At 33.2% G+C, this 60,948-nt stretch overlaps 2 protein-coding genes across 2 annotated transcripts; one reads left to right on the top strand and one right to left on the bottom strand.

Moving 5' to 3' along the window:
• The first annotated feature begins 218 nt into the window (after positions 1-218).
• LOC124360002 (dopamine beta-hydroxylase) lies at positions 219-23,684 on the top strand. Its single transcript, XM_046813227.1, has 10 exons — positions 219-298; positions 4,110-4,339; positions 6,571-6,717; positions 10,361-10,621; positions 12,775-12,972; positions 15,115-15,199; positions 18,346-18,512; positions 19,541-19,723; positions 20,118-20,305; positions 23,261-23,684. Exons 1-10 carry the CDS (start codon positions 256-258, stop codon positions 23,484-23,486), a joined length of 1,728 nt encoding a protein of 575 aa, XP_046669183.1. The 5' UTR covers positions 219-255; the 3' UTR covers positions 23,487-23,684.
• Positions 23,685-29,658: 5,974 nt separating this feature from the next.
• Positions 29,659-38,672, bottom strand: LOC124360001 (actin, clone 403-like). Its single transcript, XM_046813226.1, has 6 exons — positions 38,573-38,672; positions 34,748-34,881; positions 33,700-33,939; positions 32,458-32,596; positions 31,197-31,432; positions 29,659-30,354 (listed from the first exon to the last, which is right to left on the bottom strand). Exons 2-6 carry the CDS (start codon positions 34,871-34,873, stop codon positions 29,965-29,967), a joined length of 1,131 nt encoding a protein of 376 aa, XP_046669182.1. The 5' UTR covers positions 34,874-34,881; positions 38,573-38,672; the 3' UTR covers positions 29,659-29,964.
• Between the last annotated feature and the right edge of the window lie 22,276 nt (positions 38,673-60,948).

Here is a 60,948-nt window from a genome sequence, read left to right as displayed (position 1 = left end):
CAACTCAATTTAGGATGCAATACACGTATAGCAGTGTAAGTTTAAATTGTTGAGCTTTGTTAAATAAATAAGCTAAACACAAAACATTTTAATGAATGGTTTAAATGTGTGTTTAAAATGGGTTGATGGCTCCATGATAAACCTTGATAATCTTAGATTCTCTTCATATAAGATTTTGTGTGGAAGGAGAAACTGAAGGGGAGTTGTCACCCCTCCACCCACAGAATATGCTAGGGACAGTCAGTTCTATTCAAAATGTTCATTGGAACACTTCTCCTCTGCCTTCTTCTCTCTTCAGGTACTAGTTGTTGGACACAATTTCTGTCTAAGAAATTAAATGAAAAACAATAAACTTTTAGCAGACTTAGGTATAATATATAACATATATAAACAAAACATATATATTCCTTCTAAAATATTTATTTATTTGAGAGACCAATAATAATTTTTATGCATTAATTAATTCTTGAATGCATGCTGGGCTGCTACTTTATAAATTGTTGAATATTTGGTAATAATAATGTTTTGAGAGATTTAGCGGTTATAGAATAAATTACAGTAAAAGAAAACTATTAAAATTATATTTTATTACTAACAAAAAATTTATACTTCGAAAGTTATGTAAGAAATTACTAGATAGATGGAAATGAACACTTTTATTAGCTTGTTACATATAAATGAAAATGTATTCAATTTTAACTATGATGAGATTAAATTGAAGGATTTTTTTGGTGTTCCAAGTGATAGCAATTACTTAGTTTTGTCTGTTCAAAAATAAGTAACAATCTACTTATCAATTACTATTTGTTACTTAAAACTAAGTAATAGGTAAATGGTTTAGTAATTATACTTATTTGTTAGTAATATGGTTTGCTGAATGAGGATTAGGTATCACAAAAAGAATGTTTTAATATTTTATATGTTGGCAACAAGTTCATTTATTTGTTAGGATATGAACAAAGTTAAAGTAATGACTAAGTGTTTAATATTGTTATTTATCAAACACATTAAATTTTATAATATTTTGTGACTTATTTGAGATTAAGTTTCTATGTTAGCAATTTCCAGAAACCTTTGCATTATTTTATAGAAATTTTTGGAGTTTGTTTTATACTAGCAGTTACCCATGGCTTCACATGCAATTTCATTTTGGAAATCAAGGACACCATGATAGTCACTGGAATATATTCCAATCTCTCAATCCATTTTGGGTTTAAGTTTAATGATGGGGCCCTGAAGTAGGAAAATGAAACTTATTTATGTACTTAAATTTCTTGAATTTTTCTCCAATACTTCATATTTTATTGAAATGCTCCAACAATTAAACTATTTTAGGCCAGTAAAAACTAAAAAAAGAAATCCTAAGTCGAAGTTCTTAATCTTCTTACCCACTTTTACAATGTAATAAATAATGTAAATTTACTGTAGTTGATTAAATCTATATATATAAAAGAAAGTCGTGTTAGTTTACACTATTTATAAGTCAAGAACGGCTGATCCGATTTGGCTGAAAATTGGTAGGGAGGTAGCTAAGAACTGGGAGAAAGACATAGGATACTTTTTATCCCGTTCCCGATTCAGGATTCCGCCCCACTGGTCTCTAAAAGTTACGGAAATACCCGTAAGAAATGCATTGCAGCAAACATATGTTGTTAAGTGAAAGAGCCTGTTCAAATTTAATCAGCTGTTCTTTGTAAACATATATAATGCGACAAACAAATATGTTTATATAATTTAATTACGATTTTAAATTTCTTTACATTTATAGTTTGAAAGCATAAAGTAAGCTTAAGAGAATCAGCAAATTTTGTTTCAATAAAATAAAAACCATACGCAATTTCGTTTAACATCTGGAGCTCATAATCATTAGACTGTAATAATATGTACCTAATATATGCCTATTTTCGTTTCAAAATTACATTGAGCGCCATCATTTATTACATCGTATGTGTGCAAATGAATTTGACTTTTGACTCCTGTCCACGCTGGGCTAATATAGTTCAATTGTATACAAAAATCATAGAATATTAGAGAAAAATTCCAGTTATTTCACAAGTGCATATTGAGACTGTTTTAAAATTTAAATCTTAAATAGTTCATGAGCTTGGAGTATCCTTCAGTGACTATTTATCTCAGAATGGTAATAAGGACGTTCAAAAGAAATATGCCTCCTATGTCCCAATTTTTCTGCAGGAAATCGCGTGCGAAGCCGTGGGTATCTGGTTGTAATTGGTATTTTATTGAAAATCAAGAGTTTTCGTTATAAAATACTACGAATGTATTGACGAACTAGTTGTTACCCCCGCGGCTAATCGCGCATAATTGCTTTTTACTAAGTAATATAAGGACCTTTCTAAAGATTGTGTGCGAAGCCGCGGTAACAGCTAGTTCCTAATAAAAACAAATCAAAACAAAGAAAAGCTTCTACATGTAACATGATATTTGTAAAGTATCCATAAATATAATGGATAATAAGAGTATTAAGGGGGTTTTCAAGACCAGTTGAGCATAGTCCGGAGAGATTTTCAAAATAGGAATAGGCCTGTATGTCAACCAAGGAACCTTAAGAATGTCTATGTAAAATTTCAGTACAATTAATCCAGTAGTGTTTAAGTGATTGAGTTGCAAACACACATACAGACTTTATTAGATCTTTATATAGTATGGTATGGATATTTATAGCAGGTAGTGGTATTTGTCATCAAATTAAATTTAGTTGCTGTCCTGTTGATTTGAAATTATAAATGTAAATTAATAATCTATTTAATTGTTAAAGAATTTAAAATGATATTTAATAAAATAATGATAGTATTTTATAGCATACACTTTTTATTAAGTACATAATGCATTTACTATTTCCAATAAATTATTAATAGGTATTAATTAATTTTTGTTTTTCTATATAAATTAAAACCCTCCTGAAAATTATGTTTGCAATTATTAATGTCTTCAAATTTTGAATTGTATTTCAATATGTGTGATCAGTATGTGTATCATATATCTTTATCCTATCTATTTCCTCTCTTGGTTTACTCTTATCGTTTTTCCTGAAATTTATCTTAAATACTTCCTACAAGTAAAATCAAGGCGGTTGATGATTGATATTGAAACTTAAATATTTGCATGTTAAAAAATACTGTAATGTTCATGTTTTTTCCTTGAATATTGATTGATATAATTATTTAACACCAAAAGGTTACATGTAAATTCTCAATTTTTAAACATCCTGTGTAGGATACTACAGTTTCAAAATTCATGCTTAGTTGTTAAATCCTGCAAGTGAAAGTACAAAAACGTTTAAGAACCAGCTGTATTTAAACAACCTTGAGTCTTATCCAAAAAGAGTAATGATAAACCTCGAACTCTGTTAGACCCTTAGACAAAGAATCACGGCAGATTTCTCAGTTTAAAGGTGTGGTTAGTATACATCCAAATCCTTTTAAGATTTCTTTTAAAGTGTGTACTTTTTGAATATTCAAACGAGAAACTGCAATAAAGTTAAAGATGTTTTTCTGAATAACCATTAAAATATTTAAAAAAACCAAAAGAGATTGAATGCATATTAATTAATCTTTAAAATGAGACATCTCCAATAACTTTTTGACTAAAAATAAGAGCATTAAAGGATTCGAGGTTAAACATTGTTCTTATGGGGCTAAAATCATGATGGCCAGCTGGTACTGCTAGCTCTTCACCTTCACTGTGACATGAGATATGGACCAATGTTAGGACATGCAGAATAGTAGTAAGTGCATCTGTTGCAGTCAATATGTTGAGCATTTTTAGTGCTTGTTAGATTTAACAATGGAAGGATGAATTATGTAACTACCATACAAAAGACTGCAGGTGTTCTTTAAAAATCTAAGGATTGATTTAGATATGTAACTTTTATTGCTCCTAAAAATACCTCTTGTTACGAAATTGTGTATGCTATATTAATATTAGCAGTTATAATGAAACAATTGGCCTACCTTTGGGGAATGTAGCTTTGAAAGAAGAGGTGTACAATTAATATTGATACGGAGTAAAAGTCTTCTCTACAAAATGTTTCCAAGAGATTTGATATGTTTTCAAAATATAACTCTGTGTACTCACTATAACTGATCTAGGTCAGTCCAAGACTCTGCCTCCTGGAACGTTTTTTCTGCCTCTGGATGCCAGAGGTGCTCATACCCTCTACTGGAGACTGGACTACGATGATCGGACCGTCTCCATGGAGCTACACTCCCAAGTCCCTACAGGATCTTGGTTGGCTCTTGGCTTCTCCGATTACGGGGACATTGCCAGCGCTGATCTATGCTTCTTTTGGACTGACTGGCGGGGGCACACTCATCTGGAGGTAAAGGACTTGTAGGTTGCAGTGCTGTGGGGTTTATTAAAGTTATAAAGTAAATACCAGTAATTACTGAGTAGTACAATAAAGGTGTACCAGGTCACAATAAATAAAAATTCCGTAGAGTTCTTTGATTCCTAAATTAGAGAGGCTATACTGAAAAGCTTTGCTTGCTAGTACAAAAATGGAAATAAGTTATTCTTTAAAACTGGTTAGTATAACTACAACTAAACGTCAAATGTTAAGAAATAAATGGAGACTCAACATTTACAAGGTGTTTCAAGAGGAGCCAAAAACTATATGCAAGCAATGGTCTATCTCTTTTTGTTTCCTGTCTCTCTATTTGTGTGATTTAATTAAAACATTCTATTTTTTAAACTAATCATCCAACTTTAACCGAAATTTTGTAAACTCTTTGTGTTAATAGTTTCTATCAAAAAAAGTTTGGTCGAATTGCCAAGTGAAATTTAAAAATTAAAGTCATTTAAAATATTTATACTAAAATATCTAAAAAGTACTAATTTTAAAAGAAACAGACACAAATAACTTTTTGTAGAATTTATTAATAAATGAAATTACATTGTGCTTGTTGAAATTAGATAACGAACAACTGACTCACTGCAAGTTTAGTCTGACAATGCATGTCTGATCTCAAGTTTCTTCACAATGGCAACAGTTCAACAATAGAACAAATAACTGTGAGTGTCTTAATTTATTTACAGTGTTCCATCATTTTACTGTTATCTGACTACCTTAAGTGTCCCTACAGTGATGATAAGTAGAGGAACAGATAAGGAGTCAATATCAGTGCAAAAAGGCTTTGTTCACAACCATTCCCAGTGAGGAGGGTTTGTTCTTGATTACCAAAGAATTCAGCATGTCTCAAGTAAAGATAGATGCTAAATGCTAATAGAAGTAAAGATAGTACTATATTATCGTATGGTATAAATCTATGGGGGAACAGCTGTGGGGTTCAGAGAGTTTTGATATGGCAAAAAATGGCACTAAGGGTTATCAAAAATACTGGTAGTAGAGAACACTGTCGTCCTATTTTTAAAGAATATAAAATAATGACTGTTATAAACATGTATATTTTCTCTGCTCTAGTCAATGTTAGGGAAAATATTGATAATTACCAGCTAAGACAGGACATACACAATTATAATACGAGATCTAATTATAAGCTAGAATTACCATTTGTAAGGCTCAAGAAAGCCCAGGTCAGCCATTATTGCATGAACATTGCACTTTTTAATAAACTGCCAAAGGAATGTTGGTACCTTGAACTAAATAAATTTAAATTATTACTCAAGGGTTGGTTGGCAGAAAATCCATTTTATAATATTGAGGAGTACATGACATGTGACACGAACGCTTTAGCAGGATCAATTTTACAAACTTGATAATAACTGTTAATTTATTTTATGTAATATTTTATAATGTCTGTGTTATATGTGCTATTTATTTTTGTGTGTATCTATATGTTTATTTATGATAATGAACAATCTTGTTTGTAGATAATAACAAAATGTAACTGACGATGCCTATTGTAATCACTGTATTACTTAATGGAAAATAAACGATCTTGTATCTTGTATCTTGTATCTTGTATCTTGAGATAGCCAGGCTGAAAGTCCCCATGAAGGTTCACTTCTCTGTAGTTTATTCCTGAAAGTTCCATGAGGGTTACTTCCCGCTAGTTTATACCTAAAAGAAACAGGATTTTTTGGACATTTGCTATTGTTCAGTGATACAAAAAAAATCATAAATACTAAGTTTCAAGATCTGCAATCTGATTTCTTTCTCAGGTGAAAAACGAACATAAAATATCTACAATCTTGTGTAACTACAAGTTATGTGTTAGATTAGTTATTCACCTGAAAAAGAGATCAGATTGCAGATCTTGAAACATATTGATGTTGATTTTGTGTATCACTAAACAATAGCAAATGTCCGGGAAAATCCTGTTTCCTTCACAATCCTTCCATCATCAAAAACAAACTTCAAACATAGTTTATATATGTCAACAGAACATAGACTGGATAGAACAATAAAAAATATTGTCACTTATATCTGGGCAATTATATTTACAGAGTAAAATATACATGAGTCGTATGAAACATATTTTTTCTAAAATTTTTATTGCACTCTGTTGTTTATTAGGGAAATTAAAAATTGAAAACTGTGAATGACTTCGATCTATATAAACTGCAAACATAATGTTGTGTGTGATACAGGACACTTGGACAACAGAAGATGGGAAGCTCTACCGTGACGCACAGCAAGATTGTCACAACTGGGGCTGGCAGAGGGAGGGGGATGTCATCAAACTCGTGTTCTCCAAGAAATTTGACACTTGCGATGACTACGACTATGTTATTGAGGCACGTTATACATTTTCTTTTGTTCTACATAAATTGTTATTATTAATAAAAGTGGTGGTGACTATTCATGTTCACCCCCATGTGAGGATTCAGTCAGAATATTTACACATACTTTTGAGTAACAGTGGGGCTGAATGTGAATAAAATGGTATTAGTGAATTGATTCCAACGTAACCAACTCACACGAATGTAGTGTAATGGTGCAGTAAAGCAAATACTTTTCAATATCCGCTTTTATAGTCGAGCCAGCTGCCTTTTGGTATTTTTATAGCAGATCGTGACTCTGTTAAAAGCAATAATTATAACTGGCATCAACGTGTTTCAGTTTTTAAATACATAATTATATTTTTTTATAATAATTATATTCTATTTGTAATATTACCATCTCAATTTATATATTGATGTATTATGAATTTAAATTTATATAAATTTATTGCATTTTAATTTTAAATTGGTTTAAAATTTAAATCAAATAACAGTTTTTAAATGATTATTAATTTCGTATTTTTAAAAGTTTTTATAACTTATATTTATAAACAAATAGTTTTAGAAAGAGTCTAATTTGTAACACAGTCGTAGAAAGACAAAAATTAGGTTTACTCAAAGTTAATTAATTTGTAAATAAATAAATAAAAATATATATTCAGAGACCACAATTCTTGCCATATTCTTATTTATAATTTGTTCAGCTGTGCTTCCTACCAAATGTTTTATATATATATATATATATATATATATATATATATATATATATATATATATATATATATATATATATATATAAAACAATATGTAAATTTCAATAAACATTGAATCACAAAAAGTACTTGCTCCGCCTTGACTCAAACCCGGATTTGTCACTTGCCGGGTGAATGTGCTACCATTACACCACAGAGCCCTTATTTTTTATAATTAAAATTTCCAAAAAACATTTTTTTTAGCACAAATAAGTGGTTTAAACAAAAATGTATGCTGATTTCCTGTTATATCCTAGTAAACTATATCTAACCCTTAACCTAATTACAAAATTTCAAAAGCCTACTTTATATAGAAGTCCAGTTATGATTTTTTTCACTAAACGTGACGCGGGCACAGTTTTTGTAATTTGCATGGACGTTGTATGTAATGTTACACTATATTCACAAATCAATATTTGACACTATACAAATCGGTACTTTGGGATTATACCAACCACACCAGTATGAAGAACACAAAAATATAAATTTATAGATATATTATAAACAAACATTGTAGAACGAAAAAACAACTCTTTAATTACAAAATTACAAACTTGCAAAGATTATCAATTGTTAATGAGGTCAGATTCGCTTAAACTTTTTTCAATGAACTTAGAACGTTATAAAACAATGTATTTGAGTAACAGAACTAACATTCCATCAATCAACAAGCATTTCCAGGTATTGTGATCGGTATTGTGGTCGCTGTTATCTTATCTTTCTCGAGAATCCCGATTACGGCAGGCCGCGCGGCATCACATGATTATTTAAGTTTTTTGCATGGTACATAATTGCCTTTCCATTACAATTAAATTTATATTTCTTATCAGCCCCTCTAGAATTATATTTACTGATAGATACTATCTCGAGGGATGTTTTTCTTTCGTTGACATCAGCGCGAGCTTCGGAAGCTCCTTTGGCCGGAGGCACTCGCATTTTGGGTGGCGGAGTTTGATCAAGAATAATAACAAGTTTTGTGTGTTTTTTTTCAATAAAGAGTTTAGTTTTTGTTTGGTAATGTTTGTTTTTGTTGAATTTTTGTGTTTGGAGAAATGTAGGGGTAAAATACGAAAGTACAACAAAGCGAACGGGCGGCGAGACTCTGCAATCACGTTATCTACTACACCGCTCGACTTTGACCTCTGTCTGAGGATGGGGAGGGGTTTGCGATAAGACAATTCCTGTTTTATACTGACGAAATATTGTTCTACGCTAATCTAGTAATCAGTAGAAGCTAAATGTCAACTGTCTGAGGATGGGGAGGGGTTTGCGATAAGACAATTCCTGTTTTATATCGACGAAATATTGTTCTACGCTAATCTATTAATCAGTTGAAGCTAAATGTCAACTGTCTGAGGATGGGGAGGGGTTTGCGATAAGACAATTCCTGTTTTATATCGACGAAATATTGTTCTACGCTAATCTATTAATCAGTTGAAGCTAAATGTCAAATAACGATTCATGTCTGGGTGTGGTCGGTATAATCCCAAAGTACCAATGAATCTAATAAAAGGGGCATAGTAAAAATGCCCTAACAACAAAATTAATGAGAGAATTACAAACGTAAACAACGCATAGCAACACGAACGTAACCTCAATCTCGACCAAACAATTCAACAGCTGCGAAGCTCAAATACGACCAAACAAACAGTCCATAAAGGAATTAACTACTTTGTGGTTGCAAAGCAACTAATCGACTATCGATTAGTAAAAATTTCGCGGCAATCAGATGAACTATAAGAAAATTACAGGCGAAAAACGTGACGTACCTATATTACGGCCGTTGGCGATTTTCAGTTGAGTAGCCGACGGCCGTAATACCGGTACGTTGGCATGCAAAGGGTTAAATTTTTTTTCTTAATTTTTAACTTTTTTATAAGTTTAAAGTACATTTATGCAACTAAAATTTACCAACAGAACAAGGGCATTTCATAAGCAAAATAATGGTAAAAAAATCATCAATATCTGTTAAAAAATAAAAAAGTTATGATACATTTAGTGAAAGCTTGCAAAACTGCTGAAAATGCCCTTGGCGTTTCTGGGTAGTACTTTTGGAAAATGGGCTGGCATGCAAAGGGTTAAATTATTTTGTATTTGGTTATATCTGTCACATATGTGTTTAAATAACCAAATAACATATGATGGGAAGACCAAATACCTGTCAAACGTCTTTTACATTGAATTTTGTGATTCAATGTTTATTGAAATTAAATTCGCCTATTGTCATTTATACAAATTTAATTAATGTAAATAAAAGTTGTTTGACAGGTATACAAATTTTGCAAATATTTGCAATATACAATTCTTTTATGCTATACACAGAAACAACTATTAAGACTATGTTAACATTTGCATATACTTCCTTTAAATATTATATTTATTAATGATATACTGTACTGCAGTATATCAGTAAAAATACTGCAGCAGTCCAAAAAAAATGGACAAATACAACTCTTTCACACATGAGACATCACATCCACTGTGTGGACATGAGAGATTGTCAAAATTCCATGAAGAAATAAGATGACCTTATAAGCTGTTAATATTGACAGTCATAAAAATATTATGGAATTCCAAAAATTGCAGTGAATTGCCTTGGGTCCCATCTCTTGCGTGTTAACTGATGATAGGTTTAGAATACAGTATTTACAAATTGTTTAGTAAATTTTAAAAAGGTAAAAGACTTAGATTTGAGAAATAAACATAAGTAAGAGTCCTTTTAGGACTAAGTGAAGTGTCTGAGACAACCGTCAATAAAAAAGTTTAAAAAATGTGAATAAAAAGGTTACAATAAAAAATTTAATTAAAAAATAGATTTTCTGACTAATACCCATATAAGTATTGGTTTTATAAATAATGTAATTTATAATTTGTTTATGTTTTAACATACTCTTACCGTTGTGCAGGAAGGCACAACACATGTGGTGTGGGCAACCGGTCCAGGTCCACTGTTCCAACTGAAGAGACTTGACATGACCTTGACAGATCACGGCTTCCAGCGGACCCAGCTACTGAAGAACCTGGCTTCGGTGGTCCAGATGGCCTCGGACGTGTGGAGCCTCACCGTGACCGAGGACAACAACCAAGTGCCAGGTGGTGATACTACTTACTGGTGCAAGGTGGTGAGGCTGGACGAACGTCTCTCCAGAAAGCACCACATCGTCAAGGTGTGACTCCATTTGTCATTATGATGTCTGCTCAATTTTGTATACAAAATCAAATTTCTAAAAAAATGTTCACTCCAGCACTACCAGGTGTCACAAGAGAGCCCCCCTCCAGCCCCAGTAGCTTTTGAACAGAAATACATCAACTAATATAAATATGAGGTTATTAAATGGTAGTTACATAACAAAATATATTAACCACCAATTCCTCATTTAGGGTTGGGACTTGAAGTTTTTATAAATCTCAAAAACACCATGAGTTTTATTCTATTAATAACTCCGCTCATGGATATTGGTTAATATATATTGTGTTCAACAGTAAATAAGGTGGGAGGGGGTGTAAGACTTTCGAGACACATGGTATATATTGAATGATTTACACACAGTCATGATACAATCTTAGTGTAGATTTCCATAAGGTATTAACTATAGACATCGTGTCATTGTGTTCATGAAGATGGGGAATCTTGAACATTTTATGTGCTGTTTTATTTTTCAATGATAATATCCAAAACCCAAAATTTTTTATGAAATGTATTATAATAATAAATATGTTTTGTCCATAGTACTTTTACATCTTCAGATATGGTCAGTATTTAAAGTTTAAGAGCAATAAAATATATGCAAGAACATAAATAAGAGTCCTTTTAGGACTAAGTGCAGTGTCTGAAACTCAACCCTCCATAAAAAAGTTTTAAAATGTGTATAAAAAGGTTACAATGACAAATTATCCATTTAAAAATCGATTTTCTGACCAGTACTCATATAACTATTGATTTTATAAAATGTAAGAATAATATCCTATTGGTAGTGTAAGAGTAATATAATCATGTAAAATTATGTTTAGTCAAAAACTCCATTTTGAGCATTAGTAGTAGTAGTACAGTATAATTATTATGGGGAAAGTAGGTGTTTGAAGTTTTACAAAACAGTTTAATAAGTTTTTTTAATGTTTGTACATATAACTCAAGTAGTTCAGACTCATTACGCCTAGAAGTATTGCCCTCTGTTCTGACACAACATTCTGAGACATTTCTGCAAGCGTTGGATGATATTTCTCAAATTGCATTTCATGCTTCACTTGCTGTATGCCTTTCAAGCAATATTATAAAAGAGTTTTTGTCAAGTAACTTAATTTACCCTTTTTTCATTTTAGTTTGTAATTTCTGAAACAAGGCTTGGATTCTTTTAAACACTTTGAGGCTTGTTGGTGATTCTCCACATAATAATCACCCTCTTGGTGCTTAGGACTGTGCACATTAGCTGCACAAGGGTTTTGAAATAACACTTTATTCAAAACGTAGGTGCGAAAAATTATACTTTTGTTCTCACCAATTGACATGAAAGATTAATACTAGATAATAATTAATTACTCTTTTTGTTACACTGTGTATAGTGTAGGTCTTATGGTGATAAAATAAACTATAGTAACCTTTAAATATCAGTTATATGTCCATAACACAAAATCAAAATTGTATCATTGTCTTATTAGTACATCAATGTGTATATATGAACATTAAAATTGTTCCTCACTAGTTACTTCTAGAAATCTAAATTACATTTTTATATTTTCAAATAAAATTTCAGATTTTCATATCTTGAAACCTATTGAAAATTAAATATATTTTGTTTTTAAATGGAAATAAAGAATAATACAGTACATAGTTACTAAACTAAAATTCTGGAATGTTAAACAAATTTGAATTAGCAATCAGTATTTTCAGATATATAGTCACTTTTTCTATAGTGGACTCTATATGTATCTACTTTTAAGCATTAAAACTAATGAAGCGGGATGACTACTGATTTTTGAGGCACAATAAATTTAACCTTAATTTGTTTCTTCTATATCTGATAAGCCTATCATGTGTTTTTTATCAATTAAGTTTTAATTCCAATGGTAACCATCCTTAAGAGATTCTATCATGCCTTCATAATTTGAGCCAGTGCGCCACACAAGACAATGCACCACATGGATTTGTTCCACTGCGAGAATCCTGCAGATGAAGAATTGCTCCACTGTGAGGATCCTGCAGATGAGGAATTTTTCCTGTATTGAGGTCCTTGTGACATCAAGGACAGACCAGAGTACACCAAGGTCTTGTATCTCAAATGGTAATTATTCTTGAGGGTTTCTATCATACTGTCTGTCATAGTTTGAGCCAGTGATCACACAAGGCAACGAGCCACTGGTTCACCACATGGAATTGTTCCACTGCGAGGGTCCTGCTGATAAGGAGTTTCCGCTGTACCGGGGCCCTTGTGACAGCGAGGACAGACCAGAGGACATCAAGGTCTGCAAGAAGGTGCTGGCTGCGTGGGCCATGGGAGCTACACCCTTCTACTTTCCTCAGGTGATGGTCCTCCAGTTATTAAATTGGTGACAAAAATTGAATTGTAACTTGATATGTCAATCTGGGACATTGGTTGAAGGCAATGTAAGATAGCTAATGCTGTTGTCTAATTTAACATTTTACAGTGGAATGAACAAATAAAAATCAATAGCAAAGTAGGTTGATACAAGACTGACTGAACATATTCTTTGAACTTTCTTGTATTTGAGTATTGTTCATGTTTGATCCAGCAATGGTCACAAGCTAAGGTACAATATGTGACTGGATCTTTGTCACACAACATGTGTGTTGATTTGAGAAGGTCAAGGGAAGTCATCTACACATGAAAATATCTAAATTGGTTTTATACTGAAATTAGTATAAAGTATGTTTATCTTCAGATATCTTTAAATCCACCTCTCATCAGTAAGATTCACTTCATCATCATTCACTCTCAAATCTCTTTTTTTAGGGTTCCACAAGGTTTTCTTCTCAATCTTTGCCTTTTTTCCTCTTTATAAATAATCTTCCAGATATTACGAGAAATAAAGATGTCTTAATGTTTGCTGACAATGTTAAAACTTTTCTCTTTTCCTTCTTAAGAGGAGGATTGTGTAGAAATTCAAATTAATTTTAATAATTTGAACAACTGGGGTTTGCAAAATATAAGAAACTGTATATGTACTATTCTTGGTAAAATGAAGTGAACTATCATGATGTATGAAGTGCACCTTATATGACATCATAAGATGACATATGGCATCTTATTGACACCGTCATTGAATCCTGAATGACATCATAGCATCTGTAGAATAGCAAACAAAATGTTTGTCTTCGTAATATAAAACACTTAGTAAATTTAGCTACTATGAAGACATTTTACTAAACTTTAGTATCTCAGATTCTTGAATGTGGCTCTCCAGCTTGGAACTCGTATCAGAGGTATCTGTGTGATGAATTTAATACCATTTTATTCGGTCGTTGGGTGTTAAGATTGGTTTGCTATACCAGTTCCAATTGAGAATTTATTTCATGAGCTGAGTCTGCAATCCCTTAAAATGTGCAGGTGTATGGCTGACCTTGTCTTTCTCCACAAACTTGTAAATAATGAAGTGTATTGCTCTGGCATACTTCACTTGATAGTCTTTTCTCCTCCCCACACTGTTTCCCTCCCCAGACAATTCACTTACCTACAAAGTATAGTAAGCATTCTGAGCATCCTTGACTCTAGGGCAGGATACGGAATACATGGACCTGGAGTTGACATGGCTGTGCCCCTAGGAAGACATGCCAAGGTTTTTCAGGCGGAGGTCATGGCAATAGACTCATGTTCCAGAAGACTCATACAAATGAGGACAAAAGGATTATCATACCTAATACTTTCTGATAGTCAGGCTGCACTGAAGGCACTTGATACCTGTTCGTTTGATTCGAAAGCGGTCTGGGAATGCAGGAATGCTCTAGCAGAGCTGGCAATGAATAACAGAGTAACACTCGGTTGGGTCATGAAGGTATTCATGGGAATGAAAAAGTGGACATCCTCGCCAAAAAGGGAGCGGAATCCACATTGGTGGGGCCTGAGCCAGGTTGTGGGATAGCCTTCTCCATCATTAAAGCTCTGGTCAAAGATTGGGAAAAGAGGACAAGACACAATAATTGGAGTAGAGCCTCAGGATTAAGACTATCCAAATTGTTTATCTCTCCTTACGTTAAAGGGTGGACAGCACCCTTAACCATTCTGGGCTCTCCTAGACCAGAATAAGGAGGATATAAGATTGATATTAGGAATGTTGACAGGACATGGCCCTCTGAGGAAGCACCTTATGAAGGTAGGCCTTAGTCAGAGTAACGAATGTAGACTCTGTGGAGAGGAGGAAGATGCATAGTATACATGCATAGACCATAAACAAACCATTATCTCTCTAAGGTCTGAGGGTAGAGGAAAATGAATATTTTGAAAATTTCCCCAACTTTTGAAGTGAAGTTATTTATAATTTCCATAACTTAAAATGTTTTACTTTTGGTATTAATTTTCACTAATAATACAATGTTTATCATCCTTTACAGGTGTGTTCAAAGGAGTAAATTTGTTAAACATTGGGTCTCACTATTTTCCCCAATATATTTTCCTGAAGCACTGTACTAATCCCTTTTACCTTGCAGGAAGCTGGGCTACCTGTGGGGGGTGAGGGATACAACCTGTACGCCATGTTGGAGGTGCATTACAATAATCCTGAGCTCAGAGAAGGTTAGACATTACTTTAAGTAAATTAGTTGTCAAATCACTAAGCTATAATGGTATGAGTAATGCTGTACAGAATTAAGAGTAGATTTAAAATACAATAATTCACAGAAATTATTAATACTACAGCTGTAAACTTTGTTGACGCAAAAACTAATTATCGTCTTTACACATCATTTAAGAGCCAGCTGTAGTAAAATTACCTTGAGTTTACCCCATAAAAACAAAGTTTAGTTTCAAACATCATTACACCTTTATTTTTGGTTTTAGAATAATGGGAGATGTCTCATTTTAAAGATATGCATAATATGCATCCAACGGATTTGAGTTTCTCTTGTAATGTGTATGAGTTTTAAATATTTAAACTATGAAATGCAAAAAAGTTGAGCCTTCTTTCTGAATACCCAATAAAAAAATTGAAAAAGCATAAAGCGTTTGGATCCATATTAATGATATATTTAAAATAAGATTTATCCCATAATTTTACAAACTCAAAATAAGGGTGTGAATGCGTTTTAAGTTTAACATTGTTCTTATGGTACTGAAATCAAGATGGCCATCATTACTGATGGCTCTTAAGATACAGGGAAATTAATATGCTATTATCACAATTAATATGATTTGATATGAATATTGAATTTAGCTCCATTTCATCTTCTGCTTAGTGAAGCGTCTGGAATCTGACATTGTCAGAGACTTGACTCCTAGCATCTGGAGTCAACGTCTGTTTAAAGGGATCCAAAAAGTCTGTGAAAAAGATGTTTAAAACAAACTATGCACCGTTTTGACATCAGAGACACATAGTCTACAAAGAAGGTCTGTCTGGTCTATCCAGCAATCCACTGCAAACTAAAGGTGTTCTTGTTCTCTCATCAGGTGCTCAATTGAGTGCACTCATTGCTCTGACAGTGCTAGATTTCAGACGCTGCCCTAAGTGGAACGTAAATGGAGCTAAATACCTTTTTCGTTTTAAATCAACCCTTCCTTTCGTAGCTACATAAATATGACTTTTTGCTGTGGAGGTTATTTAGCTGTACACTTCAAAAACATTTTATGAGCCTTTTCAGCAACAGCTGTATTAGCTATATAAAACTCCTGTTAATTACATTTTTTGTATGAAACAACTTAGAAAATTGTAATGGTGGCAGTATCGTAGAGGCTGATTAAGATTATTGTGTTTATGGAATCCAGGAAATTTTGTGTTTATTCAAACAGTAATTTTGTAAAACTCCCTGAATTCATGAAAATATAGGGCAAAGGCTTGATTAGTCCCATAACAATGGTAAAACGTGGTAATATATATATTACAAACCTTGTTTTTCTTTAGAATCAGACCTCCTTCCAGGCTAATAAAGCTTGTTGTTAGGTTCGAAAAATGAAATCTTCATCTGAATGGTACATAACTGGTTTAATTTTCCATTTTAGGTAATCTTATTGTTACACTACGTTGTCTTAGATTCCTGGTAGATACTGATTATAAAAAATTTTGACGAAGAATAGGCCATCTCTTAGGGCTATTCATCCCATACCATACAGTAAATAGATTTGTATGAAGAGTTTTATTAACAAAGAAGTACAAGAGCCAATGTAGTATGAGTGAGGTGGATAGTACTGCAATAAGTTGTCTGATCTAGATTGGTTAAAACTGTGCTACCTTTAAATCAAGTTCAAATCAAAGTAAAGTTAAATCAATATTAATCAAAGTTTGATGTCTTAGGCTTTTGGAACTTCTATTAGGTGTATGTTACATGACAGGACATAAAAGCGTAAAAAATATTGTAATGAAATCCCAGGATGATGTGTAATTCCTCCAGATGCTCTTTACCAATTTTACTACAGAGAACATTCAACACAGAATCTCTCTGAAACACAGTTAACAGTGACATCCTATGGCTATAACTAGAAACTACCAATTACTGAATTTAGTACAACTCTAGCGAATTGTGTTTTTTAGTCCTAATACTAACTTGAGATTTCAAGTTAGTATTAGATTTCTTGTTTGGGACTGTTGAACAACCTCACGCTTCACTTGGCTCTTTCAACAGTAGCACAACAGTTGACTAAACAGTTGTAAAGTATATTATAGGAAAATACCAGAGTCATTTACTTTGCAGTAAATAAAACTATACAGATTGTCTTTGCAGGCAGAATTGTTTACTATACAAAGTAGGGTTTTATTTTGTGGGATCATGTGGAATAGTGGCAGTGGCGTAACTAAGTGGGAATGAAGGGGTTAGAACCCCCCCTTCCCAAAAGCCATAAAATTTTGAAAACTACCAGCAATTTTTAACAGAAATTAAACTTGTTTTAAATACAGCAGTGGAATGTTATATTTTGAAACAGGCCTATCTAAATTAATTAATCACGTTAGAGTTTGGTATGCTCTTCAATAAGATTCATTTCCCCCAAAGCCATGTCCTAGTTGTGCCACTGTATAGGGGAAGGGAATGAAACATAAAGAGTAGAGGGTGATGAAAAGTTAAACGTGATTTCATAAATAATAGGAATCTAGAGTATCACTGCTTTAATATTTGCAACAATATGTTAGAGACCTTTGTAAGTCTTAGTAGATTCCCAGGAGGGTTCACTTCTAGCTTGTTTATACCTTCCAGTTGAACCCACACTTGGTAGAGCAAAAACCAATTTGTCACTTGAAATTGGGCAATCTTATGGATGTCCAGGAGCGGCACATCACTAACCAAAAATGTCAAGATTCTGGGGTGCAAGGGTAATTTGATAGGTCTAGTTTACTGTTTACTTTTTCCTAAGAGTCCATGGTTCTTACCAGTCTAGACATAAGGGTGTGCCACTCCCTGTCTGCTTTGACTGGAGAGACTGGTTCAGAGCTGGCTTCTCCTTCTTCCTAGGGGACATGACTTGTGATTATTTCCCTAAACTTTTCCTTATGAATTTCGGCAGGAGGCGGCTCCTCCTCCTAACCTTACCCATCCAAAATATCCTGTCACTCTGGAAGCAGGACAAAGGTCCTTATAAGACTAAGACAAATTGGAGCTGTGCTTAGTTACAAGCATTATAAATAAACAGCGAATTAAGCAATAAAAGCCACAAGTATCCTGAATTATAGTAATAAAACAACCTAGTGATCTGCATACAGTAAACGCAAGGTTAACAATGACTATCTCTTATTGTAGACTGGATCGACAGCTCTGGGCTGCGAGTGTACGTGAGCCCAACCCTCCGCCAACACGATGCTGGAGTTATAGAGTTGGGCTTGGAGTATATAGACAAGATGGCGATACCTCCAGGACAGCCTCATTTCCCACTCAGTGGCTATTGCATCTCAGAGTGCACGGGGGTGGTGAGTGTGGAGCTAATGCGAAAAGGAAAAGGATAAAAATGGTGTAGTAATTCTAATAATTGTGTGAACAAACCCTTTTATTTTTACAGAACTAGAACCATTTCAGGAAAGGCAAACCCTCAAAACTCGCTGTACTTTAGTTTATTTAAACTGTTGCTCACTTTTTTAACGTAAGTTACTCTCACTGTACTCTGAAGCAAGTTAAAACAAATGTAAATTGACTAATAACTACTGATTGGTGACTGACTTAAGGCAAGCAAACTATTATTGAATAAAATGAAATAGTCTATTAATCAATTACATAAACTGATTGTACATATTCATCCTTTTAAATAAACCGATTCCTATTCAAAGGGTTTAATTGATTAAAAATTAATTTTGAGCATAAGATGAGTGTCACACTGCAAATAAGATTGTAATCAGGATAGGGGCCATACTCTTGCCAAAATTTTGAAAAACAAATTTTTTATAAACAAATCTTAATAATTAATCTTATAATTAATCTTTTGTATTGAAAGGAATAAAATAAAATGGTTAAAACCATAAAAAAATAATAATGTAACTAATGTAATTAATGAATTAAACTTGAGTATTAGTAAATTTATTTCTAAACTTTTTACCTTTTTTTGTATCGAAATGCAAAATAACCTTTTATAATAAAGATAATGGTAGACTATAATCAAGGTGGCACCTCCAAAATTCAATACTGGATCCGTTCTTGATTGTAATAAAGTTATTATTGTTATTCCCATACAAAATATAACGGATCAAAACTTTCTTAAATTTCTAAAATACATGACATTTGCTTTACAATTAAAATACTATTTTAAACACATTATTTACTAAATGTATTTTTTTTAATCTCAAAAAAGTCTTGTTCATTCAAATGTCCTTGTCATGTATTATGTCAAATGTAAATTTAATATTTGAATATTAATAAAACAGACTGGGTAAAACGTAACACTTTTTAGTTCCAGAATGTAAAACCTCCAATTTATTTTCACTACTAATGTTTGTTACATCCCCAGAGTATTCCTCCAGAGGGTATCACAGTGTTTGGGTCCCAGCTGCACACGCACCTGACTGGCATTCGGGTGATGACTCGGCACATTCGGGATGGTCGGGAGCTTCCAGAACTTAACCGGGATAACCACTATAGCACTCACTTTCAAGAGATTCGACTGCTGAAGCGAGCTGTCAAAGTTCTTCCTGTAAGTTACTGTATATCTGTGTTTATAAACGTGTAAGAAATTTAAACACCTTTCCTGTCCAGCATGCTGAATGCGTGTCACCCCTGTATGGCAAAAGATTAACAAAAACTAATAATAATACTAAATGAGGAGTGAAAGAGAAAGGGAGATATTGAAATTGCTAAATAGGCACGATTTTTGTAGAATGCTCCCTAGGATCCATTTTAGGGAGCATATAAGTACCTTCTTGCAGCAAGCCATGCAACTACTTTTGAAGCATACAGCATTGCCTGGAACATGGAGTGTCTTTTGTGCAATTAAGTGCAAGTAGCAAGATGCATGGAAACTCAGAAAAATGAAAACATTTCTGGACGATCAAAATATGACTAGTAACAAAATTAAAAATATGTTCAAGGGTGATGCTCTGATTACGACTTGCTTGTACAACACAACCGGTCGCCCCAACATAACGCTGGGAGGGTTTGCCATCACTGATGAGATGTGTGTCAACTACATCTACTACTACCCCAAGACTTCTCTGGAGGTGTGTAAGAGTGCCATCAGTGACCAGAGTCTGCAAACATACTTTCGACAAGTCCATGAGTAAGTAAGCAGTACGGTATGTACAATATGATGGGATGTGTTATATACTCCATAATATGTTCTGCAAATATTTTAAGAGCAATAATATTCTACTTTTTACTTTGTATTATCATTTTAAATTGATATTTTAACAATATTATTCCAAAGCATTTTAGTCAATAATTTTACAAATTGTAGACCAATAACAATAATGGCAAATTTTCCAAAATTTGAGTACTCACTGAAATATGAATTCCAATAAATTTTAAATACATGGTATCACATGGTAGGCATCAATCTTTCAACAGTAGATTTATATAAAATACTAGCTGTTTCCCGCGGCTTCGCACGCTTTTTCGTAAGTTTTGCCCGCGTATGAGCATTTCTGGTTGAAGTAAATTATATTTCCAACCCCGATGTAGATTTTACCTTGATGTCACGATCAAGAAAATATGTCAAAAATGTATTGTACATGCATAATGTATTTTATTACAAAGTGGTCTACCACTCAACCTTTAAGTTCAACCAAAAATTTAGTTTAGACAATTATACATCATAACTTAGCGCCTTCAAATAGTGTTTCACTGTTTAATATACGTATCTATCTCGTAATTGCAGGTTATAATGTGCAGGCGCTTTGAAAACTTTTCTTCATTTTATTCGTTTATATTCACGACATAAGCGAATAATTCAGATAATAACTATCCTATCTTCTAAGTTAGACTAAATTACGGATACATGTGAAATTTGATTGAAATTGGTTCAGTCGTTTTGGAGTTTATTGGCAACATACATCGTGACTCAAGATTTTTATATATATAAGATTTATTTATCACAAAAAAATTATGACCATTTTTTTAATAGCTTCACCTGCAACTCTATCATTAATCTCAAGGCCATATAAGAAATATTGATGATAGACTCACAATATTTATTGATCACGTAAATACCAACCATATCTCATCAATGTGGCATTGAAAACACATTAGCTTCGCCAGCCACACACCCAATTACACAGTCACATTAATTCAATTTGAGCTTGTGAATTCTCTAAAAGGAAATGAAATCTAATCACACAGTATCTTGAAACTGTACACTGGTTGAGCATTTGTTTGATGTTAAGTACATCAAAAGAAATGAGGTTTACGTCAAAAGAAACAGTTTAGCACTGCAGGCAGGTAATGGGGTGGGGGGAGGTGGTAAGAAGGAGCGGTGTCTTCTATTATCCTATATTTTATTTGCTCATATTATACACTAGTTGTGTGTGTACCACAAGCTTGCTTTCTTTGTCATATTTCACTTATTATTGTATTTAGTATTTGTTTGAGACTGATAAGACTTTTTTTAACAGGATATTTTTTATTTTTACTGTATATCATTGGTGTTAATTGCTATTTTCAGCTTTAATCCAAATGTCACTACTGTGTTGATATATTAGTTTCAAAATGTATAGAAGTTGTATTTTATTGCTTGAACTTATTCCTTTAGAAAGTTGAAGATAAACAAAGAGGAACAGACAGCACACAGAAAAACTTTTTGAAACCTATTATGGAAACTACCTGCAATAAATGAAAATACACAGTATAGTAACAAAAGTGTAGTGCATAAATTATTTTGGAACTGTTCTCCAAATATTCAGTAAGGTATATGATGGTAATATAAACATATTTCCCTACGGTTACTTTTCCTTTCTGAACTCCTGTTGATAGTTTATAATTTACTAGCCATAATATTCTTGGAAATGTTACCATAGTAAATGTTTAGGTATGTGATGGCTAGATTGAAAATGGTGAACATTTAATACAAGTTCTTGTATAATGAGGAAATTTTGAAAAATTCTGCTTGTTTGAAAAACATGGTTAACATCTTCACTTGGCTCTATACTGAGTGGATCTTGATGACTCATGGTCAGAGACCAATAACAGAAGTATCAATCATATGTTGAAAATTGAAGCCTGGTGGTGATATCAATAAATGTGTAATTATAGTTACTAATACCAATTGATAGCACACATTTTACCTTATCAATAATAATTTTACTCTTAATAGTACAACAACTAACAGTAATGATTATTACAATGAGAAGTCTTGTAGGTACTATACAATACTGACACAAAATTAATTTCTTATACATTTAACAGAGTTTGTTTCTGAGAGCAGCATCCTTAATTATTTTAGATCTCATGTCCCTTTTTGAATTCTTCAAGATGATATCTTAATCTGGGGTTTTATAGTAAGGTGGTTTGTCCACCGATCTCAAGGATGAATTAAAATGGGAGGCTAATGTGTGAACTTAGTCCCTTCCTGTCAGTTCTTTCCTCATGTATTTACTTTCCCTTTTATAAGTTTCTTTCTTTTTATGTTTCTAGTAATGTAATAGATTTGGTGACTACTATTGTTTCTATATGAAATAAAATTATATTACAATATTTTAATACCGCTCAATAACCTTACACCTCTTTTTTGTTCTTCTTAGATAAATTTGTCATCACAGAAAATATACATAGTCATAATAAATGTGGAAAAAGCAAAATTTACATCCTAATACATAGTTTACAAAGAATGCCAAATCACACAAACTGTATGGTATTTACATTTTTTCGATAAATTGCCACTATCTGCCAAAACTGTGCCTAAAAATATGCGTAGGACTAGAATGTACAGCTGGTTGCTTAAAACTCCATTTTACTCTATAAAAGAATTCTTGGACTGTGAGATTACTGTTCATTTTAATTAGGCTAATATAGTTTTACTGTTAATTCGAATTAGGCTTGTATAGTTTTATATATTTTAATTTTGACATTTATGGACAAAATCTATTTCAATGGTTAATAAAGACTATTTGACCTCTGTTCTGTATGTAAAAATGCAATTGAAATCTCTAGATGAATTTCTAATCTTGAAAAATAAAAATTCAGAGACATGTATTTTAGTGGTTAAAAATGGATAAAAGTGAATGTTTAAAATGGTTTTTAGATGGGAGAGGCAACCAACATCGCCTCATATGGGGATCTCAGACAACTACAGAGCTATAGACTGGAACCCTGTGAGAGCTAGTGTTCTGCATGAGTTGTATCTGCAGTCCCCCATCTACATGCAGTGTAACCAGAGCAGTGGAGAGAGGTTCCCTGGGGACTGGACGAGTGTTCCGGTCACGCCAGTCCTGTACCCGCTTCCTCCCTCCCCCCGGATATGTGACTAACAGCACAAGACCTAATAGGACATATGCATGTTGAAATGAAGGATACTCATCATTCCAAAAGAGAGCAATTCATATCCTGCTTTTAAGTTTAACTAATAGTAAGAAAACAATATTACCATAAGTTTCTGTTTATTGAAAATGAACTGAAATTGAGCATGAAATGATCATGATAAAAATAAAGGCAATGATAATAACAAATCCTCATTGTACTTTTATCATTCTCATTCCCAACAAAATTCATGTTATTTCCATTGCTATTCATTATGAGCTTTAAGATCATACAAAAATACAGATCTAGGGATCTACTGATCTAGGTTAGAACCGGGTCTTTTACAGTTACGTTGTTGATCACTAAAGCGCTAAGCTCTTTGTTCTATTTTTCCAGGAGGATTCACTTCTGGCTGGTTTATACCTTCCAGTTGAATATATACACAGGAACAAACTGATTTGTCACTTAAATCTGGGCAACCCATTTGGATGTCTAGGAACGACACATATTAAATGCAAATGTCAAGATGTTTGGATGTAAGAGTAGGTCAATAGGCCTGGTCTACTGAGGGGCATTACTATTGAAGTTTGTGGGGCTCCCCAAGTGTTAAAACAGCTGCTAACCTGAGCATAAGGGTTTACTACCCCTACTCGCTTTGACTGGAGGGGATGGTACAGAGATGACATGACTCAACCTTCTTCTAAGGTGACATGATGGAGATATAGTGTCCAATTCCACCACATGAAGGTCCTTTTCAGACTAAGTAAATGAGAGGTTTCTCAGCTTCTCACCCTAAGAGAACAAAAAAGAGTTTAATTGCTGGAAATTGCGGGTCCAAAACACTGTAGTTTGTAATATTACATTAAGAATTTATAATACAAGGTTTGGCAATTTATTTTATTCAGAGTCAGAACAGCATAGTTTGAAAAAATGTTTATACATAATTTGATTTGGTTATAAAGCAAATAATCTTGTTAACATATTACATTTATGTTACACATAATAATAAAATGTGTACAAATCATAATTACACATTATGATAAATAATTTTGTAGCAGTGTCAACAATGTACAATAAAATCATAATTTAGTAGGTGAAATCATTTCATAAAAATGTAAGAAACATGGTTCTATTAACTGTTGGAATACAAAATACAGAATTTGAATTGAATAGAAGAAATTCATTGTTTGTAGAAATATAGCAATTTTTCAAAATCTCAGAATGAATTGGATATAGACTCTTTTCATCATCATGTAGGATAATGTCTGATAGATCAGACACTGGTCCTCATAGGATTGAGTTAACTCAAAACATTTCACATATTGTTTAAAACACCTGAAATCATATCATGAGATGAATTATGTGTATAATGATTTGGGTACTAGATCGTTAGTGGTTTACTATAGGGTAGAATGTAGCAAATTTTCTTCTCAGCATAAAACCAGCTGGGATAGTGAATAATCTCATTGCTTGCACAGAACAGTAGCAACAATACGCTGTTGATCCAACACATATTGTATAAAACCACTTCTGAATTTAGGAAAGAGATGTAATGCTCTGCATGTTTATTATACGAGTATCTCACATCTTTATTGTCTTCAATCCGTAAGTGAAACATAAGGAATCCGAACACGACTGTAACTTCATTTCGTATTATTGGTTAATTCTACTTAAGTAAATCACTGAAATATCGATGGAATGGTTATGCCATGCTAGTATAGATTGAATGCCTATTTTTGATATCCCATGCCTTATCAGGGAACAGTTTAGAACAAACATTTTTGTGAAATAGTGATTATTAGCGTAATAATTATAATTTTGCAATCTTTGTCATTAAAAAATATCTACATATATTGATTATTTTATAACACAGTGACCGTAGGTTACTAATGTAACATGGGTTCTAATTATTTAAAGTGTTTTCAGTAACCAATTAAAATCTCTAATTCAAACCCCACACTCAGTGGCATATCTATAGGAGACAATAAGGGGATTAAACCCCCCAAGTGCCTCCTCTCTCAAAATGTGTATACTAGCAATCCAACTTGTTTGAATTACAGCAGTTAAAAGTTTTACTTCAAATTAGGCTTATCCAATTTATTCAAATTTAAAGTTACACCTTTATGTCCTAATACTCTGTTTTTTTTTTTATCTAATGGTAGAACTTTCATGTTTGATTTTATATTCTTGTTAATACAAAACTAATAATACAAAGAAATAGAGTTTTAGGTATCACTATTACATTATGAAGTTTAAGTGAATGTCAAAAGTCATCATACATTTTGTCAATCAGCTAGGGATGCTTATTCCATTATGTATAAGCATTTTGAGTTGTTCCGCATTCTTATTTCTCAGTGATGAATAAAATGGAAGTCGTATTAGACAGGAATGTAGGAGACTTATTTTTTTAACAAATGGGTTGTCTGATTTAAAATTTGGATTGTCTTCAATTCCTTTATTTTGTATCATGGTAATTTTGAAACCTAGCTTACACATCTTCTCACAATGTAATTATATTATGTCTCAGAGGATATATCAGTTCTTTCTATTCAACAAATTTACTGTCTCTAAGATCTCAATTTGTGATCTACACAGTTTTGAAATGAAATGAAATGAAAAATGACTTTATTAGAGGCGAAGTTAGGACTATAAAGTCCTTCTCTACCACTTAACCTCATAAAAATTAAACTAACAATATATATGAATACATTTATATAACTAAAACTTAGTCTATTTATTTACACTATATATTAAAATGAAATCTTAAAATAAAAACAATCATCAATAATTAGTGTAACTATATACAAATTTACAATAATATCGCAAGACACACACTCGCATTCATTCAACTTGCATGCAATTGCCCTAAGTACCGCACACCAAAGCCGCCAATCGCTATACCTCCTGAGCCCCCAGCATCAAGGCCCTGACCTCCGCCCCAGAGCGCGCTTATCAATGGCTCTGATGTTCACGGGTAAAGCATTCCACAATCGACAGGCAGAAACTGTAAAACGATTTGCTAAAGGTAGTTGTTCGATGAATTGGGATAGATAATAAGGATGTACCCCTCCTTGTACTTCTTTCACTTATTTCAGACATAAATCGAAAGTTGTTTGAAAGATAACTAGGACAATTTGTATTTAAAAGAGCGTGCAACAGAATGAGTGAGTGATAGTCTCGAAGGTCTTTTTAATTTTAAGATAGATAATTGATTGAAGTAGGGCGTTACGTGATCATCACGTCTGAGATTGAAAAATGAACCTAATGCAAAAGTTCTGAGCACGCTGGAGTCTATTTGAAAGCTCCACAGTCATGTCATTAATGACTATGTCACAGTAGTTGAAGTGAGGCAGTACAAGAGTCTTTATCAGCATTATTTTAACTTGCTGTGGTAGATATGAAGCCAGCCGCTTAAGGCAGTGAACACCGGCAAAGACCCTATTACATGTCAAAGAAGGCCTGTTCAGTCCCATCTCAAGTGTTTTGTCAATAATAAGTCCTAGATTATTTAACTTTCTCTGAGTATTCTAGCTCTTGATCATTTAGTTTTAATTTGGGAGCCGTAGTAAAGTCAATTTTACGAACAAGCTTTGGATGACCTATCATAATACACTGAGAGTTTTGTCTACGTTTAATTTTAGTCCATGTTTCCAAGTCCAGTGAGTAACAGCGTCAATATCGGAATTCATGAGAGTCACACAAGTTTGCATTTCTGTTAAGGAAAAGTGGCGGTATATTTGTAAGTCATCTGCATATAAGTGAAAATTGGAATGGGTTAATTTGAGTAGTAATGTCATCGATGTACAGTGAAAATAGAAGTGGCCCAAGGACTGAACCCTGTGGAACTCCACGAGTGACTGGTCTCCATCTCGACTGCTTCTCACCTGATCTGACACACTGGCGCCGTCCCGAAAGGTAAGACTCAACCCACTTGACACTTACCATCAGAGAAACCATCCTTCCTAAGTTTGATGAGGAGAAGGGGAATAATAAACACAGTCAAAAGCCTTTGAAAAGTCGAAAAGGGTTTAAAAATGGTTACCTGACTCTTATCAATTCCAAGGCGTATATCATCAACTATTTTTAGAAGTGCAGTAGTAGTGCTGTGGTTGGAGCGAAAACCAGATTGAAAATTTGATAAAATGTTATTACTTTCTAGATATATTGAAAATTGCTGATGAACAATCCGCTCCAAACACTTTGATAAAGCAGGGAGTATACTTATTGGCCTGAATTGTGAAGGATTCAGTGGAGAGGAACACTTCTGAAGTAGGCAGTTTTTAGTATTTGCCTAAAAAACTAATGTAAATTCAGAAAGATGTAACCTTCTTGATTCAGTTAATAGAGGTCGTACACAGTTTTTATTGACATTCCCATAAAAGGGAACATAATCAAGCTTGGAGGTCAGGTCATCACTGAGGAGGTTATTTCCTTGAAGTCATGGCAGTTTAGAAGGCAGACAGTCTTGGAACGGGTAAAACATTTGAGCAAGTAAGGAGTGAACCTTGCAAACTTGTTGAGGACACAATTTGTTATTCAAAGATCCTTGTATGAATAATTTTGACAGATCCTTTTTTGTATTGTTTTAATGTACTGGTCACTTAAGTATTTTTTATGTACTATGATTATTAAATACAGGAAGTTACCTATATATGAATTATCTCAAGCCCTCTGAATTATCTCAAGAGAGCACACATGTTAGCCATTGGCTACTCATCTGTTGCTGTGCTTTTCATCATTTTAATGCCATAAGCGAGTTAGTTCATAAGCATTGAAATTATATATGCCAAAGGTGAGTTTTCTCGCAAACTATGTTTTAAAATATTAGGAGTCATTATAGTAGTTGAATTTGCCGCTAGATGGCCGGACATGTAAATTTTGATGCCTACTGTCGTCTGCTAATGTCCAAACTGAACATCAGAGTACCAACTGACAATAGATGTTTCTTCGTTTTGTTCCATGTTGGCTGTGCTACTTGGCATGCTTGGCTTGCTCATAGCAAGTATACTCGCTTTCAATACTTAAAATTTGCTTGGCACTCTACATTTGTTGTTCTTGCTCATTGGGTGTTTTCTCTATCAGTTTTTATTCGTTAAATCAACCATTTAAACAAATAAAAAAAACTTTACATTTTAAAAATTAAAATATCGTATAATTTGGTGCTAGGGAAAAATGCATTTAAAAAAAGTTGGCATTCAAAGGGTTAACCTGAGGCTATAGATTAAAACTGTGTTACAAATAGGAACTTGTCTTATGTTCATAAATTTTTCACTTCAGAAACTTAGATTTTAGTGTCTCAAAACTAATGAACTGTTAAAAATATTATAATATATTAATAATAATAGATTGTAATTTATATTTACGTTAGATTTACCCATAAGAGATTCTGTATTAAATATTAATTGTAAACCCGCTAGTATTTACAGATAATTGTACATTTAAAATTCATTACCATTGAATCACTAAAATCTAAGTTCCTCAAGTTATGGATTTAAGAGTCATAGCCATATGTTAAAAGCAGAGCCTCAGATATACGGCCAGCATCTGACCTATGTATCCTCTCAACAAACATGATTCACATTAAAATATTTATGTATCCTAAAAATTAAAATTACAATAGTTTTTAAAAACTCATTTAACACATGCTCTACCCCAAGTATGATTAATAGAGTCTAAAATTATTATATTTATTATTATAAAATGAAGGTTTCAATGTTTGTTTATAAATTATATATTATTTATTTGACTGTGACTAATATAGTGTACGGTATGCTACAAAATGTATGTATGTATGTTAATTAATATCATCCTAAGATTTGTCTTTTATTCTGGTCAAATGTATTCTTTTATGTTAAATTGCAAAATATTCATATTTTGGTAAATTTTAGATATACAAATATTCATATTTTGGTAAATTTTAGATATACAAATATTCATATTTTGGTAAATTTTAGATATACAAATATTCATATTTTGGTAAATTTTAGATATACAAATATTCATATTTTGGTAAATTTTAGATATACGAGTATAAACCATTGTTGGAAAGGCATTGCTTTGAATTACAAATATATGGTTTTATATTAGATCTTCATTTGCTAACAACTGTCAGCACTATCAATGCTAAAGACGGGTTATTGTGGCTCATTGTTAAGGTCAGGTATCAAATAAGATAAAACACAATAAATCAACATTTTTTTGTATTTCAACAATATTTAATTTCATAGAGTAAGACAGACGTTTAAACAGTATATCATGCAAAACGTCTGAACTGTACAAGACTTAAAGTACAAATCATAGACTAAATATAATAAATAGATGAATAAATAACAAAACTATCCTACAAGTCTTAGAGAAGAACCGATAAGTTCATAGGAGTTGTAAGAGTTTGCGCAATAAATAAAAGTAAACGAACCCAAAAGGGGCAAAGATGTACACGTAAATACATGGTAAAGCGTGGTAAACACAGAAGTTCCGTTTTGGTGACGTCTAGAAGCATTTCCTGTGGACGATGGATGGGCCTGACTCGTCGTACTCCTGCTTGGAGATCCACATTTGCTGGAAGGTGGAGAGGGAGGCCAGGATGGATCCTCCGATCCAGACGGAGTACTTCCTCTCTGGAGGAGCAATGATCTTGATTTTCATCGTGGAAGGAGCCAAAGCTGTGATTTCCTTCTGCATCCTGTCAGCAATGCCAGGGTACATGGTAGTACCTCCTGAGAGCACAGAGTTGGCGTACAAGTCCTTCCTGATGTCCACATCGCACTTCATGATGGAGTTGTAGGTGGTCTCATGGATTCCACAGGACTCCATGCCGAGGAAGGAAGGCTGGAACATAGCCTCCGGACAACGGAATCGCTCGTTGCCGATTGTAATAACCTGGAAGCAGCGGAAGTCCAGTTATATAAGGAGCACAGAATGAAAAAATTAAAAAACTAGAAAATTAGAAAAAAGAACTTAGAGTTAATAATAAACTGTTTGACCTTTATTAATTCACAAAAAAATAATGTATCAAACTCATTACTATTGAATAAATTTCCATTCTTCATTTCCTATTTATCATGGGTGTACCGTAATCGTATATAAGGGAAGGGGCTGAGGAGACTCAAGCCCCCCTCCTCATCAAATTTTACAAGACAAACATTAAACTTGCACCCAGTAGTTAGTCTTAAGCTAGAAAACATTTATAAGATTTTAAAGTTCAACAATTTCCTGGGGAAACATTCCCAAGTCCCTATTTTTGGAGGTTATTTTATACCTCCTAAACCGTCCATTGTGTCAACCCCTCCGAAATAATTTTCTATATACACCACTGCTTCTTATATTCATTTGTTCAATGCAATGCTTAATATGAAACATTTTGAAATTGAAAAACTAAATTTTTACATAATAATATTGTGTTATAAAAAGAAAAGTTAATTGAAAATAATTTGAGCAAACATTGAAAAGCATTGAAGTGTTGCAAATTAATATTAGCAAAAAAATTTAATTAAATGCTTCTAAATAAGAAGGAAATGATTGATAATTAAAAACATAAAAAACAATCTTTATAATATGACAAAATTGGTGTAAATTGTTCAGTTATTTTGATATGTAATAGCCTATTAAATCATTCTAAAAACTACTATTAGAGCTTAACACTATAAGTATAAGGATTACGATTCCTACTTTTGAGATCTTCAATTTTTCCTCAAATAATATTTTAATTTAATAAAGCTCACCTGGCCATCAGGAAGCTCATAGGATTTCTCAAGCGAGCTAGAGGAGGCAGCAGTAGCCATCTCCTGCTCAAAGTCCAGGGCAACGTAGCAAAGCTTCTCTTTGATGTCTCTGACAATTTCTCGCTCAGCTGTAGTGGTGAAGCTGTAGCCTCGCTCTGTCAGGATCTTCATCAAGTAGTCGGTGAGGTCTCGGCCAGCCAAGTCCAGACGCAGGATAGCGTGGGGAAGAGCATAACCTGCACAGGATTAGAAATTATGGTAGAGGACTTGTAGTAGAGGCAGTAATCAAAGTCTTCAACAATTCCTAGCTCTTACAAATACTTCTTCACTTTCTTTGATTTATACTATTTAATCATTTTTGACCTCTTTTTTGTAGAGATTGATGTCTGATTTGAAAGGATTAAAATTGTAATGGCATCAACTGAATGAATGAATTAGGCTGATTAGACACTCTATAATGGTATTTCAGTGCAGATCTTTTTTCTGTTTGAATTGTCAAATATTGAACTACGTCTAGATGTGTGGTTACCAGCACTTCTAAACATATTTTATATTCTATTCTATTTTCAACCTTTCCCTGTTTTATTCCATTCATTTTACGAACAATGGAAAAAGACTCTACATGTTGTGTGGAAAACATCTGTAAGAATTCTGTAAATATGCCTTCCTCCTAAATTTATTTTAAGGTAATGTCTAGAAATTGAAAATTTGATATATTAATATTGTATTGAAATTAAATCCTTGCAGGACACCCACATAACAGTTAAACATCAATTAAATCCTCAGACACATTTAAAGATTTAGATATTTCTCTAAACTCTTGAACAATACCTTTGCTTTAAGGATTCAAGATTTCAATTCTGTTTTACAGCTAAAAAGAAAACTCAAAACCTTACCAAATCAAACATTTACGAAAAAGTGTAATAAAAAAAAATAAAACAATATGAAATTCTTGATTTAGTTGATTTAGAAACAAAACATCAGGATATCAATATTCTGATGCTGATGTTTCCTAAAATGATATACTGACTGTGAAAAATAACACAACAAACTATTGACTCTTTCTCTCTGGATGAAAAACAAAAATCAATACCTAATTGGTTTACATTTTCGACTATTACTTTCAATTTTCAACCAGAGTAGCATGCTGACCTTTTCATTGAGTGTAAAGAATATCTAAGTAATGTAAGATGAATCAACTGAATGCTCTTAAATGATCTTGTACAAAGTTGAATTTACCTTTTCCTTGACTGAAACTTACCTTCGTAAATAGGAACTGTATGAGAGACTCCGTCACCAGAGTCCAGCACTATACCAGTGGTTCTACCAGAGGCATATAGAGAGAGGACAGCTTGGATAGCAACGTACATTGCTGGGGTATTGAATGTCTCAAACATGATCTGTAAATGACAAGTCAATCAATTAATGAGTAAGCACTGCAAATATGAGATAAATGTGTAAGTCTGTGTAAAAGTGATTTTGGAAAATATATGAGTAAAATACTCTCTTAAAGTTTGAGCTTTGTTTGTTTTCTTACTAATACCATCAAAGTGGGATGTATGCCTTTGAATCAAAATAATCAAAATGGACTTTCTTTCAAAGATTGACACATCCTGAAAAAAATCCATCCTTACCTGTTTTACGTGAAATAGAATTTTGAAGAATATATTGTTTGCAACAAACATAGCATACCCAACTTGTGTTTTGAAAGAAAAATGTTTGTTTTAACAGCGATAGCAAACATCAACAAACTGCATAGACAGATTAAACACTAAGTCAAAGGTTGTGTGCCAGGCAATAAACAATGAAAAAAATAAAATAAAAGGATCTACAGAACTCCATATGAATATAAATGGCCACTTCCTAACAACATCAAAGAAATATCAAATCTATTAACTATTTATTTTGTGAATGTTGGTTTTATGAAAATACAATAAAAAATTTCAGATGACAAGAAAACCTTCCAATCCAAAGTCATCTGCTATGCCAGTGTTCTAAAAACTGAGGAAGCATTTTAAAACACTGTACTTAAATTATATTTTGATAATTTTAGGTCAGTTTTGAACTGTCATAGAGTTAGCTTTATAAAAAATATGTTTTTTAAGTAAAGGTTTCAATTAGTCTTATGGTAAAAAGACACTGTACTGAAGGTCTCTCTTCTTTTCACTTAGAGGATGTAAGATTTTATTGGTCTATGACTAGCTACAACAGTTTGATAGTGACCATTTCTTTTGTTATTTTGAGGGGTTTACAATCAAATTTCAAAATTTCTTGAAATGACCGTTCAACTTTGAACCTTTTAAAGGAGAGGACATTCTTTATTTACACTTATATATTCATAAGAGGCCACTGGCCTGTATAAGAAGATTGAAGAGGAAAATTGCAAGGTGGAAATAACTGAAAAAAGTGCTTCAGTTACAGGCAGGATTTGAAGTCCAATGTTTTAAAATGAGAGACGAATGGCTCTAAATTGTAATTAAGTAAATCAGCAAAATTCGCTTACCTGAGTCATTTTCTCCCTGTTGGCCTTGGGGTTGAGGGGAGCTTCTGTGAGCAGTACAGGGTGTTCCTCGGGGGCAACTCTTAACTCGTTGTAGAATGTGTGGTGCCAGATCTTCTCCATGTCATCCCAGTTAGTCACAATTCCGTGTTCAATGGGGTATTTGACTGTCAGGATACCTCGTTTGGACTGAGCCTCGTCTCCCACATAACTGTCCTTCTGCCCCATGCCTACCATGATACCCTGTGGATTACCGTAGTAGTGAGTTGAGGATAGCAAACGAAACATTTAATTTGTCCTTTCTCATAACATTTTTTCTATATGTATATTACTGACATCATAATTAATTCAGAGAAGTAAACATCATTTGAACATATGAAAAAAATTAGATTTATGTAACTAAACTCAACTGACTTATATAGGTGGTTTCATTTTTCATCTAAATAGGTTTTTTTAGTTTGCTGACAATTAAAGGAAATAAGTGAATTCTTAAAAATATATTTAAGCAGTCAGTTAGAACATCAGGATTATTTCAAATATGAAATCGAATAAATATTAATTTTGAAAAGGCATTCTAATTCTAGAATCAAATATGAGTACAGTGTTTGTAATTCTTTCCGATTTCCGAACATGAGAGTTTCTCATTGATAGTCTTATATTCCTTTGAAGTATTATCATAAATAAATTTGTTGTAGAAAATCGAAATCAATCAGTAATACTTTTTAAATATTTAAGTAAACAAAGCTGTAATGATTGAACAGATTAGGGAATTAAGTTTGGAATGAACAAAATCATAGTTTTTATTCTATTTAAAATTCTTTCAATTCATAAAAATGTTCAGGTTTATCTCTACTATAGATAAATAACACATTTAAACAATAGAAAGCAGAAGTTTAAAATTGAAAAATTTTGTGAGATCCAAAGTTTTGTTATTGAGGAATCTGAAAACAAATTTAGGATATAGTATTAAAAAGTTTGTTCCAGAAATTGACTAGTTTGAAAATATTTGCTAGAATTGATAAACACGATATCGTTTGGACCAAACAGTTACCTGGTATCTGGGCCTGCCCACAATAGAGGGAAAGACGGCTCGAGGGGCGTCATCGCCAGCAAACCCTGCCTTGCACATTCCGGACCCATTGTCCACAACCAGAGCTGCCACATCGTCGTCACACATTTTGATATCTGCAACAGTGGAGCAAACAGGTTATGTAACTGAGAAAAATATCTACATTTTCATACTTTTCCATATAATTAAAATAGTAATCTAACCAAAATATGAAACTCTAAAATTTAAACAACCTATAACAGTTCGAGCAGGGGTAAAGTAAACGTTTTTGCTGTCAAATAGAGCTGGATTAAATTTTGTGATTCTTCATTTGAGAATTTTAATTGCTTCTTACCATTTATTTTTTAGAAAAGTAAGGTAAAAACATAGAAACAAGTTTTAAACAGAATGAACACCTGCCAAAGACTGTAATTGTTTATCCATCATTAAGGAGTTAGGATAAAAGATTTTGTTTCATTTTCTACTTGTATGTATTATTTCATCTTAATAATATCTCCAGCTTCTATAAGATAACCATAGACTTGATTGAGTGCTAAGTTACAAGATTATTGTTCACTTAAGGGATTTTTGTACCTGTCATATTTTATATAAGTGTTATTAAAAGACATTTTCCATTAAATACATGTAATAAGTAGTTATTGATTACAGTTCACAAACATTTTTATTTTCACAAAAAATAATGTTTTATTTTATATTTATATATGTATTTTATAATATTTATATTGACTGTATACAAAATATTCTGCACTAACAACATCTGATCTGCTGACTTACTCTAAAAATAAAACAATTACTTTTTTAATAATCTTGATTTTATATGATATATTTTAAAATTTTGACTACTGAATTGAAGTGTGCTGTAATCTAACAGTAATACATTAATATTTAGTAAAAATTATTATTCTTGCTAATAAAAGGATGGCCGATCACTGCCTAATTTTAAATTAAATTAACCATACCTGTAAAGCACAGACTTGGTTAACTCATTTATGATGACTGTGTCAAATATTTTGCTTTCTTTGACTATTGTAATCAGTTGGGTACCGTACCAAAAGAAAGACTAGTATATTGTACCTTATTTGTTATCGGTTTAAGGTTCCAGCATCATTGGTAATTAATTAATTAATTCGATTTGTTATTATGGTTTTATAGATGTAATATCGTTAGTGTGATCTATACAAAGCAGTATTTATTAAATAATAATAACAACCGTAGGACACATATAGTTACAAGAATAGTCTACTAGTTATTTTGGGAGAATAACAAAAAAAAAAGTAAAGAATGTCTTATTTTTACCAGGCGAAGTTAGGGCTAAGAAGCCCTCTCTAACACTTAACCTGGCCCTTATAAACTAGCCTTAGAATAGGCCCTTATAACTAGCTAATGACGAATATGTATGAAACATTGACATTAATAGTGGCAAATTTACACCTTTATAAGGAGTGTAAACTTCTTAGATTCTTTTTATTGTAGCCTAATAACAGCATTTGCAGTTACAAGCCTCTTTATAGGCATCTTTACAAGGCTCCAACGTATAGGTTAGATGTCATGTGATATAGGAAATCAATTTTATTTCAGTACATTTTAACACCAAAGTACTTTCTAACTTTCATTGGTATCTAGAGTGAAGGATAAGCTCCAGTCAACAAAGTTTATTAACTAAAAAAAGTTTAACATGAAAAGTACTAGATCAGCCAGTGTTTCTCTCTCCTTAGATGTTAAACATAACCTCAAAGAGAATGAAGTATATGAGAATACGGTGTAGAATGTACTCGTAGATTGATGGTGCGATAGTGAAAGCGAACCCCGCCTCCTTTGACCTTGTGCGTGCATCGGACAAACATTATTTGACTTGCGATGACAAAAACGTAAAGCTATCCTTTATGGAGGAATTTTTTGCAGTACGGCAATCTGATACAACAACGATGAAGTCGTACTTAGTGTTAAAAACGGTAGTTCATTTGATAAAGAAATCAGATCCCAAAATTTTAAATTTCCTATAATTCCTAAATTTATTGGACCAAACAGACAAATCAAGTCGTGATTTAATTTTCTTATGAGCTATTTACGCAACCAAGAGTCTATTTCAGTAGAGTTTGTTAATCTGATTTTCGCTATCAGTTGATTATATTAATAATAATTAATAAATAATCCAAAATACTAGACATAGTAAAACTTTTATGTTTTTTGTAGAAAACTGTGACTCTACCGTGCTTAGAGATCGTGTCTGAAAGCATCGCAGCGCACTCAATTGTGCACCTGATGAGACAATGAGAATTCCTCTTCATCTAGATTATACTTGATTTTGTAGTCTAGGTGTCTCTGATGTCGAAACGATTCAAAAAGTTCATTTTAGGCTTCTTCGTCCCTAATTTTTCTTGGATATCTTTAGACGAACACTCCAGATTGCAGGAGTCAAGTCTATGACACTGTCAGATTCCAGACGCTGCACTAAGAGGAAGGTTTACTGGAGACTCAACGTTCACAATGTTCGTATGTTGATTAGCGTTCATTTCATACATACAGTTGAGCGTATTAATGTATCTATTGTAGACTCTTGAAGAATTTGGAGGGGGAATTCCTGAGCCTTTCGCTTTATTGTGTACTGACCAAATGGTTTTGTGATTTAATTAATTTTTAGTACAATAGTTCTAAGAAATCTTCTTTGTGTTCTAAACATCTTGATTGATGCATGTGATACAATCGAATAGTTGTAAATGAAAATGAATGATTATTGTTACTGACTGCATCTTCATTTAAAGCATGGACAATTATAGAATATCTGGGTATCAGCTTTTGAATTCTACGAACGCAATTATTTTATAAAGTAGTCTCAGGAAAATCATTATCTAAAATTTTATTTGGAAATTGTGCACAGGTTTGCAACACCAGAGCGACATGTTCAAAACCATTCTTACGGATTGTTAAAAATTGAAATTTGCTTCTAAATAATCCATTTTAACAAATCAAAACATTTTATTTATCTAATAGAAACTGCCTTAGAGTTTGCTATCGATGCCTAAAAGTCTTAAATAGTCAACAATTTAAGACATATACCTCTAGAACCCAAAATGTTAGTAATACAATTATTTTATTTAACACATCCAGTAATTAAAATTTGATAAATATATGTTATTAAACATTAAAATAGTGTAAGAAACATTTAAAATCAAAATACTACAACAAAGTAAGAAAACTAATTTTTATATATTTGTTGATGTAAATAATTATTTAAACTGAAATTTTACAGAATAAATTAAATTAACTTGCAATGGTTTACTAATTAAAAACCCAGTGATTGATGTATGTAATCATTGTAGTTTTTTTAAAGATAAGAAAATAAAGGTAAATTTAGTATGAAAATGAATAAACTACCAAAATGTGTAAATAATAATTTATTGAAAGATTTTATAAATACGTTGGATCAGTTGAATTAGATTGTAAAAAATACATTTTAAAGATATAAGCATGCAACAAGTTTTTTAAACACAAATTTAAATTCCTGAATGCTCAAGGAAAGGTTATCTGGATTAACAAGGGTTTTGTTACCAAAAGAATACAAGAACTTTGGCTTACAAGAATAAATTTAACTAAAAATTAAATTTGCATAGTTTTTATTGAATTATGGATACTGTGTTTCCTATGATTATTTTCCCTATCCCTGTGATTATCTTTTTAAAGTTCATAAGTTTTATAAAAATACAATCCAAACAGCAGATTGCTTATTAGAATGATTTTCATATTAAACGAATTTTTATCATATTATTATTATTAATAATAGTCAGATTATTACTTGATGGTACTTACGTATGTCACTGATATAAAGAAGGCACTGACACTAACACTATCACTCAGCTGACTAGGACGGAATGGCGGCCGCTCCCCCAGTCAGCTGTTATATACCAACCTCTCCCGCCATCCCGCGCAGCCTAATTGCCTTATCCAGTACTGTGTCCATACATGACCTAACCTGCTTCGTCTAATTTACACAATTTGTTTCCTATCGAACAATTACTAAAGTACATAAAAGATTAATTGAGCTACTGCTGTCAAGTGGATAACGTAATTTTACAATTCTCAAAATCCAAATTTTAAAACATTACTTAATTTGAAAAAGGAAAGTATTCCCATATTTCATAATTATTTGGCGTCAGGTAATGTGCTAAATGAACACAATTAATGTAACATAGAGGTGTTTAAAGTTTGTCTTGCTAACAATTTAGAATATTCCTTGAAGAAATACAGTTAGATTTTCACACTCAGACGTGTTTAGATCAACTATTTAAAAGTACACATTCTGTTGAACAATAGCCTACATTTATTTTCAAGCAAGCACGTAAGCAAATAGGAGCATTACATAAATGTAGAATGATGTTATGGCCAAAGATGAATAAAGACATATTTCAATTTTTCGCATTATTTAATTTATTGATTAATGTAAATTAATGTAAATGAATATAATATTAAAAAACCATAATAATTCATACTGTCATTTTGCAATCAAAGACAAAAGTTTAGTCACCTAGTCCTAACTAAACTAGGTCAAGTCAACATAATCGCTAGTATTACGCTACATTCTATTAATGGAAGTACTATGTCTGGCTACCAGATTTCGTTGAGAACGGTTGTTAAATTGAAAACTCGAAATTTTTCTCTTTTCCGTGACCAAAAACATTCCTACTAGGCTACAGGGGGTTCTACATTCCACCACTAGGTCGAGATCAGAAGAGAAGCCACCATTTAACGTATTATTAGCCAAAGTTAACTTATTTTACTTTAACTTTAGAAGAAAACAATCTATAACATTTTCCTTTCACTTTTTGTTGTGGAAGTCGTTCCACTTGTAGGCTATACATTTTATAGGGTTCCCGTGGGGATAAGGTGATAATGGAGTCGAACTACTGTAGATAAGTGGATTGGAAAAGACAGAATTGAAAGATTGTAGAAATTATGATTCTTTTCAACTAACTTACTTCAGGGATGCTTGGATACATCTTGTAATCCAGTTGAACATGATGCTCCTGCAGGATGTTAGGAGATACCTAGGATAGTGCATGAGAAAGGGGTGGGAGAGCTGTAAAATAACTAACCCGGCTGATACCAAGAAAACCTAGGAACATGTGACCATCTGGGATGTATGGCTACATTCCTGTTAAGAGTCCCGAAGCAGGCGTAGGTAGCGAAAGGAGGCACATGTCTGTAGCATAGGGATTTTCAGAGATGCCATCACTGACTTCAAATTGGTTGGAAACACATCACAGGCCGTGTCAAGGTGCCCATTCCTTCGTAGGTCTCAATTCTTCGGGTGTAGTTTAACGAGGCAGAATGGGATGTGGAGATAGAGATTTTCCAATACCACCACTGAGTTAAATGCTGCTTGGGAATATCTCATAATCTCTTTCGGAGGTCTCAATTCTTTCGGGTGTAGTTTAGCGAGGCAGAATGGGATGTGGAGATAGAGATTTTACAATTGCATTCCTGACTTCTTTGATGCTTAGGAACATCTCACAAGATGAGACCTCCAATTGAGTAAAGACGGTCGGTCAATTGGATGTCTCATCCATAAGCTCTAAATTATATTAGATTATTTAAAATTTTAAAATGATTTCCGTCTATTAACTCATAAATTCAATAACAATGACTGATGAGATAATAACATACACGTGTTTTTAAAATTGATGACAGCTGATGTAAATAGGCATTATATAAATGAGGCATCAACTCGATGCTTGAAGTAGGCTACTATGAAGCAAAGTTGTGGTTGAATTGTTACATATCCAATGTCATCAATGTATTTACGATTTATTATTGTTGTTTTTTGATATCGTATTTTTTGTATATATAAACATTAAATATAATTTTTCAGTAGCAGCGGTCCTATCTAGACCAAAGTAGAGGGGTCGAGCCGCGATCCCCACAGCCTGTCCGACAGTAACTATGATCGGGGGTCGGAAAAAGGAAGTTGGTCACCATCGAGTGAAGAGGAACTGCCGGGCCGCCGCCGCGGTCTGGGTCGCGCTGGTCGGTCAAGGTCGTTTAAAATTGTCAGTTGCGGTCGTATTATATCGGAGGTGGACTGAAGTGGTGAATGCCAATATTTCAGCACTCTAACTACTGTATTGTTTAAAATAAAATTAGATGTACATTATTTATCCAATTTAAAAGATGTACTCTCATTCCACACCGTTTTTCAGAACTTCTGGCATGGAAATGTCGTTTATATTTAATAAAACCAATACAACACTTACAATTTATAAATCCTAACAATAGCTAAAAGTAAGATATGGACATATCGTGTTCTTCAACTCTTTTGAAATCTGTAGGCTATTTAACAAAATAAATCAATTATAAATCAAGTCTTTGAAGTCTCCGGAAAAGCTCTTTAACTTTACTTTTCAAAGTAAGAGTTTTATATATCTTGACATTAATAAGGAGGTAGGTCTACTTGTACAACTTCCAGTTGTAATTGATACCATTCCTCAGTCTTTTAATATACAGTGTTTAAGAATTATTCACATTTTTAACTCGTATATATTGAGAAATGTATCACTTAGATACACTATTCTTATTTTTTGAGTATGAGCTTGTTTGAAACGACCACATTATATCATTTGTACTAATACTGTGTTATTATTTATATAACAGTGTATATATTACTTCTACCCGTACTTAACTTGAAGGCAAACCGCATCAAAAGGTTTAACTGCTAATCCTGGTGGGTTTCATTATAATTATATTAACTGATTGATTGATTTAAAAGTATCATAGTTTGAACATATAATATAGCACTAAATATTTTATTTGGTACAAACTTGTACCGACGATCTTGACCTCATCCATACCGCTACTAGTTAATATTTTTACTGATTCTTGCAAGGACGTAATCAGCAATGGGGACCAAGGGGTCCGGACCCTCCCCAAGTTTAAAATCTTTAAAATTACTTTTTTTAGTAATAGTAAACGATTATTATTATTTAAATTATTCACTATTACTGACATGTACTGCTGAAAGATCGTTCTCAAGAAAGAAACGGTTCAAGAACTTTTTAAAGAACAAAATGGCGCCTTTACTGGTCCACTTTCAGGAAAATATCAGTTGTCTGGACCCCCCTCCCCAAATTTCCTGACTACGTTCTTGGTTTCTTGGCCTTGAAAATTGTTCTAAATTCGTACCTTGTTGGAAAGTATCTCTGGTGACCACCCGTACCTCGCAAGACTTTCGCATGTCTATTATCTTGATCCTACATACTCTATATATCTGCCTAAAAAGCAGGCTGTGACGAAAAGACCTAATTTTTATCTCATAAGAACAATAGTAAACCCCAAACAGTTTTGCACACTTTCTTCTTGTCTTATTTAAACCCTTTTGAAGGGTGTCTTATTTGAAAGATATATTTTAAACACACCCACACATTTCTTTTCGAGTAAAGTGTACACTTTATGAGCACGTATACGATAATGTACAAACAATTGATATTTTTCTTGAAAAATTCAATGAATTATAATAATTATGCCTCGTGGTTCTCGAAATATTTTAAATAATCTTATCAAACGTACACTTTTGTCCCCATTCCCATTCTTATCCGTCCAACAAAAATCCGACTATGTAGGTCGTGAGACTACTTACCATTCATTACTAGGAGGGCATAGAACAAATTTCCATAAGGTATGATTTATATTTTTGGATTTAGGGTTAGATCACAACATTACTAGACTAACTAAAAATCAGTTTTGAACACTAAAAAAGCCAATTATTATTATTATTATGAATCTGTCGGTGTTGGCACATGCTATTGCTGTGAAATTGAAGTTGAAAAATGTAAATACTGTAACATTTCTTTATAACATTTTATTTAGAAACCATTATATGTAGCATTGACTCCTTCATTCCTTGCTTTTTATGCACGTTTTTAAAATTCATAGTTAATACTTATAAATGTGCATTTATATAAATAACTTTTAAATCAAATGGATTTAAAAAAAAGGTTAAGGTTGTTTAAGTCAGGAAGGCTTCACCTTCGGCCCATAGCGGACATCATCCTGGCCCAAAGATCGACTCCCAAAGGAGCGTGGTTTACTGTTTTCAAACATGTATATAAATGTAGTATATAGGTGGAGTTTTAAACCAAATCTTAAGAAATGTCAACTCATTCGAGTTATCGTTCCTTCAGACGGATACACCGACAAAAATCTGCTTTCTTCGTCGAATGGTGGAAGAAACGCCGCGGCTTAACCACATAAATTGCGTGGTGACTATTTTAATGTATAAATACGTTTGAAGGGCATAACACTAGATCGAGTAATTAATAAAAAATAACATGTTATTGATATATAACAACATTAAGTTGTATCATCAACGTCAATACTGAATACAACAAGCGCTAAATAATGCGTGTTTTCTATTAATACCTTAACAGTAAAAAAATAAATAAAACTAAATATAACTTAACAGTATAACCTTGGAGATTTAAAAATAATTTAAAACATAAAATGATTGATATTTATAAAATGTAAATCTTCAACTTTGAATTTATTTATTTGCATATTTAATGTAACAATTCCTTGTACATATTCTGTTACAATCTGAGTTAACTTGCGTTTGAAAAACCACAAAATTAATAAAAAACTGCTCTGTTTTTTAGGTGGCAGTAGGCATTTACTCTATTTGAAGAATGGTATCCTGGGATACGCAAACAATCGTATAAGTATATAGTATTTACAGTGGAAAGCTATAAATTGTACATTATCGCATTGCTATACATCCCGTCCAGAGCTATGTTCCAAATTTTAAGGCTTTACGTCCTCTCAAAGTTTGTTCAAAACCGATAAAAGATTTTTACTTTACAAACAAACAAGACAGTGAGTTAATAACACATTTAGAACTGCCACACATGACATCCATGCTCCGTCCATCCTTATTTTTACTTTATCAAACAAACAAGACAATGAGTTAATAACACATTTAGAACTGCAACAATGACATCCTTGCTCCGTCTCCATCCTTATTTTTACTTTACAAACAAACAAGACAGTGAGTTAATAACACATTTAGAACTGCCACACATGACATCCATGCTCCGTTCATCCTTATTTTTACTTTACAAACAAACAAGACAGTGAGTTAATAACACATTTAGAACTGCCACACATGACATCCCTGCTCCGTCCATCCTTATTTTTACTTTACAAACAAACAAGACAGTGAGTTAATAATAACACATTTAGAACTGCCACACATGACATCCATGCTCCGTCCATCCTTATTTTCATCAATCTCCAGTCGTTAATAACACATAGATATGCAACAAGCCCTTTACCGTTTATTTTTACTTTACAAACAAACAAGACAGTGAGTTAATAACACATTTAGAACTGCCACACATGACATCCATGCTCCGTCCATCCTTATTTTCATCAATCCCAGTCGACATAATATAGCAACAAGCCCTTTACCGTTTAGCTTGTTATGAAAATAACAGTGCAGGCGCAGAATATAAAAGAACAAAATCAATTTCAGGCCAAGCTTACATTTTTTTAAGTTTTGCATGAAACTAACCATTCCAACAAAATAATTCTATCACATATGTCAAAAGGTTAGTGTAAATTGTCATATGTTTTCAAACCGACCTGCCTGAAAACCTGAACCTGTGCTTTGATTTGTAATAAATGGCCTTACAGTCTTAGCATGTTCACAATGTATATGAAAATGGTATTGAATATTGTTTGGGAGTCTTCGTTAATTCTTTGATTCTGTTTTCCTTGTTGCCCACATGGTAACCCGTAAGACCAATCTAATCAGAGTGCCTTTTTAACAGACAGGAAACTTTAGATGGACCGATGATAACAATTTTCGCGATGTAGAGATAGTAGAGGTAGAGTTTCACTAAATCTCGATAGTCTAGGTCAACTAGTTCGACCTTTATCATACGTACAGAAAGACAGAAATCGGATTTGGTTGATCAGCAACAGGTGGGTGAAGCTTTGTTAAACGCTCAGCCAATAAAGAATACTCCCGTCGTAGTATATATTAACAATCACTCGCTGGGCAAGATTTCAGTAATTTGTTACTTTATGAATAATTATAATTACATTTTTTAAACTTTGATATTGGCAATGGAAGCTATGAAAGGATAATGGGATTTTGGACATTTCTTTTTTGTTATAAAATGTGTAACACAACGTTTCGAGGATTGAAATCTATCCTCTTTTTCAGGTGGGAGGATATTTCATTAAAAAGGAAAGAAAAGAAAGATAAAGGAAGAGAATAGGAAGAATGTTTGACCAATTTTCTTTCTCTCCTTTTATATTTCATATCCTATATTATTCTGTCCTACCACCTGATGCAGAGGATGGATTTTCATCCTCGAAACGTTGTGTTTACATTTTGTAATACATTGTTAAAGTGTTTGCCACCAATTTGATCGGTCGTGGGTACAAAGAAAGAACGAACGGATGATTCACTAAACGTTTCCAAATCACCGGAAGTGTAATCTGAGCCAGCAGAAACATAAAGCAAGATGCTGACTGTTACTTTACACCTATCTATGAACGCGCAGAGCTGGCGATAACATTCCATTCTTGGTGACTAAACAGAGCTAAATATTTCTGAAATCTACCGTTCCACTGTAAGTTCCTCACATTGTTTTAACACTCCCGATAAAATTCCTGCAACTGCAAAATATGTCTTTCCAACTTTATAAGATTTAAAATTGCATTGAGTTTGAAGAGTAGTTACATGGTAAGTGGTGAATGGATTATCTTTCTTGAGTGCGTTGCTTGTCTCGAAAGTTTTCGAGTATCATATAATCAGTCATTTATGGTGACTCTAGAGTTTTGGGACGAAAAACATCGTGTTTTAATCGTGCACGATTTGGATCTCAGTATTAGCCCCTTATGGGACTAAAGACTATGATTCTGTGTTTTAAATTTGAATCTACACTAATAAGGTTGTCACTTCGTTTTTGGAACTGAGCGCAGAATTTCTCTCAAATTTACTAGAAAATGAAATAAATCAAAATCGATGTAGTAAAATAAAATGACTAAACCTTCCTTAGCATAATGCCATTTTTTGGTGGGCTATTTTTGTGGATGACGTACTTTTAGGAGATTCTAATTCCGCTGTTTCTAGAAATGTTTTAGATAGAATGACTTGGAGAGATATGTTGATAATATTTGTGGTAGAGATACATATTTGTGGTATACATATGTGGTAGAGGCATTTATGTTTTGCACAGACTAGTAACGTTCTGTTCAACAAGTATTTAAAAATGGATTATTATGGCATAATCCATTGAAATTTAGATTGAAAAAAATACTTTGAAAAGGTTGTGTAAAAACCAAATGGAGCGACTCTTCAGATTTTAAAAAAGATGTCCGAATAATTGGAAAGTTAAATAAAAAGAGTAGTGTAGGGAATCTAGAGATTACTGACTTTGCCCTGTCTCTACATTGTTGGGGATGATCGTGTACTGCAGATCAGGTGCGTCTTGATTAACAGCGTCGAGGTTCAACAATATGAGGCTGTAAGCAGGGACAACTTTCAAACTCAGTAATATAGGCTGACCTCAACACCTTCCGGTACAAGTTAGTGTTAGGCTAATCAATAAACTCCCTGAGGATATCTTATAACAACGAAAACCAATTAAAAACTCACTTTATGCGTTTTCTTTTCTGATTAATTTATAATGGGGCACTGTAATATCTGAAAATGCTGGATTTGAAGTCAATACAAAATTGTGTTTGAGGGAATGCACAAAGTGTATGTTTGAATGCGAGTGGCAAGTGGAATATTTAGATGAGAGGACATCTGTTTCATAAAATAATTGACGATTATGGTACAATGTGACATTCTGAATTATAATACAATAAAGAAATTATTATTATTATTATCATTAGACAGTTATATGAACTTATCAAGGTGGAACACGGTGATCACCAGAATATATGGATTTGTGCTGGGCAAAAAATCCAGGAAAAATATGGGGGGGGGGGATCAAGATGACTTTACCCGTAGAGGACAGACAGTATCATTCATTCCCCATTTGGTTCCTTAAAGAGTACTTGAACCGTTTCAATGTTGAGAAAGATCTTTAAGCAGTATGTCAGTATTACTGAATTATTAAAATAATAATAATTGTTTTTTTTAAGTATTAACAAAATTAAGAAATTTTGGGGAGGCGGAACCCTTAGAACCCCTCGCTGCCTACGTCCTTGGCACTTGGTCAAATAATCCTTTCACTTTATCCATTCATGTCCGTCATCCATTCTTTCACCTAGGTGAAATTCTAGAATTTTGCAAATTATTAGGATATTTAAGATCACGAGGTATATCCATATTGAGCTGTTTCACGACTAGCTTCAGAAATGCTCTACTGACAACATTCACAGCCATACGAGTTGAAGCTTGTATCAGTCAATTACTACCAAACATGGCAGTGAAAGGACTACCTCCTACTTTCCGGTGAAGGAGTAAACCGCTCCAATCAAAGTTCGAATGTTGATCGACCTTAACTCGCGAAATACCTAACGAAGATTCCTACAACACAGGTTTTATAGCATTATGCTGTTAGTTAATATTCTCTTCAGAAATTATTCATTTGGAAATCCTATTGACTCTCGTAAATGAAATTATTTGAATTTTTCAAACGGTATTATGTAGGTATTAAATTAAAGAATTAGCTCTACCAATGGTGTACGTTCAAACATTTTCAAAACACTCCACTGCGTTGTCAATTTGAGTATATTTTAAGACTTTAATCCAAGATAAAAATAACGGTATTGAAAACTTGGAAATTTGTTCAAACTGTACCAGTGCTTTTACTTGCGAGAAATGGCAAGATAGTGGATTGTCTTTTAATTATATTTTCACTGTAGAATCAATATTTGACCATAGCAATATCTCCTGATCAATGTGAAGATAGTATTGAGCTGTTTAGATGTTTTACTTAAAATAAACATTATTTTTCAATTTCTGAGCACATTTTGTACAATTGACTACAACATTAGATTGTGTATAGAAAGAAAAACGAGTTGACATTGTGAATATTTGGAATTGTGTACCACTGAAATCAAAAGTAAAGACATCAAAAATTCCATTGAAACCCGGCTGTTGAATGATGAATGGTGATTGGGAGGAGGGGGCTGTATCGAATCTTATGCGTCATCTTGTGCGGCTCTGAGTTGTTACCTAGCGCTTAATCAAGTTCTGGTTCTTAATCAAGTTGAAACCTCGATTTAGAGCTATTTCCCCGTATAACACATCCGCTTCCTAAGACGTTGTCTGCACCTATCTTACACGTTTCCGTACTTATAAACGTACTCTGTCCCATGCAGCAGTTAATGTGTTTAGAACCCTAGTACATTCTACGATAGCATGGAATGATCTAATTACAAAGAGACCTATCTGTCACTGATTAGGGTATAATTTATAACTGACGCTCACAAAATTAGCATCTAACTTTTCTTGTCATTCTGCGTCGAAACTTTATTAATCTAATCAAGAGGCAGCTAAAGAGAAACGACTTTAACCACTTAAGAGCAATAATAAACTTTACATTTTTATTCTTTTATAGCATTACGAAGATGTTTCATTTAAAGATCATTTCCATTAAGGATCCAAACGATTTTTAGTTTTTATTGGAAAGTGCATATATTTGGATTATTAAATAAATTACGAAGTACAACAAATGCACATTTGTTTCTGAATAAATAATTAAAATAAAAAGCGATTAGATGTATGTTAATCATATAATTAAAATAATACATCTTCCGTAATTATACGACTATAAATAACATCATTAACATCTTATGAGGCTACAATCAAGATGGGTGCCAGTACAATCGGCTCTTAAGAAAAGTGAAGGCGTGAACCGGAAAACTTAGTTATGACACGCAAACCATAATTAACAAAAAAAACGTATATTTATGATATTTTCGGGTTGGGAAATATCACATCTTAAATTGTGATAAATATCCTTCATTACACAAAATGGTTTATTCTGATATATGCTTTCTTACAACTACTATAGTGGCCAACGACGACTTTCGAAGGCAGTGGCAGTGGCAACGCACGCGCGCGTCACGCTTCTGCACAGCGAGTCCGCAGCCTCCTCAATTAAGTGTCTTTAGTGGAGTTTCACTAATAACCAGATTAACAACACATACTATAATAAGTGCATCCTTCCCGTGCCTTATGTAGCTCTCGTCTTGGCCACCACAGTTCGCCGTAATTGGAACTGTTTTGTTATTCTTTATTTGATCTTAATTAGTCTTCGTTACTGTCGGCTGGGGCTAAGGCCATTACCAGAGACAAGGAGACAAGGTTTCTCGAATAATTGTAAATTTAAACTTCCAGCCTGTAATTTCCACTACAACCTTGGGGTGGAGGCATTGTTTTGTTTTAAATTTGCGTGTAAATTATCGAATAAATAAACTGGTTCGCAGTAATTATTTAAATATTTAAATTGTATCTAAAAGTGTTTTCGAAAAGTTCCATTAGTAAGGTGGGCTCCTGCAATACACGTTTAAGTGACAATATTTATGGCATGGGTTTTTAGCAAAACGTCGTAAACTGTAGTTTGCATTGTGTGGTATATTTTATTTTTGATAAAACTAAAGTTGGCAACCCTATTCAGCCATTAATTTATTCCGTCAGTCTAACCTTTGTAATGTCCGGAAACATTCGAGATTTGGGTATTTGAGGTGTAAATTGAGTTTTTAGCTCTCTAGAAAAGATGCTTATCAGCTTTCTGAGGCTTGGCGGGTTACTCGTAGAACATCACCAGAAGAGAAGTTATGGAAAGATATGGAGCTATTTTTTTATATATCGAGGGAGTGTGCAGATTGTTAGGTTTTCAAAACTCTTAATCCCTCGGTGCCCTCTTTGGACATTACTAAGTAGAGGTTAGACAGTAACATACGAGTGTACAAATCTCGACTCTTCTAGTCCAAAAAACAAAATTCTGCTAATTAGCAAGTATTCTTCGAGAAAGGTTAGGAAAGTTATTAGAAAAGATAGACCAGAATTACAGTACGTTACACTTAGCGCAAAGATAACTTTGATTACCTCTACAGCAAGTAAATGTTCCTGGCGCCGAAAAAAACCATTGATTCTCACTACTGTATTTTTATGCGTCGTGGAAAAGTATAGTTATCAATACAGAACGTATTATATCTGGCGTAGACTAGACCGGTTAATCATCATTTTAGATTGCAACACATGTAATATAGACTATACATATTGATCATCACTACAGAACGGAATCCATCTGGCGTAGAACATACCGATAATCATCTTAATAGGGCATAGTCCATGTAGTATAGACTATAGATACTGTATTGATCATCGCTACAAAACGCAATCCATCTGGCGTAGAATAGACCGATAATCATCTTAATAGGGCATAGTCCATGTAGTATATAGACTATAGATACTGTATTGATCATCGCTACAAAACGCAATCCATCTGGCGTAGAATAGAGCGATTAATTATCACTATAGAACGCAATCTCTCTGCTTTTGACGACACTGATTGATCATCATTACAGAGTGCAATTCATCTGGCGTAAATGTCATTACAGATTACAAATTATATAGTATAGACTCTACGTATTAATTATCAATACAGAACGCAATCCCTCTATCATTGACGACACCAATTGATAATCATTACAGACTGCAACTCATTTAGTATAGACTCTACGTATCACTACAGAACGCAATATCTCTGTCGTTGAAGACACCGATTGATTACAATTACAGATTGAAATTCATGTAGTAAAAAAGTTAAATTTAGTCCGAAAACATCTGTTACTTAATTTATAATTGGCACGAAAATGCTATAAAGTTAGTTAACTTAAAAGAATACTACCCACAACAATTTCTCTTAGCCAGCAACTTATCTATAACATTTGTAATGATAAGTAATAAATACAATAACAGATGAAGGGGTTTAGCGAGATTATGAATAACGTCCATTGTAAAAAAATGATAAACCATCCATTAAGTTATTTAGCCAAGAAGAGCTTAGCTTGAGGCAAGCTCTGTATTGACCTCCAATGTTATTGTTATTGATCATCATAACAGGTAAGCAATGGCTCGACCCTCGGTTACCCATCTTAGGCATGAGAGCCAGAACCGGGCAGACTATCCCCAGGCATACCAACACACCGGATAGTCTTCTCCAAACCAAACATGGCTCGGTAATAAAGCTGTCACCATCGTAAACGTTCCTCCAGAATGTAATTTAGTGTGTATACATAATTACTATATTAAATAAATTATAAATATTAAATGTCGGCACAAATAATAACTATTCGTTGGTTTTCGTTGGGACTCAGTCCCAACATTTGTTAATAGTACCTCTAATTTATTTCTACATTTTATCTATCACAAGACAGTTACGAGGGAATATTTAGAATACCAATATGAAAAATTGTTTAAACTAAGAATAATTAATAGATATGTCATGTGTTTAATGCTGTTTTATTTATTACATTTATTGTTATTTATGTATTATGGCTATTTTGTAAGATTTAATATTGAGTAGTTTAATCTGATAAACAAAATTATTGAATTTATAGCGCTTATTATAATTTATAGTTTTGAATGTATCATTCTCTCTTGTAAAACATTTCCCAGTTTTGCCCAGTCTTAGTGTTTGCCTGTCCAGGGTATAAGTTGACTTCCAATCTGGAACACAAACACGATTATCTAACTCCGCGTAAAGTAATGTTATAGAAAAACAGGTTAGATAAGTTTGTATAACATTTATTTTTAATGGACTTATAATAATAAAGGAACATAAAAAAATGCATTGGGGATCCGTCAGGGTCTTTATAACATGAAGTTGTTGTCCGTCTGTCGTCTGTGTGATAAATCATCATAGAAAGGTCCGAAAGACTTGAAACTTTGTACATGGGTTCATCTTGGCTCAAAGAAGAATGTAATTGATTTTGGATTCAAAGGGTCAAAGGGCAGTCCGTCCCTCTCGTTATGTCGCGTCCTTCGATTCTTTGTTATATCGGTTTATTATTGCTTAAATAATATTATTAAGAAATTGTATTTTTACATTGGTTTTGTGTCAATTTTGGCATTTTATAAGTTTTAAAATTACTCGTAACACGGTAAAAAAAGTTGTCTGATTTTAACCCCATTTTCAGGTCAAAATAAAAAGTATCCAGACCATGAGGCAAGGAGTGTAACACGTATACAATTATCCTATAAAGGCATCATAAAGAAAGCGGCAAAAACACGGTATGGACTATGCTTATGGACTATTATTCCAAACTAGAAATAGAGTAAAAAACTACAGAATTTATAAATTAACAAGTAATTAAGTGAAACGTAAGAGCTCTGTGTATCTTCTTATAAGTAACAATGAATGGCGAAATGTGTTGGTAAGCGCTAATCTCGATAACGGCTGGACCAATTCGGTTAAGTCTGTTTGTAAAATGTCCATTGAAATCCGAGGAAGGTTTTTATGAAGAAATAGTTAAGAAAAGTTACCTGGAATATTTTGGAATTCAGAAAAAATTGTAGTTTTTACGTTTCCTAATTCAAATTAAACTGGCACTAAACAGCTGTTGACAGCTATAGTTCGACAAACTCTCTGAAACATCTGCTTATATTTAAATTTTATCATTAATAAGTAAACAGTGCTTGATCGGTAGTGTAATGCAGATAGTAAATAAAACATGAATATATAAATTTTACTACAGATTGCGCCAGTGACGAATTAAAATCATCTAATGCATTAAATACTGTTATAAAACTAACCTTAATGAACAAAGTTATGAATGTTTTCACATGAGTCACTTTAAACTGGTGGGCTTCCTTGACATTATCATATTACATTTTAACAATGGCTTATGGGAAAACAGAGAAATGAATACTAACATGCCTCAACGATTCATTCTTTCCCTGGCTACAGTCCAAAAAACAAGTGTAACGCAAAACTTTAATAACGATTATTTTGGAATGTTGCATAACCTTAATAAGAAGTTACCGAACCGAAGTAACCTTCTTATACCGAAAGTACATAAGAAGTAGGTAGGACTTCCTCCTAGGTCGTAATAGACTTTTCAGTCCTAGCAAACTCAACTATGCCAACACGATTTTGACCAAAATAGATTTTCGAGAACTAGATAATCGATCGTATATAGTATTTTGATCGAGGCAATATGGCAAGCTAAACTTTGACATAGTAGGTAAGTGAATTTAAACGGTCTTAAGTAGGCACTTTTTAACCGAACTAGGCATCTCGGTCCTACGTAAGTACAGGTATATATATTTTTTCTTCGTCAGAACAACAAGGCAAACTCTACTATGGTACTGGAAATATCTTAGACCTGAAATATACAAGGACTGGAAATATACGCTTTTTGACCAAAGTAAGTTTCCGAGACCTGTTTGATCCGAAATTTGTGTTTTCTTGATCGGGGTGACAAGGCAGATTCAGCTGTGACGTTATTTATATAATTAATTAGAACCAGAAATGCTCCTACACGTGCCAAATACGATATAATAATTAAGTTAAACTCTGATACTATTTATCATGAACTTAAATAATATCTACCTGATGTATGCCTAATTACGTTTTAAAATTTTTATAGGACTCCCATCATATCACATCATAATTGCTTTTACTAAGTAATATAAGGACTTCGGTTGTAAAGATTGCGTGCGAAGCCGCAGGTAACAGCTAGTAGTCAATATAAATACTCTACAACATACCGAAAATAGTGTATTTATGTAATTTGTCTAAATGAAAAAGGCAATACTGTTGTGGTCTGATTTGAATTTATTTGCAAATCTTTAAGTGGCTCACTTTGCTTCTGTAGAAAACTAGTTCTCTAAAGCAATCCTGAAACACTAATTACTTCGCTAATTCTTAACTCAAGGTTTGTTAAATTCAGAACTTCGTCCGTTCTTTACAACAAACAAAACTAATTACAGACGTAAAATCAGAGTTTCACGTTTTACATCACACTGGAGCAGCCTTTAATGTTGGATTCTATTCTTCATTGGTTGGATTTGAGCAGCAAGCTAGCCTACTAAGAGCTTTCGAATTTGTAAAGTTGTACAACAGAGCGCTGATATCTTAGACAGTAAGTCAAAATGAGATGATTTAACATTATACAAACATAACATAACGAATCCATTAAATTTATATTTATTTAACGAAATATCTCATACTATATTCTTTGGAACACATTCATACGTCAACGGCAGCAGCGTTAACAAAAATACACGATTTATAAGTTGTCAAAGAAGAATAACTTACCCCCTTTTATGTTATATAGGGTTTCTGTAAAAAACTATAAACCCTCAAAATGCTAAAGGAAATCAGTATCGTAAACATTAAATATGATGATATAGTTATATTTATATATTATGATTTATTAAAACATTTTCTTTACTAAACTTCAAATTTCTTTATTGCCGTAGATATTAAAAATGTATAGATATTGTCAGAATTCATTGTTTAAAATTTTTACAATCACTCAACGTTGAAGCAATATTCAAACATACATTGTATGCTCTCATACATCACTCATCCTGCCAATATTCCCACTTACACTACCGGTTATGTCTACTGATTGACCGGTTACTCAGTCGTATACGATAAACTCGTCAGCACTATAAGATGCGTGGGATGCTAAAACGCGTTTCAAACGAGTTTTTAACGCCTCGGGCGTTGAGGCATTCTTTATTGAATTTGGTAACTTGTTGATAAAACGAACTCTTTGCCTGTGAGGGTAAGTGTTCGTAAACCCCCGTCCTGTGTCTCCCAGTTCGGTAGGCGTTTCTGACTCTTGTCTTGTATCCATGTATATCTCGGCCCCTTGTCAGGGCACGTTGTGACGTACAAAATGAGATTGTCTCCAAAATATACAGACAAGGCAGGGTCAACAGAGTCAACTTTCTTGAAGGCTCCCTTGCAAGATTCTCTGAACTTCAGTTGTGCAACTATCCGAATTGCTTGCTTTTGCATTTAAAAAAAGTCTCATTAACTAACTATTATTTTAATTAAAAAGTCAATCATATTTTATTTTTACGTAAAAATAACATTTTGTTATGTTACATAAAAATAGCGAGAAATGGGTTTTACTTCGTTTTAAAACAGTGGAGGTAAAAATATTTGATAGTAAAATTAATTATTTTGATAAATAGTATGAAAAATATTATTGTACACAATTGATAATGTTATTATATTAGATTTTCATCATACTGACTTTACTATACATTTGGGCTTAAAACCTTAACAACCTAAAATATGGTATCTGTTTGTTTTAAAATATATTTTGAATATTAAAGATTGAAAAAGTACGTTTAAAATACAATTAATGAGTATTTGTACGACATTTAAGTTAATAAAGAACGTGCTTGCTTCATATTTCATGTTTGCTTGTTGTTTGTTGTAGCCTATACAGGTACTATCTGAATACTAAAGATAAGACATTATTGTATTATATTAGTTATTGTACTATCATAAGAATAGCGAAGATCTCGAAGAGGTATCTATTAACCAGCAGTGGAACGAATTTCGATGGTAACAGAGATGTAGGTGACACACCTGTCACACAATTTCGTTTGTTGTTTCCTTGTTGCCATAGGAACGCTTTCTGCCACTTGGCTGGAATTCCAATCGCCTTTAATATGACTTCATAAACTGAACGCTCTTACCAATAAAGGTGAGATTCCATGTGGCACGGTTATTTGTTATTTATTTGAAAATTTTGTATTTTTTACCTTTTCAAAAACTTATTACTGTACAGAAAACATAAACTGTTGCATCCAAATATGTGAATGAACACTATTTAACATTCATGGTTATTTCATTCAACAACAAGGTAACTGCTAACTAATACGGCAAAGGTTCGGAGCCTAGATGTGAATGTGTGGAGGCGCTCTCGGTAGGCTGTGGCTACTTGGACAGGCTGCCGAGATGTGGTAATAGCCTGGGCGTGTACTGCGAATAAATAACACTGGTCAAATAATACATTCTTGGGGGACCCCACATTTAATATGGTTTGAATTGGATATTGCATTTTCTGTTTGATTTGGTTTTAGGTGGCTTCAAATATGTGTGTGTGTGTGTGTGTGTGTGTGTGTGTGTGTGTGTGTGTGTGTGTGTGTGTGTGTGTGTGTGTGTGTACACGAACGGTTAGGATAATTAAACACTAAGACAAGCCAATAAACTTCAAGTTTTAAAATTTCACTTTAAGATTTTTACTAAGACGAGTAACTTTCTATGGTACTCGATGTTCTATAATTATTTGTGATAAGTTAATTTAAATTAACTATTTATGCTTAAAATGTGTTAATTCACAGGACTTAAATCTTATAATTGATCATGCTGATCGAGAATGCTACTTATCTTCAATATCATTCCAATCCGTTTTGTTCTTAAAAAACAATCTTGACATCATTGTTCCATAAAATTTTACAGCTAATTCCCACGCAAATGTTATTTTGTATCAAGTATTTTTTGTGTTGTGAGCAAAAGTCTTCTTAGATGTCCAAGTGGGCAGTATCTCGGAAGAAGTTAATTCCTTGTTTTTACGATACTAAGACAAGACAACCAATTATATCGAACCAACCTCGACTGTAACTGTACAATAATTGGTTTCCACCAGATTTTATTGGCTGATGGAGCCTGCGTCTGTGTTTCAGTAATATCTCGTAATTGAATGAGGCGATTGCTTCACTACACTCACACATGGTAGCTTTACTCAATTAGTCTTTTCCTGAATTGTGTGCTATTCATACTCTGTATGTCGTACGTGAATGTTTTACTTTCACTCTTTCATGGTTATAAACCGTTTAACAGACTTTATATACAAAACAGACTTTAATCAATTCGAGAAAACACATACTTAAACAGTCATTGTTAGTACATCTTAGAAAACATCTGGTTAACGTGACTGCTGACTACAAAATGAGCATGCTGACTTCCAAAGTGAAGATTTATTTCATTAATAATAATGAAGGCTGTCCGGAACACAAGGACGGTTCCAGCACGCAGACAAAATAATGGCGCCGGGCAAGTAGACTGCGACTGGGACATTTCTCCGCGATGAACATCTTTACTTTCGCGCGCGAGAAAAATGCTCTTGCGCGCTATCCGGCAGGATTTGAGGTTAATTGCCTCTGGGGCTTTCACACTAGCCAGCTGACTGTGCTCGCGGTTCTGGCGGATTTGGTAAACTATTCCTTCGGCGTGGAGATTCCGATGAGTACGTTGGCCTACTGGGAACATTTGGTCACGTTTGTACTTCCTGTAAAATGACATAATAGTTTATATTTCCTTCCCCACATGCTGAGGTATAGGTAAAACTATTGACATGCTAAAAAAAGTTACTTTTGGAACATTTTCGGACACTTTGCCAGTGGCGCAGTACAGCCGGTAAGGCGGTTATCGCGAGATAACTGAATAAAGCATCGTCGAGCGTGGCTGCTGCTTGGATGGCTGACCGCTGCGCTGAGCAATCCTCTCCTTGCAAGCAGCCAGCCCGCTTGCCCGACCATTGTCGGTAGTTCGGAAGTTACCTTTATACTTCGTCTGGTAAAATAAGACATATTACTCTACTTTATATTTGTGAAAACATCAGGCAAAACCCTAAGAACGTACATATTTTCTCTAAATTTTGCATCTGAGTGTAATAAAATTATAATGCTTAAAAATCTAATTTTTAAATTGTCAAATCTCAAAAAACACCCCATTGGAGAAAACCAAATATTTATTTATAAATACACTCGTTCTAATTATTATAATCAAATTATAAATTATTTATAGACACTTGGATGCTTAACACAACTGCACGAACGTAATCCATTTAAGCATGTAATTCCAAGTTATAATAATTGAATTTTGGATGGAGTGCAATATAAAAAAATGACATTTATTATTTGGAGTGTTAAAGAATAAAAATAAAATTTTTTGTAATGTCTACTTCCAACTGCTTCTTATTTTTTCTTTCTTCTGTTTTTTGTAGAAAAAGGAGAGATGGGCACTGGCCTGTACGAGGATCTTATTAAACAGGATAAGGAGGAGAGTCGATACAGTGTATGTCGATTATAATGATAAAAAGTGCTAAAGCCTTAGACAATATCTGAACCTGTGGTATTTCTAACTCACATTTAAAGTCCAACTCTTAGACCGCTCGGCATCGGCACTCCCGAGCCGAAAAATAGTTTAACTATTATATATATCATAAATAATCAAATAAAAGGGGATTCAGAATTATTATGCATTGAGTTGCAAAATAGTTAATTACTATAATACCTTATTTTAAAATAGGTTTTAATCATATAATTAAAATTGAAATGTATGTTTTTTCCAAATAATAAGTCTTTGATGACTCAGCTGAAAACCTTTCAGAGCTTTAATAGGAAATTAATACAATCTCTACTTCTATCCGAAGTTTAGATACTATGGCACAAGGCAAGGAATTAATGGAATCCCCAAGAATTTATTTTTCGCTCAAGAGAAGATGCATGGTAGGACTATAGCGAACATAATGTATGATGGAGGCGGGCAGTCAGTAACCCTGAGTTAATTGTAGATTTGCTCATTAACCGCCACGGTCTGGCCGCAGTCATGCTCTGGTACAAGCGGAGCTCTCGAAAGTCAGTACCACCGCAGCGCAGCGACGAGTAGTCAGTCAGTCCGGCCCAACACTTTACTCAACTATGCTAACATTTGTCCAATTACAGTTTAAATAAACATTATTAGGTAGATAAGTATAGTCTGCAGAATCATCAAATCAACATTACAGGTTTGATGGACATGATGCGAGATAGGTAGTTATCGACCGATTTTACTTTTTACATCGAAGTCAAATTTTTTCAAAATACTCTAGCAATGTTTAGGTTAAATTTTAGGGAAATTATGAAAAAAAGTTATTATATTTTGGCAAAGTAGAAAATTTATTATTACAAAACCTATTTATCAAATTGATTTATAACTTTAAAACTAAGAATTTGACATATTGCGGAATCACTATGACAATTAGTTATGTACTGATTAAGAGCTGAATGATCACTTATCAATACTCAATAAAATAACTATTCTAGATTTCTGTGAAGTTGTGGGTTTACAGCAGCCAGTATTGCAAGGCGTGCTGCAGTATTACGTAGGCTACAGAGAGTGAGGCAGGTCGGGTAACCAGTAAGGCCCGACGCTCTCCACGCCATACCGAGGCACGGCCCAGTGGCCAGATCGCGGTCACTCCGCCTCGCGTCCGCTGCCTTTTTTGGCCTTTCCTTGAGCCGTCAGCTTTACTGCACCTGCTCGCGGAAGTGCAGAGGTCAGGGGGGACATCGGCGCGACTTTACTGTCTTAAACGTGCCCGAACAAAATATTGGTGTAACTTATTTTCTATTGTAGTAAAATGTGTTTAGAAGTGTACATTACAAGCGAACAAATACTAGAAGGGAAGCTTTACCAACCGATTCCTGAAAATATGAAAACTTTGATGTTCATAACAAGTTTGGTGCTAAAGTAAAGCAAGATGTTCCTCTCGATAATTAATTTTAGAGGCTATGTCAATAAGATATGATTCATACATAGGTTTTCCACTCTTCGAGAGATATGCTGCTTATGCAATATTTTATTCATACCACCAAAAAGCAGTTGAAAATAGCGAAAGTACTGCAAAGGTCTAAACATTAACATAAAATTCCCTATTCCTCTCTGAGAGTGATAAAGTCTTACGCGCATTGAAAAAAACGAAATTTCACTGGCGCACAGTTAGCAGCTTCATCCAACGGCCAGACCTAGGAACTATCATTGGCGGAACATAGCGGTCCAATGGTCCTATTCATGTCTGTGGATTGTATTGAATTTGGTCATTTTCATACTCCCCAAAAGAGTTTGTCTATTACTATTGAAAATGTGGGTGGGAAAGTAAACTAAAATGTAATATGTAGTAATAACCGACAGGCACTGTTAACTTCACATACCGATGACAATTTAGTAACGTTTGGCCATATGCTCAAGGTGAGATCTTGCAAAATAAGTGGTAAGATGTATCTTTTTAGAATGGTTGGTATAATTATACTATTAATTTTAAAATATCAATTAGTTGTTATTATTATTTATTCCGACACAGTTAAGAAGAAGGAACATGTCATGTATGGCTTTCATAACGAAATATAAATCTGAATATGCATGGACGTAGCCAGTGAGAGGGTGCAGGGGTCCGGATCCCCCAAATTTTGAATTTTTCATTTACTTTTTTAGTAGACGATTATTATTATTTCAATAATTCAGTATTACTGGCATGTACTGCTGAAAGAGCATTCTCAACAGTGAAACGGGTCAAGGACTTTTTAAGGAACAAAATGGGGTCTTACTCTATTTCCACTACGGGAAAATATCAGTTGTCATGTTACCCCCCAAATTCTTTCCTGGCTACGTTCTTGTGAATACGTAATATTACTTTTACAGGTAAATTTGTATAAAACTGATTATGGCTTAGCTAAATAACTCATATACTTTGTAATGATTTCAAAATGTGCAAACTCCATAATTTTAAACCCTTACAAGATTTAAATATTCAGGAGCTTACAAAAGATTTCTCAAAATGCGAAGTTAGTTTGGTTCCAATAATTAATTATGCTTGTACGTAGATATCAATTAATAGTTATATTTATTCGATGTTATACGGTTAAAATATTTTAGAGCAAACATGTGGAAACCTTATGAGATTTGAAAAATCCTAGTAAAAAATAATTGTAAATTATTTAAACATTCTAAAGACTATGGCGTTTTACTCTAAAGTGGCTAATAAATTATATAAACGTTCAATTTTTGAGATTTTGGGTGGCTCGAATCCTAAAACCTTACATAACAGATAACTAAAATTAGTCAATATAAATATTACCTATGTTGTCATAATAAAAGCCTATTGGAAGTAGTTAAAAGTGTGTTTTTTTAGGTGTAAAAACAAAAACATTTTTTAGTTACGTAAATAATCTTTTTATAGAAGTTGAGTTATTGTTGAAATTTGCTACTTTTAAATACAGTTAACTCAACATTATTTATAAGTAAATCATAATGTGTCTAAAGGAGAAAGGTCCGAACCTTTTTTGCAAATACAACACAAGATTTCTTTCCCTTGGTAAGCAAATAGTTGATTTATTCCTTGAGATCAGTTCATTTAGTATTAAATTAAAA

Source organism: Homalodisca vitripennis, chromosome 4 (assembly GCF_021130785.1).
Source record: "Homalodisca vitripennis isolate AUS2020 chromosome 4, UT_GWSS_2.1, whole genome shotgun sequence".
NCBI classification, from domain to species: domain Eukaryota; kingdom Metazoa; phylum Arthropoda; class Insecta; order Hemiptera; family Cicadellidae; genus Homalodisca; species Homalodisca vitripennis.
Note: the sequence above shows the minus strand (reverse complement) of the source record. Positions and strands in the feature narration are given on the sequence as shown.

Bases quoted from the DNA above. Each gene is read 5' to 3' on its own strand.
- LOC124360002 (XM_046813227.1), top strand. From the start codon at position 256: ATGTTCATTGGAACACTTCTCCTCTGCCTTCTTCTCTCTTCAG. The intron at 15,200-18,345 runs GTTAGACATTAC...CTCTTATTGTAG, and splicing joins TAATCCTGAGCTCAGAGAAG to ACTGGATCGACAGCTCTGGG. The intron at 18,513-19,540 runs GTGAGTGTGGAG...TTACATCCCCAG, and splicing joins TCTCAGAGTGCACGGGGGTG to AGTATTCCTCCAGAGGGTAT.
- LOC124360001 (XM_046813226.1), bottom strand. From the start codon at position 34,873: ATGTGTGACGACGATGTGGCAGCTCTGGTTGTGGACAATGGGTCCGGA. The intron at 33,940-34,747 runs GTAACTGTTTGG...GGTAATCCACAG, and splicing joins TGGGCAGGCCCAGATACCAG to GGTATCATGGTAGGCATGGG. The intron at 32,597-33,699 runs GTAAGCGAATTT...TGTCATTTACAG, and splicing joins ACAGGGAGAAAATGACTCAG to ATCATGTTTGAGACATTCAA.